Source organism: Oncorhynchus kisutch, linkage group LG21 (genome assembly GCF_002021735.2).
Source record: "Oncorhynchus kisutch isolate 150728-3 linkage group LG21, Okis_V2, whole genome shotgun sequence".
Classification (NCBI taxonomy): Eukaryota; Metazoa; Chordata; class Actinopteri; order Salmoniformes; family Salmonidae; genus Oncorhynchus; species Oncorhynchus kisutch.
Window position 1 is genome coordinate 22,254,160 of NC_034194.2, and position 72,089 is coordinate 22,326,248.

The 72,089-nt window shown below is 42.5% G+C and overlaps 1 protein-coding gene across 6 annotated transcripts; it reads right to left on the reverse strand.

The window, feature by feature from the left end:
• Window positions 1–2,625: 2,625 nt before the first annotated feature.
• vegfab (vascular endothelial growth factor Ab) lies at window positions 2,626–34,032 on the reverse strand. Of its 6 annotated transcripts, XM_020454972.2 has the most exons (9): window positions 33,260–34,031; window positions 31,505–31,550; window positions 30,864–31,004; window positions 30,389–30,585; window positions 26,159–26,235; window positions 11,445–11,477; window positions 6,234–6,308; window positions 4,291–4,434; window positions 2,626–4,052 (listed from the first exon to the last, which is right to left on the reverse strand). In XM_020454972.2, the coding sequence occupies exons 1-9, from the start codon at window positions 33,362–33,364 to the stop codon at window positions 4,031–4,033; spliced, it is 840 nt and encodes a 279-aa protein (XP_020310561.1). In that variant the 5' UTR covers window positions 33,365–34,031; the 3' UTR covers window positions 2,626–4,030. The 6 variants fall into 6 exon arrangements, with proteins under 6 accessions (XP_020310561.1, XP_020310562.1, XP_020310563.1 ...); XM_020454973.2 differs by lacking the exon at window positions 6,234–6,308; XM_020454974.2 differs by lacking the exon at window positions 30,864–31,004 and having other exon boundaries at window positions 33,260–34,030.
• Between the last annotated feature and the right edge of the window lie 38,057 nt (window positions 34,033–72,089).

A 72,089-nucleotide genomic window follows, 5' to 3' on the forward strand; every position in this document is an offset into this window, starting at 1 on the left:
GAAAGTACCATAGTAGTACCATCGTACATTTTTGTAAGGGAAACGTAATATTTTCTGTATTTCTGAAGAGTTACTAAAAGCAAGAAACCAGATATGTATAGACAATTTAGTAAAATAACTATGCATTGGCTAAATGACAACAAAACAAAATAAAAAAAACATAATTCTGGACATCCCATCATATTTTCCCTCCATTAGGGGGCTTGGATCTCACATTAAACTATCCTTTATATAAACAATCCAATCTGTCACAGACTCACCATTGCTAAGCAACAGAGTAAAGTCCAGCGGGTCTGCTAGCTAACTTGTTATGCTACGTTTACATAGCTAGATAGGGGAGACAAACAGATGGCTAGCTCACTCACATCCCCTGGATTCAAGAGAAAATCACAGATTTAATCGTTTACTGCATTCTTAAGGGTGTTAAGCCATGCAAGGGCTATTTGGGATTAACTGGGTTTATGGTATATTTCATGAGTAGCATAAATTGTTGGGTTGAAGAAGTGTTTTCACACAACTTCATTAGCTAGCGCTCTGCGCTAATAGGTAATCAGGTGGGAAATGGTAACCTCTGGGACTAAGAGGGTGCCTGTTTAAAAACAAACATGGCCAAAGACCCAACAACCTCCCTGTAATCCGCATTTACAGAGGGATTAGGCTTTCTGGCCAACATGGGTTACTAAAATAATTAGCAGGGTTGGTTCAGAAGGTGTTATGCAAATGCTGGTGTAGTGGTTGTTGTTGGTAAGTGTATTGGATGTAATTGGTTGGTGGAGTATATGTAGTTGATAAACTGTGTATCAAAGCAGTTTTATATAAAAAAAAACAATAGAATTTGTAAATAATATGCTTTACACTGTCACAGAAAAAAAAACATGCTATCATTGAAAAATAAACAATAAGTACTAGGTAATTAGCCTAGTGGTTAAGAGTGTTGGGCCAGTAACCGAATGGTCACTGGTTAGAATCCCCTTAGCTGACTAGGCAAAAAATATGTCGATGTGCCCTTGAGCAAGTTGCTGGTTGCTCTGAATGTCTAATAAATGACTGAAATGTACTATTTTCATGAAATCATATACTCTTGAGATGGCAGTGCATTCGTAAAGTATTCAGACCCCTTGACTTTTTCCACATTTTGTTATGTTACACCCTTACTCTAAAATGGATTAAATACATTTTCCCCTCAATCTACACACAATACCCCATAATGACAAAGCGAAAACTGTTTTTTTCACATTTTTTGCTCGTGTATTAAAAATAAAAACAGAAATAGCTTATTTTCATAACTATTCAGACCCTTTGCTATGAGACTCAAAATTGAGTTCAGGTGCATCCTGTTTCCATTGATCATCCTTAAGATGTTTCTACAACTTGATTGGAGTCCCCCCGTCGTAAATGTTATTGATTGGACATGATTTGGAAAGGCACACACCTGTCTATATAAAGGTCCCACAGTTGACAATGCATGTCAGTGCAAAATCAAGCCATGAGGTCAAAGGAATTGTCCTTAAAGTCCTTATTGTCCTTAAAGACCTTAGAGCTGGCCGACCGGAGAAACTGAGGAATTGGGGGAGAATGACCTTGGTCAGGGAGGTGACCAAGAACCCGATGGTCACTCTGTAAAGGCTCCAGAGTTCTTCTGTGGAGATGAGAGAACCTTCCAGAAGGACAACAATCTCTGCATCACTCCGCCAATCAGGCCTTTATGGTAGAGTGGCCAGACTGAAGCCACTCAGTAAAAGGCACTAGACAGCCTGCTTGGAGTTTGCCAAAAGGCACTTAAACACTCTCAGACCATGAGAAACAAGATTCTCTGGTCTGATGAAACCTAGATTAAACACTTTGGCCTGAATGCCAAGCGTCACGCCTGGAGGAAACCTGGCACCATCCATATGGTGAAGCATGGGGGTGGCAGCATCATGCTGTGGGGATGTTTTTCAGAGACAGGGACTGGGAGACTAGCTGGATCGAGGGAAAGATGAACAGAGCAAATTACTGAGAGATACTTGATGAAAACCAGCGCCAGAACGCTCAGGACCTCAGTCAGGGGAGATGGTTCACCTTCCAAGAGCACAACGACCCTAAGCACACAGCAAAGACAACACAGGAGCAGCTTCAGAACAAGTCAATTAATGTACTTGAGTGGCCCAGCCAGAGCCTGGACTTGAACCCGATCGAACATCTCTGGAGAGACCTGAAAATAGCTGTGCAGTGACGCTCCCCATCCAACCTGACAGAGCTTGAGAGGATCTGCAGAGAAGAATGGGAGAAACTGCCCAAATACAGGTGTGCCAAGCTTGTAGCATCGTACCCAATAAGACTCAAGGCTGTAATCACTGCCAAAGGTGATTTAACAAAGTACTGAGTAAAGGGTCTGAATACTTACTGAAAATGTGATTTCAGTTATTTTTTTATATATACATTTGCAAACATTTCTAGAAACCTGTTTTTTGCTTTGTCTTTATGGGATTGTGTCTGTAGATTGATAAGGGGGGAAAAAACTACTTAATTCACTTTAGAATAAGGCCGTAACGTAACAAACTATTTTTAAAAGGTCAAGGGGTCTGAATACTTTCCGAATGTACTGTAGGTTGCTAGCTGTAATATAAACACAAAATGGAAGCATTGACTTGGTAGGCCAAGCTTTCTTTTAGCAAGGGTTTATTGTTATTTGCGTGGTGGAGCTCAAAACAAGCATAAGCCTACTCTGCCTCTAAAAACACACACACACACACACACACACACACACACACACACACACACACACACACACACACACACACACACACACACACACACACGAGCAGGGTGAAAATCACACGCAGCACCCCCACCTTAAAAAGGCCGTCCATACAAATGATCCATTTGAGGAATGTTTACATAAAGATTTTCTTTTCTTATAAAAGCCAAGAGCAGTGTCTCCTTGTAGCTAGGCAGAGAGGAGACGATAATGACATCACATAGCGGGGAGGGGGGAAACCCAAAAGAACATAACACTGTATATATATAAATAGATCAAATTAAATACGGGTAGAGGACTGAATACTGAAAATACTCTAACATTATAAATTATCTATAGCGGACTATGACATAAGGGATATTAAGTATGTATAGTATATATACAGAGAGCTTGCCATCGATACTATTGCATTCTGTATTGAGTTCAACCGCAGACAGCGTACCATCCCCCTCCCCCCCGAAAACAAATAAATAATTTAAGAAGCAGATTCAGGATTTCTCACTCTGAAGTGATCAGCACAGTTTGAGGCACATTTTCTCAATGGAATCAAGCTACAGTATCAGTTGTTTCTAGAGGTTTCCATGTATATCAAAATCAATCATCAGTATCCCTTTAGAAGTATTAATGGCACTCCAAATCCAGTTCCACTGCTAGAAAGGGCAGCAAAAGACACAGTTCTAGCATTCCACAAGTTCTACACATCAGTTTTAGAACTTGCTTTCAGGTAAAAGAAATTGTCACAATGTGACAGATCCCCATTTTCCCATTGGCTGTCCTGCCATTGCAATTGGGTTCCTGCAACGGGAGTCTATGGGTCAGTACTTTCCATCCCTCCAAGAAAATTCTCCCTTCTCTTCCTCCTCTTTTCTGCTGATTTATGTACCACATAGCTAGGTTGTTGTTTCTGATTCGACACATAACCACTCATTTATATCCAGTGAAGAATTTGCATAAATGAAATTACAACAAAACTGCAGTCCGGTCACACGCCAGTGAAATACAAAACCACACAGCTGTTTGCTTTTTTATAATGATGGGTTTTTAGTTAGTTTTCTTTTAGCAGCAATAAAAATTCTGTACTTTTAGTATATACTTTAGTATATACAGATCTACATTGGGATGATTTTTCTGTCTGTTCATTTTCTCTCTTTCTCTCTCCGCTGTTTCTCAGTCAGTCCAGAGGAATGCTTTCCACAGAGAAAATGAGCTTAGAATTTAAAGTTCAAAGTGCTGAGCTGTGAAACATCTTGTGAATATTCCATCATGTCATTTCATCTGAAGTTTGGCCTCTCATCTTCTTGGCTTGTCACATCTGGGAGACAAAGAGAAGTAAGACAGGCATTAAAAACAGAGATGTAGGGCTGTATGGTTGTATGAAACACACACTTGATCTCGTGCTCTGGGAACTGAGCGCCAATGTCTTGGTCAGGTTCTTGGCTAATGGTAGGCTCTTATGTGGTCAGGAAATGTCACCAAAAACCATCTTGGTTACCATACCGAGCTATGAGGTCAAGAGTGATAAAACAAAAGTTCTCCTGACACCAACACACCTGCAGGTCCTCTCGTTGAGCTCCAGGTAACGTGCCCGGCAGTGGGCATTGGAGTTTCTGCAGGAACACTGGCAGGTCAGAGGGTCCTGGATGAACCCCTGCTTCCTCCTCTCTGAACAGCCATCACAACATGGCTCGCACTGACTTTAGACAGACAGACAGAGAGAGGAGAGGAAAAAGTGAAGGATGATGAAGAGGAGAGTGGAGGAGGAGAAAGAGATGTTTATTAGAATGGTGTTAATATGGAAACAACCTTGGAATTGTTTTTCTGACAACCCACACATGCTGCAACTTCATACTCCCAGTGTCACTGCCTATGTGTGAATTCTGTATGTGTGTGTATGTAAAGAAGGAATTGTAGCATGTGACTGGAGGGTTGTACAAAAACTGACTCTTTGCAAGCAGCAAAATTACCCCCAAAACCATTGCCCTCTCCCCAACTCATCCTATGCTGGCAGGGTGACCTCCTCCTACTGTCTCGTAGGGTGGTAGGGGGGAGTGATTCTTGATGATTGGCTTGCCCACGTACAGTATGCATTGTTTCGGTTAGACATGCACCAGCAAGCTTTGGCAGTTACGTGAGGCTTACAACACAAAACACTGTCAAATTCAACACATCCCAAAACTCTCTTTTTACATAGTCAAATAAAACTCAGAGGTCGTCTTTGTGCGTAAAGATATGGGATTCGATTTTATTGAATTAAAATATTAAAAGTGTTGTTTTTCCCATACAGATGTATGATCTTAATATGACCATTCATTTGTTGCTGAGAATTTTCCTGCACAGCAGGAAGTGCAAACTTGCAGTGCGAGTAAAAATTTCAGACTTGATTTGCCGTAACAAAAAAATTTATGAACCCATTAATTATAATCCACATTTCCTGTTCCTGCAGGATTATTTTCCTGCTGTAGCAAACTGGCTCAAGTTAAGATCCTACACCTGTAGACACAGATTAGATAGAGAACCAGTAGATAAGAGAATAGATCTGGTTTAAATGACAAAGAACACTAGAGAGACTGTACCATTCTGTTTCCACACAGAGGGGTTGATAGTGGACCAAACCTTTTTCCCAACAGACATTCCATTGAGAACTAAAGGCAAAGCAACGTGAACAGAACAACTCTATTATTTTACATTAAACCCATTGCAGAAACATGAGCAACTCTTTCTATTGAAAACTAAACTTTTCTTTTGTTGAGACCCATGGAGACAAAGTGAACGCACAAATAGAATGGGCTAAACAACTTGTTGGTTTACATAACCCAGAAAGAAACAACAATGTGATTGTCATCTCTCATATGCTCACATTGCAAACAAAGCCCAGATATGGCAGACGGAACAGCAAAAACCTGTTTGGAGGGATGAAAAGAAACAGAAGAAGAAAGGGGGAAAGGGCGAGTGTGAGACACAGCAAAGCGAGACAGACTCAACACTGATGTAGGCCTTGGATGATCCCCACAACAGATACCGGATTAGTTGAGATCGTCAGCAAAAAGCCATGCTGGTTGGTTCAGTTCTGTTATCTTTACCCTATCCCTCCATACTTTCCCTCCATCTCCCCTAGGGTTCCTTCTCACCAGGGGGGTGGGGTGAGGGTGGCAGTGAGGTATGGAGGCAGGGTTATGGGTGAATCGCGTGAGTTGTAGTGATTTGAGGTTGAAGTCACCCCTAACCATAGATATAGGATCAGATGTTATTTATTATTCAGGGACGACTTCTACCTACTCCGGTGGGGTGGGGGTTCAGAAAAGCCTCATGCCAATTGATGCATGTGGTGGGATTGGGTGGTGGTGGTATTGGGTGGAGTGGTGGGGCTGTGAATAGTGAGTGAGCAAATTAATTAATTAAAAAGGGGCAAATGAACTCCTCCCAAATAAGCTTAATAATCAGAAGTGCCACACTCAAGTGCAGGTTGGGAGAGGAGAAGGCTGAGCTGACATACGCTTCACGATTCTTTTGGTCATGGTTTTTCTTTCGCTTTCTCTTTTGGCCTTTGCCTTTGCCTTTCCGGAGTTTTCTGGAAAAAAGAGAAAGAAGCACAACAACGCTGATACATCTGAGAGGAGGAGGAAAAGAGACACATATCAACCGAATAGAGAGTTCCGAGTTCAGTTAGTCAGTAAATCAAATCAATCGATCAATTGATCGTTCATTCACACAGAGGCTACAGGAGTGAGAAAATGGACTGAAATAGAATCAAATGGTCTCAATAAATCTAGTAAATAAGAATTGGACAAGTAAGCCTTGTCCGAGCCAGAACGGCCCATGAATCTAGAAGTTAAAACTTTGTCACTGTTGTAGCTAAATAAATTATCAAAAGAACACTGGCTTCTAGACATTCTTAGACCAAAAAAAGAAAGGGTTTCACAAGTTTAATATTTAAGTTTAGCTGTGTAAGCTGTTTTTTTTGCCAAACACTCCCTCAGCTACACTTAACATTCCCAAATGGATACTGGACTATAGATGGGTTGGTTGTTTAGCAACAAAACCGGCACTTGCGCAACTATGGGGCAAAATGGACAGGGTTGGCTTAGATTGTTGACAACGTGTAAACTATACTGAACAAAAATATAAACGCAACATGTAAAGCGTTGGTCCCATGTTTCATGAGCTGAAACAAAAGATCCCAGAAATGTTTAATATGCACAAAAAATCTTATTTCTCCCAAAATTTGTGGACAAATTAATTTACATCCCTGTTAGTGAGCATTTCTACTTTACCAAGATAATCCATCCACCTGACAGGCATGACATATAAAGAAGCTGATTGAGCAGCATGGTCATTACACACGTGCACCTGGTGCTGGGGACAATAAAAGACCACTCTAAAATGTACAGTTTTGTCACAACAAAATGCCACAGATGTCTCAAATTGATGGGAGCCAGCAATTGGCATGCTGACTGTAGGAATGTCCACCAGAGCTGTTGCCAGAGAATGTAATGTTCATTTCTCTACCATGAGCCGCCTCCAACGTAGTTTTGGAGAATTTGAAAGTCTGTCCAACTGGCCTCACAACCGCAGACCACGTGTAACCACGCTAGCCCAGGACCTCCATATCCTGCTTCTTCACCTGAGGGATAATATGAGACCAGCAATCCGGACAGCAGATGAAACTGTGGGTTTGTACAACCGAAGAATTTCTGAGAAACTATCAGAAACCGTCTCAGGGAATGTCATCTGCATGCTCATCGTCCTCAACAGGGTCTTACCCTGACTGCAGTTTGGCGTCGCAACCGACGCGGGAAAATGCTCACATTCGATGGCCACTGGCACGCTGAAGAAGTGTGCTCTTCACAGATAAATCCCGGTTTCAACTGTACCGGGCAGATGGCAGACAGCATGTATGGTGTCGTGTGGGCAAGCGGTTAGCAGATGTCAATGCTATCAACAGAGTGCCCCATGGTGGCGGTGGGGTTATGGTATGGACAGGCATAAACTACGGACAACGAACACAATTGCATTTTATCAATCGAAATTTGAATGCACAGAGATATCGTATCGAGATCCTGAGGCCCATTGTCGTGCCATTCATCCACTGCCATCATCTGGAAGCTGAAAATGTCCCTGTTCTTCCATGGCCTGCATACTCACCAGACATGTCACCCATTGTGCATGTTTGGGATGCTCTGGATCAACGTGTATGACAACGTGTTCCAGTTTCCACCAAAAACAACAACTTTGCATAGCCATTGAAGAGGAATGGGACAACATTCCACAGGCCACAATCAACAACCTGATCAACTCTATGCGAAGGAGATGTGTTGCACTCCATGAGGCAAATGCCATTTAAGCGTGCACATAGATGGGTTAGCTGATAATGTCATGAAAACTATAAGGGTCAGCCCAGCCTCTTTCAACTAATCTGGGTCACCAGTCTTGGCTGATGGATCTCAACAAGCTCAATGCATAACTAGACGTTTTTGCACTTCTCAAAATTTCGAAGTTGTTCCAAACGTCACATTTTTAAGTGTTAATGTTTTGGATGGGCTTAAAATAACAAATGAGGGCCCACCACTGGGAATAAACATGCAACCTTCTGATCCAGAGTCATAGGATGACAGCTATCCACCACCCCCGTCCACAACACCCTATCAAAACCCAAGCCTAATTGATGGTAATAGCGCCCACTGTTTCCCCTAGTGTCCGGTTTTGAAGGCATTTCCCGACACCCTCAGGAAACTGACAGACGTCCAATGTCAAAGTCAATCTTGAGCAATCTGCCTGTTTAAATTGTTTGATATAACAGTACAATGAGTTCCAGGTAATCTATTCACTTCCAGCAGATTTAACAGATGCAGGGTATATAATAAAATGTGACAAAGGAACATTTCCGTACAATGATTGGGTGAACCTAGACTAGAGTTAGCTTCCATAGGATGACTGATCAAGCCCATTGATCTTCAGAGTTCTTTTGTACCATCATTAACACCACTGTGACTAACTACTAGAGGTCGACCAATTAAATCGGCATGGCCGATTAATTAGGGCTGATTTCAATTTTCATAACAATCGGCAATCAGCATTTTTGGACGCTGATTGTGGCGGATTACAATGCAATCCACGAGGAGACTGCGTGGCAGGCTGACCACCTGTCAGCAAGGAGCCAAGGTAAGTTGCTAGCTAGCATTAAACTTATCTTACAAAAAACAATCTTCACATAATCACTAGTTAACTACACATGCTTGATGATAATACTAGTTTAACTAGCTTGTCCTGCGTTGCATATTATCAATGCGGTGCCTGTTCACTTATCATCGAATCACAGCCTACTTCACCAAATGGGTGATGATTTAACAAGCGCATTTGCAAAAAAAAGCACTGTCGTTGCACCAATGTACCCAACTATAAACATCAATGCCTTTTGAAAAATCAATACACAAGTATATTTTTTTAAACTTGCATGTTTAGTTAAAAGAAAGTTATGTTAGCAGGCAATATTAACTAGGGAAATTGTGTCACTTCTCTTGCGTTCTGTGCAATCAGGGTCAGGGTATATGCAGCAGTTTGGGCCGCCTGGCTCGTTGCGAACTGTGTGAAGATAATTTCTTCCTAACAAAGACCGTAAATAATTTTCCAGAATTTTAAATAATTATGACACAACATTGAAGGTTGTGCAATGTAACAGCAATATTTAGACTTATGGATGCCACCAGTTAGATAAAATACGGAACGGTTCTGTATTTCACTGAAAGAATAAACGTTTTGTTTTCGAAATTATAGTTTCCGGATTTGACCATATTAATGACCTAAGGCTCCTATTATTAGATTATAATTAAGTCTATGATTTGATATTTGATAGAGCAGTCTGACTGAGCGGTGGTAGGAGGCAGCAGGCTCATAAGCATTCATTCAAACATCACTTTCCTGCGTTTGCCAGCAGCTCTTCGCAATGCTTGACGCACAGCGCTGTTTATGACTTTAAGACTATCAACTCCTGAGATTAGGCTGGCAATACTATAGTGCCTATAAGAACATCCAATAGTCAAAGGTATATGAAATACAAATGGTATAGAGAGAAATAGTCCTATAATTCCTATAATGACTACAAACTAAAACTTCTTAACTATTGAAGACTCATGTTAAAAGGAACCCCCTGCTTTCATATGTTCTCATATTCTGAGCAAGGAACTTACAATTTATCTTTTTTTTACATGGCACATATTGCACTTTTACTTTCTTCTCCAACACTGTGGTTTTGCATTACTTAAACCAAATTGAACATGTTTCATTATTTATTTGAGACTAAATAGATTTTTATTTATGTATTATATTAAGTTATAATAAAAGTGTTCATTCAATATTGTTGTAAATGTCATTATTGCATATACATATATCAAAAATTGGCAGATTAATCGGCATTGCCTGTTTTTGGTCCTCCAATAATCGGCATCGGCTGTTTTTGGACCTCCAATAATCGGTATCGGCGTTGAAAAATCATAATCGGTCAACCTCTACTAACTACCCAGGAGGCCCCTCACCCAGGGCCTGATTAATGCAGGGGCTTACATGGGTTGAAGCCCGGGGGCCCAAGGCCATAGGGGGCCCTTGAAGCAGAGCTAAATTTAAAATGTGTATATATATTTTTTCCTTACTGCAACCGCCAAGAGGCAGATATATTTTTATTTAAAAAGTTTCAGAGTTAAATTACTTCTTCATTAGGCTCATAAAAAAAGTGTGCACTTGCAAAAGGGTGTACATATATGAAAACGGGAGGGGTGCCCTAGAAAATATCTAAGCCCCAGGGCCTACGATTTCTTAATCCAGCCCTGCCGTCACCACAGCATGGTCAGATGTAAAAGTTGAGCAAACAGTAAAGCACGGTAGCATCAAAAACAAGAGTTGAATGTCCCCTGGGACATCTCAGTGTAGAAACATGGTGGTCAGGGAGCACTAAAGCCATCAGCCTTCAGACTCATAAATGGTTAAAACAAGGTCAGTCAGATAGGGTCTCAGAAACAAACCCTTATCTATACCGCTGGACACATGACATATAAAACCTAAATACAACCAAAGACCCTTGTAATCCTGTAGGTTTAGGCAATAGGACAACTAGACAATCCCATGTAGAGGTGGAAAAATAAGTTGAACGAAAACAAGAAATCCATTAAAGCTAGACCCATAAACACACACACAAAAAAATGGTTAAAGGGGGTTTCTAAAAACACACAGTTATATACACATCACAGGATCCTGTAAAACATAAGTAAAGGAATGAACCCTGAGACATACTTAAAGGCAGGTACAGAGAGAAGGAATGTAAACAGAGGAATGTAAGGAGCAGCAGGTGTATATAAAACGACATTAGATGACAGGAGCAGAGGACATTGACCTCATCAGGTGTCACTTGTTCACCTGGGTGAAGCATTTTGGGGTTTTCCGTGTGGCTCACCTGAGAGCTCAAAGGGCCATGAAATTAGAATGAATAAAATGGATGTGATTCTTTGTGAGTTCCAGGAAGCTCATTGGATCGGTGCCACATGGTAGTGTGAGTGATCATTTGATATGCTGTGTGTAACAACACACATTTTAAGAGAGACATGCTAAAAATGTGTGAGCACAGGAGAAGGAAAACAGTGAAACATAGAAGGAGAAAGACAATGAAAGGGATAGACATCGCTTCTCAAATCAACAAAGCGCAAGAGTCTGTACTCACTTTTGTCTCTGTTCTTTCACTTCATTCTTTGGCCTGAAAGATAGAAACAAACATGTTACCTTACAGCACTTACCTTACTAATAAGCATGCACCCGTTAAGAAAATGACTGAAAGAACTGTTAAATCCCATTGCATTGATGAGGAATTGAAAAATGGTATGGTTGAGAAGGATGAGGCAAAAGGTATGCCATATAAATCTGGCATTGCAACCGATTGGCAAACATACTGCAAATTGAGTAATCTAAATAAAAATAAAACTATACTATGAAACAAAAATAAATGCTATGAAGAATGACAGTAAAAAATTTTGGAGCACCTTAAATTACATTTTGGGCAAAAAGGCAAACTTGGCTCTATCATTTATTGAATCAGATGGCTTGTTCATCACAAAACCCACTGATATTGCCAATTACTTTAATGATTTTTCCATTGGCAAGATTAGCAAAGTTAGGCATTTACATGCCAGCAACAAACACTGACACTACACATCCTAGTATATCTGACAAAATTATGGACAAGCATTGTGCTTTTGAATTACGTAAAGTGAGTGTGGAAGAAGTATTATTGTCTATCAACATTTACAACCTGGATGGAGGGTTACTGAGGATAATAGCAGACGATATTGCCACTCCTATTTGACATATCTTCAATTTAAGCCTACTTGATAGAGAGTGTGTGCCCTCAGGCCTGGAGGGAAGCAAGTCATTCCACTACCAAAGAATAGTAAAGCCCCCTTTACTGGCTTAAATAGCCGACCAATCAGCCAGTTAGCAACCCTTAGTAAACTTTTGGAAAAAAATGGTCTTTGACCAGATACAATGCTATTTTAAAGTAAACAAATTGACAACAGACTTTCAGCACGCTTATAGGGAAGGACATTCAATAAGCACAGCACTTACACAAATTACTGATGATTGGCTGAGAGAAAGTGATGATAAAAAGATAGTGGGGGCTGTTTTGTTAGACTTCAGTGCGGCTTTTGACATTATCGATCAATGTCTGCTGCTAGAAAAATGTATGTGTTATGGCATTACACCCCATGCTATAGTGTGGATTAGAGGTCGACCGATTAATCGGAATGGCCGATTAATTAGGGCCGATTTGAAGTTTTCATAACAATCGGAAATCGGTATTTTTGGCCGCCGATTTCCGATTATTATTTTTATTTAAAAAATGTATTTACATTTTTTATACCTTTTATTTAACTAGGCAAGTCAGTTAAGAACACATTCTTATTTTCAATGACTGCCTAGGAACTGTGGGTTAACTGCCTTGTTCAGGGGCAGAACGACCGATTTTCACCTTGTTAGCTCAGGGTTCCAATCTTGCAACCGCATAGTTAACTAGTCCAACGCTCTAACCATTGCACTCCACGAGTAGCCTGCCTGTTACGCAAATGTAGTAGAAGCCAAGGTAAATTGCTAGCTAGCATTAAACTTATCTTATAAAAACAATCAATCATAATCACTAGTTATAACTACTGATCCAGTTTCAGCAGGCAATGTTAACCAGGTGAAATTGTGTCATTTCTCTTGCGTTCATTGCATGCAGGGTATATGCAAGTTTGGGCTGCCTGGCTCATTGAGAACTAATTTGCCAGAATTTTATGTAATTATGACATACATTGAAGGTTGTGCAATGTAACAAGAATATTTAGACTTAGGGATGCCACCCGTTAGATAAAATACCGAACGGTTCCGTATTTCACTGAAATAATAAACGTTTTGTTTTCAAAATGATAGTTTCCGGATTCTATCATATTAATGACCAAAGGCTCGTATTTCTGTGTGTTATTATGTTATAATTAAGTCTGATTTGATAGAGCAGTCTGAGCAGCAGCAGGCCCGTAATCATTCATTCAAACAGCACTTTCGTGTGTTTTGCCAGCGCTGATTATGACTTCAAGCCTATCGGCCTAATGGCTGGTGTAACCAATCTGAAATGGCTAGCTAGTTAGCTGGGTGTGCGCTAATACTGTTTCAAACGTCACTCGCTTTTAGATTTGGAGTAGTTATTCCCCTTGCGCTGCAAGGGCCGCGGCTTTTGTGGAGAGATGGGTAACGATGCTTCGAGTGTGGCTGTTGTCGATGTGTTCCTGGTTCGAGCCCAGGTAGGGGCAAGGAGGGGGACGGAATCTATACTGTTACTCTGGCAATACTATAGTGCCTATAAGAACATCCAAAAGTCAAAGGTATATGAAATACAAATGGTATAGAGAGAAATAGTCCTATAAATACTATATTAACTACAACCTAAAACCTCTTACCTTGGAATATTGAAGTCTCATGTTAAAAGGAACCACCAACTTTCATATGTTCTCATGATCTGAGCAAGGAACTTAAACGTTAGCTTTTTTACATGGCACATATTTTACATGGCACACATTTTTACATGGCACATATTCCTTTGTTTTTTCATTATTTAAACCAAATTTAACATGTTTCATTATTTATTTGAGGCTAAATTGATTTTATTGATGTTTTATATTAAGTTAAAATAAGTGTTAATTCAGTATCGTTGTAATTGTCATTATTACAAAAAAAAAAAATATATATATATATATATATATATATATTTTTTTTTGTAATAATGACAATTATTTTTGTAATAATGACAATTAAAAAATTGGCCGATTAATCGGTATCGGGTTTTTTGGGTCCTCCAATAATCGGTATCAATATCGGCGCTGAAAAATCCTAATCGGTCGACCTCTAGTGTGGATAAAGATGTACATGTCTATACAGATGGTGCCATTTTACGGGCTCCTAACCATTGTGCTATTGTGTGTGTTTTTCACGTTATTTGTAACTTATTTTGTACACAATGTTTCTGCCACCGACAAGAGCTTCTGGATATCAGCAGTTACTCACCTCGTACTGGGCAAAGATTTTTCTTTAATGAGTCTGATGCGAAGGATTTACTTCAGCCACCTGACAAGGACAAAATCCCCATCATTCGCATGAAGAAGAGACTGAGATATCGGGGATATAGGTCGGGGTTCCTTGTAAGGATCCGACGGGGAGTGAGTAATCCGCCTTTACCATCAGTCTTATTAGCCAACGTGCAATCATTGGATAATAAAATGGACGACTTCCGATCAAGACTATCCTACCAACGGGACATTAAAAACTGTAATATCTGTTCCACCGAGTTGTGGCTGAACGACGACATGGATAACATACAGCTGGCTGGGTTTTCGGTCCATCGGCAAGATAGAACAGCTGCCTCTGGTAAAACAAGGGGTGGCGGTCTGTGTATATTTGTAAATAACAGCTGGTGTGCGAAATCTAATATTAAGGAAGTCTCTAGGTTTTGCTCGCCTGAGGTAGAGTATCTCATGATAAGCTGTACACCACACTATTCACCTAGAGAGTTTATCTATATTTTCGTAGTTGTCCATTTACCACCACAAACCGATGCTGGCACGAAGACGGCACTCAACGAGCTGTATAAAGCCATACGCAAACAAGAAAATGCTCATCCAGAGGTGGCATTCCTAGAGGCTGGGGACTTGACTGCAGGGAAACTTAAATCCGTTTGACCTAATTTCTACCAGCATGTTACATGTGCAACCAGATGGAAAAAAAACACTAGACCAGCATTACTCCACACACAGAGACGAGTACAAAGCTCTGCCCTCGCCCTCCTTTTGGCAAACCTGACCATAAACTATCCTCCTGATTCCTGCTTACAAGGGAACTTGTAAGTACCAGTGACTCCATCAATAAGGAAGTAGTCAGATGACGCAGATGCTAAGCTACAGGACTGTTTAGCTAGCACAGACTGGAATATGTTCGGGGGATTCATCGGATGGCATTGAAGAGTACACCACATCAGTCACTGCCTTCATCAATAAGTGCATCGATGATGTCGTCCCCACAGTGACCGTACGTACATACCCCAACCAGAAGACATGAATTACAGGCAACATCCGCACTGAGCTGCCACTTTCAAGGAGTGGGAAAGAAATCCTGCTATTCCCTCCGACGAACCATCAAAAAGGCAAAGCGTCAATACAGGACTAAGATTAAATCGTATTACACCATCTCTGACACCCGTCGGATGTGGCAGGGCTTGCAAACTATTACGGACTACAAAGGAAAACACAGCCGCGAGCTGCCCAGTGACACGAGCCTACCAGAAAAAAAAGTTCTATGCTCACTTCGAGGCAAGCAACACTGAAGCATGCGTGAGAGTATCAGCTGTTCCAGACGACTGTGTGATCACGCTCTCCGTAGCCGATGTGAGTAAGACCTTTAAACAGGTCAACATTCACAAGGCAAGACGGATTACCAGGACGTGCACTCCGAGCATGAGCTGACCAGTGGACAAGTGTCTTCACTGACATTTTCAAACTGTCCCTGACCGAGTCTGTAATACCAACATGTTTCAAGCAGACCACCATAGTCCATGTGCCCAAGAGCCCCAAAGTAACGTGCATAAATGACTATGGAACCGTAGCAGTCACGTCTGTAGCCATGAAGTGCTTTGAAAGGCTGGTCATGGCTCACATCAACACCAACATCCCAGAAACCCTAGACCCACTCCAATTTGCATACCGTCCCAACAGATCCACAGATGATGCAATCCCTACTGCACTTCACACTGCCCTTTCCCACCAGGACAAAAGGAACACATACATGAGAATGCTATTCATTACCCACAGCTCAGCTTTCAACACCATAGTGCCCTCAAAGCTTATCAAAAAGCTAAGGAACCCTGGGACTAAACACCTCCTTCTGCAACTGGATCCTGGACTTCCTGACGGGTTTCAGCAGGCAATGTTAACCAGGTGAAATTGTGTCATTTCTCTTGCGTTCATTGCATGCAGGGTATATGCAAGTTTGGGCTGCCTGGCTCATTGAGAACTAATTTGCCAGAATTTTATGTAATTATGACATACATTGAAGGTTGTGCAATGTAACAAGAATATTTAGACTTAGGGATGCCACCCGTTAGATAAAATACCGAACGGTTCCGTATTTCACTGAAATAATAAACGTTTTGTTTTCAAAATGATAGTTTCCGGATTCTATCATATTAATGACCAAAGGCTCGTATTTCTGTGTGTTATTATGTTATAATTAAGTCTGATTTGATAGAGCAGTCTGAGCAGCAGCAGGCCCGTAATCATTCATTCAAACAGCACTTTCGTGTGTTTTGCCAGCGCTGATTATGACTTCAAGCCTATCGGCCTAATGGCTGGTGTAACCAATCTGAAATGGCTAGCTAGTTAGCTGGGTGTGCGCTAATACTGTTTCAAACGTCACTCGCTTTTAGATTTGGAGTAGTTATTCCCCTTGCGCTGCAAGGGCCGCGGCTTTTGTGGAGAGATGGGTAACGATGCTTCGAGTGTGGCTGTTGTCGATGTGTTCCTGGTTCGAGCCCAGGTAGGGGCAAGGAGGGGGACGGAATCTATACTGTTACTCTGGCAATACTATAGTGCCTATAAGAACATCCAAAAGTCAAAGGTATATGAAATACAAATGGTATAGAGAGAAATAGTCCTATAAATACTATATTAACTACAACCTAAAACCTCTTACCTTGGAATATTGAAGTCTCATGTTAAAAGGAACCACCAACTTTCATATGTTCTCATGATCTGAGCAAGGAACTTAAACGTTAGCTTTTTTACATGGCACATATTTTACATGGCACACATTTTTACATGGCACATATTCCTTTGTTTTTTCATTATTTAAACCAAATTTAACATGTTTCATTATTTATTTGAGGCTAAATTGATTTTATTGATGTTTTATATTAAGTTAAAATAAGTGTTAATTCAGTATCGTTGTAATTGTCATTATTACAAAAAATATATATATATATATATATATATATATATATATATTTTTTTTTTGTAATAATGACAATTATTTTTGTAATAATGACAATTAAAAAATTGGCCGATTAATCGGTATCGGGTTTTTTGGGTCCTCCAATAATCGGTATCAATATCGGCGCTGAAAAATCCTAATCGGTCGACCTCTAGTGTGGATAAAGATGTACATGTCTATACAGATGGTGCCATTTTACGGGCTCCTAACCATTGTGCTATTGTGTATGTTTTTCACGTTATTTGTAACTTATTTTGTACACAATGTTTCTGCCACCGACAAGAGCTTCTGGATATCAGCAGTTACTCACCTCGTACTGGGCAAAGATTTTTCTTTAATGAGTCTGATGCGAAGGATTTACTTCAGCCACCTGACAAGGACAAAATCCCCATCATTCGCATGAAGAAGAGACTGAGATATCGGGGATATAGGTCGGGGTTCCTTGTAAGGATCCGACGGGGAGTGAGTAATCCGCCTTTACCATCAGTCTTATTAGCCAACGTGCAATCATTGGATAATAAAATGGACGACTTCCGATCAAGACTATCCTACCAACGGGACATTAAAAACTGTAATATCTGTTCCACCGAGTTGTGGCTGAACGACGACATGGATAACATACAGCTGGCTGGGTTTTCGGTCCATCGGCAAGATAGAACAGCTGCCTCTGGTAAAACAAGGGGTGGCGGTCTGTGTATATTTGTAAATAACAGCTGGTGTGCGAAATCTAATATTAAGGAAGTCTCTAGGTTTTGCTCGCCTGAGGTAGAGTATCTCATGATAAGCTGTACACCACACTATTCACCTAGAGAGTTTATCTATATTTTCGTAGTTGTCCATTTACCACCACAAACCGATGCTGGCACGAAGACGGCACTCAACGAGCTGTATAAAGCCATACGCAAACAAGAAAATGCTCATCCAGAGGTGGCATTCCTAGAGGCTGGGGACTTGACTGCAGGGAAACTTAAATCCGTTTGACCTAATTTCTACCAGCATGTTACATGTGCAACCAGATGGAAAAAAAACACTAGACCAGCATTACTCCACACACAGAGACGAGTACAAAGCTCTGCCCTCGCCCTCCTTTTGGCAAACCTGACCATAAACTATCCTCCTGATTCCTGCTTACAAGGGAACTTGTAAGTACCAGTGACTCCATCAATAAGGAAGTAGTCAGATGACGCAGATGCTAAGCTACAGGACTGTTTAGCTAGCACAGACTGGAATATGTTCGGGGGATTCATCGGATGGCATTGAAGAGTACACCACATCAGTCACTGCCTTCATCAATAAGTGCATCGATGATGTCGTCCCCACAGTGACCGTACGTACATACCCCAACCAGAAGACATGAATTACAGGCAACATCCGCACTGAGCTGCCACTTTCAAGGAGTGGGAAAGAAATCCTGCTATTCCCTCCGACGAACCATCAAAAAGGCAAAGCGTCAATACAGGACTAAGATTAAATCGTATTACACCATCTCTGACACCCGTCGGATGTGGCAGGGCTTGCAAACTATTACGGACTACAAAGGAAAACACAGCCGCGAGCTGCCCAGTGACACGAGCCTACCAGAAAAAAAAGTTCTATGCTCACTTCGAGGCAAGCAACACTGAAGCATGCGTGAGAGTATCAGCTGTTCCAGACGACTGTGTGATCACGCTCTCCGTAGCCGATGTGAGTAAGACCTTTAAACAGGTCAACATTCACAAGGCAAGACGGATTACCAGGACGTGCACTCCGAGCATGAGCTGACCAGTGGACAAGTGTCTTCACTGACATTTTCAAACTGTCCCTGACCGAGTCTGTAATACCAACATGTTTCAAGCAGACCACCATAGTCCATGTGCCCAAGAGCCCCAAAGTAACGTGCATAAATGACTATGGAACCGTAGCAGTCACGTCTGTAGCCATGAAGTGCTTTGAAAGGCTGGTCATGGCTCACATCAACACCAACATCCCAGAAACCCTAGACCCACTCCAATTTGCATACCGTCCCAACAGATCCACAGATGATGCAATCCCTACTGCACTTCACACTGCCCTTTCCCACCAGGACAAAAGGAACACATACATGAGAATGCTATTCATTACCCACAGCTCAGCTTTCAACACCATAGTGCCCTCAAAGCTTATCAAAAAGCTAAGGAACCCTGGGACTAAACACCTCCTTCTGCAACTGGATCCTGGACTTCCTGACGGGTTTCAGCAGGCAATGTTAACCAGGTGAAATTGTGTCATTTCTCTTGCGTTCATTGCATGCAGGGTATATGCAAGTTTGGGCTGCCTGGCTCATTGAGAACTAATTTGCCAGAATTTTATGTAATTATGACATACATTGAAGGTTGTGCAATGTAACAAGAATATTTAGACTTAGGGATGCCACCCGTTAGATAAAATACCGAACGGTTCCGTATTTCACTGAAATAATAAACGTTTTGTTTTCAAAATGATAGTTTCCGGATTCTATCATATTAATGACCAAAGGCTCGTATTTCTGTGTGTTATTATGTTATAATTAAGTCTGATTTGATAGAGCAGTCTGAGCAGCAGCAGGCCCGTAATCATTCATTCAAACAGCACTTTCGTGTGTTTTGCCAGCGCTGATTATGACTTCAAGCCTATCGGCCTAATGGCTGGTGTAACCAATCTGAAATGGCTAGCTAGTTAGCTGGGTGTGCGCTAATACTGTTTCAAACGTCACTCGCTTTTAGATTTGGAGTAGTTATTCCCCTTGCGCTGCAAGGGCCGCGGCTTTTGTGGAGAGATGGGTAACGATGCTTCGAGTGTGGCTGTTGTCGATGTGTTCCTGGTTCGAGCCCAGGTAGGGGCAAGGAGGGGGACGGAATCTATACTGTTACTCTGGCAATACTATAGTGCCTATAAGAACATCCAAAAGTCAAAGGTATATGAAATACAAATGGTATAGAGAGAAATAGTCCTATAAATACTATATTAACTACAACCTAAAACCTCTTACCTTGGAATATTGAAGTCTCATGTTAAAAGGAACCACCAACTTTCATATGTTCTCATGATCTGAGCAAGGAACTTAAACGTTAGCTTTTTTACATGGCACATATTTTACATGGCACACATTTTTACATGGCACATATTCCTTTGTTTTTTCATTATTTAAACCAAATTTAACATGTTTCATTATTTATTTGAGGCTAAATTGATTTTATTGATGTTTTATATTAAGTTAAAATAAGTGTTAATTCAGTATCGTTGTAATTGTCATTATTACAAAAAATATATATATATATATATATATATTTTTTTTTTTTTGTAATAATGACAATTATTTTTGTAATAATGACAATTAAAAAATTGGCCGATTAATCGGTATCGGGTTTTTTGGGTCCTCCAATAATCGGTATCAATATCGGCGCTGAAAAATCCTAATCGGTCGACCTCTAGTGTGGATAAAGATGTACATGTCTATACAGATGGTGCCATTTTACGGGCTCCTAACCATTGTGCTATTGTGTGTGTTTTTCACGTTATTTGTAACTTATTTTGTACACAATGTTTCTGCCACCGACAAGAGCTTCTGGATATCAGCAGTTACTCACCTCGTACTGGGCAAAGATTTTTCTTTAATGAGTCTGATGCGAAGGATTTACTTCAGCCACCTGACAAGGACAAAATCCCCATCATTCGCATGAAGAAGAGACTGAGATATCGGGGATATAGGTCGGGGTTCCTTGTAAGGATCCGACGGGGAGTGAGTAATCCGCCTTTACCATCAGTCTTATTAGCCAACGTGCAATCATTGGATAATAAAATGGACGACTTCCGATCAAGACTATCCTACCAACGGGACATTAAAAACTGTAATATCTGTTCCACCGAGTTGTGGCTGAACGACGACATGGATAACATACAGCTGGCTGGGTTTTCGGTCCATCGGCAAGATAGAACAGCTGCCTCTGGTAAAACAAGGGGTGGCGGTCTGTGTATATTTGTAAATAACAGCTGGTGTGCGAAATCTAATATTAAGGAAGTCTCTAGGTTTTGCTCGCCTGAGGTAGAGTATCTCATGATAAGCTGTACACCACACTATTCACCTAGAGAGTTTATCTATATTTTCGTAGTTGTCCATTTACCACCACAAACCGATGCTGGCACGAAGACGGCACTCAACGAGCTGTATAAAGCCATACGCAAACAAGAAAATGCTCATCCAGAGGTGGCATTCCTAGAGGCTGGGGACTTGACTGCAGGGAAACTTAAATCCGTTTGACCTAATTTCTACCAGCATGTTACATGTGCAACCAGATGGAAAAAAAACACTAGACCAGCATTACTCCACACACAGAGACGAGTACAAAGCTCTGCCCTCGCCCTCCTTTTGGCAAACCTGACCATAAACTATCCTCCTGATTCCTGCTTACAAGGGAACTTGTAAGTACCAGTGACTCCATCAATAAGGAAGTAGTCAGATGACGCAGATGCTAAGCTACAGGACTGTTTAGCTAGCACAGACTGGAATATGTTCGGGGGATTCATCGGATGGCATTGAAGAGTACACCACATCAGTCACTGCCTTCATCAATAAGTGCATCGATGATGTCGTCCCCACAGTGACCGTACGTACATACCCCAACCAGAAGACATGAATTACAGGCAACATCCGCACTGAGCTGCCACTTTCAAGGAGTGGGAAAGAAATCCTGCTATTCCCTCCGACGAACCATCAAAAAGGCAAAGCGTCAATACAGGACTAAGATTAAATCGTATTACACCATCTCTGACACCCGTCGGATGTGGCAGGGCTTGCAAACTATTACGGACTACAAAGGAAAACACAGCCGCGAGCTGCCCAGTGACACGAGCCTACCAGAAAAAAAAGTTCTATGCTCACTTCGAGGCAAGCAACACTGAAGCATGCGTGAGAGTATCAGCTGTTCCAGACGACTGTGTGATCACGCTCTCCGTAGCCGATGTGAGTAAGACCTTTAAACAGGTCAACATTCACAAGGCAAGACGGATTACCAGGACGTGCACTCCGAGCATGAGCTGACCAGTGGACAAGTGTCTTCACTGACATTTTCAAACTGTCCCTGACCGAGTCTGTAATACCAACATGTTTCAAGCAGACCACCATAGTCCATGTGCCCAAGAGCCCCAAAGTAACGTGCATAAATGACTATGGAACCGTAGCAGTCACGTCTGTAGCCATGAAGTGCTTTGAAAGGCTGGTCATGGCTCACATCAACACCAACATCCCAGAAACCCTAGACCCACTCCAATTTGCATACCGTCCCAACAGATCCACAGATGATGCAATCCCTACTGCACTTCACACTGCCCTTTCCCACCAGGACAAAAGGAACACATACATGAGAATGCTATTCATTACCCACAGCTCAGCTTTCAACACCATAGTGCCCTCAAAGCTTATCAAAAAGCTAAGGAACCCTGGGACTAAACACCTCCTTCTGCAACTGGATCCTGGACTTCCTGGCGGGCCGCCTCCAGGTGGTAAGATTAGCTAACAACACATCTACCACGCTGATCCTCAACATGGGGAACCCTCAGGGGTGCGTACTCAGTCCCCTCCAGTACTCCGTTCACCCATGACTGCATGGCCATGTATGACTCCAACACCATCATTAAGTTTGCCGATGACACAACAGTGGTAGGCCTGATCACCGACAACGATGGGACAGCCTATAGGAAGGAGGTCAGAGATCTGGCAGTGTGGTACCAGGACAACAACCTCTCCCTTAACATGATCAAGACAAATTAGATGATTATGGACTACAGGTAAAGGAGGACCGAGCATGTCCCCATTCTCATCGACGGGGCTTTTGTGGAGCAGGTTGAGAGCTTAAAGTTCCTTGGTGTTCAAATCACCAAACATTATCAAGGTCGGAACACACCAAGACAGTCGTGCAGAGGGCACGCCTATACCCCTCACGAGACTGAAAACACTTGGCATGGGTCCTCAGATACTCAAGAAGTTCTACAGCTGCACCATCGAGAGCATCTGGTTGCGTCACTGCTTGGTAGGGAAACTGCTCGCCCTCTGACCGCAAGGCACTACAGAGGGTAGTGTGTACAGCCCAGTACATCACTGGAGCAAAGCTTCCTACCATCCAGGACCTTTATGCCAGGCGGTGTCAGAGGAAGGCCCTAAAAATTGCCAAAGACTCCAGCCACAATAGTCATAGACTGTTCTCTCTGCTACCGCACAGCAGGTGGTACTGGATCGCCAAGACTAGGTCAAAAAGGCTTCTTTTAACAGCTTCTAACCCCAAGCCATGAGACTCCTGAACAGCTAATCAAATGGCTACCCAAACTATTTGCATTACCCCCCCCCCCCACCCCCCATGTTTACACTGCTGCTACTCTCTGTTTATTATCCATGCATAGTCACTTTACCTCTACCTATATTTACATATTGTCTCAATCACCTCGACTAACCTGTGCGCCTGCACATTGACTCTGTACCGGTAGCCCGTGTATATAATCTCGCTACAGTTATTTTATTGGTTACTCCTTAATTTTATTTTTCATAAATGGCATTGTTGGTTAAGGGCTTGTATAAGCATTTCACTGTAAGGTCCTGTTGTATTCGGCGCATGTGACAAATAAAATTTGATTTGAACAGAACACAGAGGGTGTTCTCTGATGGAAGCCTCTCCAACATAATCCGTAAATCCCTAGGGCAGCTGTCTAGGCCCCTTAACTTTTAAAAATCTCTACCAACGAGTAAAGCCAGTGTGTCTATGTACGCGGATGACTCAACACTATACACATCAACTACTACAATGACTGCAACACTTAACAAAGAGCTTCAGTTAGTTTCAGAATGGGTGGCAAGGAATAAGTTAGTCCTAAATATTTCAAAACCTAAAAGCATTGTATTTGGGACAAATCATTTACTAAACCCTAAATCTCAACTAAATCTTGTAATGAATAATGTGGAAATTGAGCAAGTTGAGGTGAATAAACTGCTCGGAGTAACCCTGGATTGTAAACTGTCATGGTCAAAACATATTGATACAACAGTAGCAAATATGGGGAGAAGACTGTCCATAATAAAGTTCTGCTCTGCCTTCTTAACAGCACTATGAACATGGCAGGTCCTACAGGCCCTAGATGTCACACCTGGACTACTGCTCCGTTGTGTGGTCAGGTGCCACAAAGAGGGAGTTAGAATTGGCTCAGAACAGGGCAGCACGGCTGACCCTTAATACACGGGGAGCTAACATTAATGACATGCATGTCAATCTCTCACGGCTCAAAGTGGAAAAGAGATTGACTTCATCACTACTTGTTTTGGTAAGAAGCATTGACAAGGTGAATGTACCGTGCGGTCTCTTTAAACTACTAGCACACAGCTCGGACACCCATGTATACCCCACAAGACATGCCACCAGAGGTCTCTTCACAATCCCCAAGTCCAGACCAGACTATGGGAAGCGCACAGAACTACATAGAGCCATGACTACATGGGACTCTATTCCACATCAGGTAACTGACACAAGCAGTAGAGTCAGATTAAAATGTAAATAAAAAACAGGTAAAAATACACCTTATGGAACACAGCGACTGAAGAGACACACAAAAGTACAGACACACGCATACGCACATAAGCGCTAGCACATGCACTCTACACACACGTACATTGTAATATTGTTGTATTGTGGTATCATACATTTTGTATTGTAGATATGTAGTGGTGTAATAATGTTGTACTGTTTTATATATTTGTTTTATATGTAATGCAAGTGCCTTAATGTGTTTGGACCCAGGAAGACTACTGTTGCTGCTGCCTTGGCAACAGCTAATGGGGATCCATGATAAATACAAAATCTAGCCCACCGTTTGTTTCTTTGTAAACAGATTCAGATCATCAACAGTAGACAGATAGATAGACATAGGCAGGATTCAGCTTGGGTGGCCCTGTAGCACTCTAGTGTTTTCCATCCCTGATCCCCAGGTAGTCATGACAAAGATGGCTTTCTCCCTGGCTTATCTCCTTGATTTGTTTTCACACACACACACACACGCACACACACACACACACACACACACACTATCTGATAACAATAGCCGATTCTCAATTCTATTTTGTTGCTCATTTCACTATAGCTGATTATGGAGCAACGAATCCTCTGGCTCACAGCTAATCCAGTGTGTACAGGAGGCCAAGAATTGTGAAACGTCACATTTCATTTCACAGTACTCTCAAATGGTTCGTAGAAAACCATGTAAAACATTGCAGTCTACTTATAAACTAGTTAGAGTCGTGAAAAGTGATTTACAAAAGAGTTTATTAATGGTTAACAAACAATGAATTAATGGTTTGAGCAGTTTATATGGTGGTTATGAAAAGGTGGAAAATTATACACACTGAATGTAGGCTAGAAATCTTTATAAAATGTTAAATAAATGAATAGCTATGGCGTTAAAGGAAAAGCTGATACATGGTTCATACCATATCACTGTTCTGTGACCTGCAAAGTATCTCAGAGTAGGAGTGCTGATCTATAGTAGGATCAGTTTTGCCTTAAGATCATAATGAATATGATAATATGGACAGGAGGGATCTGATCATAAATCAGCACTCCTACTCTGAGACACTTTGTGGATACAGGCCCTGATCAGTGCTCAGTGTGATTGTAGATGGCACCCGGAAGTAGGAACGGACTCTTAGTTATCTAACAGAGACAATCAATATCGCTGTTTACAGTAAATGCCCCTGAATTCCTCGTAGAAGACCTCCATATGCCCTGAACTGAGAAGAACACTGGAGTAGATAGTAGGTAGGTGTGTGTGTGTGTGTGTGTGTGTGTGTGTGTGTGTACATGCAGCAAGTGTACAAAATAATACTTAAACACATCTTACCTGCATTCACACGCACTGTGTTCTGTAAAACTCATAAAGATATTATTTTCTTGCCTTTGGGGTTTTATTCTTTTTATCTGTGGAAACAAAAACAAGAGAAGACAGAGTCTAATATAGAACAGTCAAACATACTCACACAGACTCTCTCCTTTCCCACCATATACTAAAATATACTATACACACACACACACACACACACACACACACACACACACACACACATATATACTGTTTACACATTTTTATACAACGGGTGAGTCTAATCCTGAATGCTGATTGGTTAAAACCGCATTCCAGCCGGTGTCTATTCCACAAGTTGTCACTGGCTAAATCTATGACGTTAAAATGCCTATTTACCCTGTTCCACTGTCTCATCAGCTCAGCCAGGCAACTTATAAACTTGATCTCCTCTATAAAAGCATCTAGGCATTATCTCACATTTCTTTTAGACTAACACTTCGTTTTCAACAGCAGAGATAAAAAAAAAAAACCTTCAATCTGTCTCTCCGACAATTGCAACATTGTTTCAATATTCAAATTTGATCTCCCGCTGTCCCATAGTAATGAACGAGTCGGGACGAGAGACAGGCGGGCAACATTTCTTAGCAATGTCGAAATCAGGAATCAGCTATAATAATAATATTTAGGGATATATACAAAAAAAATGTCAAATGAAAAAAGGTAAAAACGAAACGCAGATAATTTGCAGTCTTTCCAGCTTCAGTTTGAAGTGATTGTGTTACTGTAGCTGTGTTGTTGGCTAACTCCTCTGAACAACAGTGTCCTGACGAGTGAGCACATTTTCTATGCCAGGTGAAATCGAGTCTCATTAGCTCATTGTTATGGATATAGCCAAATAAATGTCAATAGAAAACAGCTTAAACAAATGCAGCTACGTTTCTGTTATTCTGGCTGCACTTTTTGACGTGACTGTAAGTTAGGCGTAGTTGGCTAGCAAGAAAGGGATAAGAACGTTGCTAGCCAGTATGGAACATTTAGATCGAATGACTGCGTTGCATCCATAGATGCAGAACAAAAAGACTGAACGACTGGGTTGCATCTCTAGCAACCCTAGATTTGTGTCGGACTATATCTTGTGGAAGGATGAAATAGTATGAATAAATTAATCAAAACGTTTTTAATTAAAATGTGTCAATCATTATTTGAATATGTTGGTAACCCGTTGTATAAAAGTGATAATGCCCTCGAAGACAGTGTTTAGAGGATATATTGGCACGGTTTGCCGGCCCGAGACGAAATCGGCTTCTCGGGCATTATCACTTAATTATACTATTGCATTGTTGAATACCTGTTTCTGATTGGCTTGAAGGGCATTCTAGAGCATGCATTATTTCCCTATAATGCACAGTATATTTGCGCGGTAGAATTCAATGGCTATAGTTCATTCATACATGTTCTATGTTTGAGCTACTTTTGAAAGAAAAATTCTAATTGAAAACATGAATTGGCACTGTTGAATTCGATTTTCATAATGGCGAGCTAGGACTGATGGTTTGGTTAATTAAACTAGAAAGTCTGTGTACCACGGCAACTACTGTAGGTAGTTGCCAATATATTTGGTATATTTGCACGGTGGAATTCAATGGCTGTAGTCAGAGATGGGGACTCGAGTCATGTGACTTAAATTTTGCGACTTAAGATTTTACTTGGCAAAAAAAACAAAAAAACTCTTGACTTTGACTTGAGCATCTATGACTTGTGACTTAACTTGGACTTCGCTGTATGACTCGATAAGTCATCTCGCACACTATGTAAGCCTATCTGTCCTTCATATCGGAGTGCTGCAGGTTCTGTGCATTCCGTTCTGTGTCTTGAACAATCAGATTCACGGAAATCACAGGTTGCGCAGGCCAGGTACAAGGCACATCCTTTAGCAAAGCGCACGCCGCCCCACAGTATTTATTTAGCAAACGTGATTACACATTACTACTGACATACACGAGCAAAAACTTCACAGAAATGTTGCAGCAGCCTACACCTAAACTGTATGGGAAGAAAACGAGACAATTTCTCAGTTTGATCAACTTGGCTACTGCATAGGCAACTACAGCCAGCAGCTACATAGGCTACAGACAATGCTCCATGTCCCCTCTAGCCAGGGTTCTGTAGCCTATTAATAGCCAATATATTTGTGTTAGGAGAAAATGTGAACTTGATCAAATTTGGTTTAGGCTATATTCAAACTTGGGCTGGCTGGGCTACCATGAACTTTTCAATCCAAAAGTATTAAATTAAATGAATCAAACAACACAATACCGATTACATAAATAGACTGTGTGAGTTACTTTTAATTGCAGTTGCATAGGCCTATACAATGCAAACCTGCATAAAGCAAGCTCAACCCTGTGAGTTCTATTGTCCAATTGCAATGGTTGTGTCTGTGTAAAGGAAAGTATAGTTTTAAAATATAATTCATATTAACAAGTACAAGGTTGCTGCAGTCTAACAGGGTTTCCATCCTCCCAGGAATTTTCCAAAATGTCTTTAAAACCATTTGACCTGTTTAGAAAATATCTGTATACCTAGGTGGCAGGTAGCCTAGTGGATAAGGGCATTGGGACAGTAACCGAAAGGTCAATGGTTCAAATCCCCGGGCCAACTAGGTGAAATATCTGTTGGTGCCCTTGAGCAAAGCACTTAAACCTAATTGCTCTGGATAAGAGTGTCTGCTAAATGACTAAAATGTAAATCTAGTCCCATTGCCCATATAAATAAATACCTTTTTACAACTACTAATTAATCACTTATTTATACCTGGTTTGGTTACCAGATTAGGAAAACTCTGGGCCCCAGGAAAAACCATTTGCCCCACTACACTGGGACCTAGTGCCACCTGTGCATTAAGCCATTATTGGTCCCCAAAATTGTTGCATTCGGTTTCAAAGACGCTGTGGTAGTGGGGGGAAAAGGGATGCAGTTTGTAAAACATGTCAGTCCAAAATCACAGATGCATTGCAATGGCATAAAACACAACCATTGAGGACTCGAAACCCAAAATTAGAGACTTGTGACTTGACCGGAGCTGAGCTGTGGAACTTTACTTGAGACTTGCCCATTATTACTTGGGACTTGACTCAAAACTCAAAGATTAAGACTTGAAACTTGCAAAATGGTGACTTGGTCCCATTTCTGGCTAACATGTTCTATGTTTGAGCTGCATTTGAAAGCAAAAGTTAAATTGAAAACATTATTGGCACTGTTGAATTAGATTTTCATAATGGCAAGCTAGGACTGATGGTTTGGTTAGCTAAACTAGCAAGTGTGTGTGTTTGGTTACCATGGCAACTACTGTAGCTAGCTACTTCAGTTGATGTCGAACACATTTCTAGCGGCAATGTGTCAAATTATAGCCATTGTATAAAAGGGATAATCAACTTGGGCTCTATGTCTTCTCTGGAAAATAATGCAACTTCGTGGAAGCTTCCACATTGTTCATTATTGTCCATAGAACGCGTAGCGCCTTGTTGATTATCCCTTACATATATCTACATACATAGACACACATAACTTGAGACACGCATGTAGCATAAGGGTATATGGATTGTCAGAAAGAGGCTGGAGAGATTCCTGAAAGGGATGTTATAGTATGTGAGGATAGGTGGAGGTTAGAGGCTATGGATGTGGTGTCTCAATGTAGGAGGTAGGGGGATCCATATGCCCAGGGCATGTTCAGGGCATATGGACGTCTTCTACGATATTGATTGTCTCTGTTAGATAACTAAGAGTCCGTTCCTACTTCCGGGTGCCATCTACAATCACAGTGAGCACTGATCAGGGCCTGTATCCACAAAGTGTCTCAGAGTAGGAGTGCTGATTTAGGATCAGATCCCTCCTGTCCATAACATGATGCTATGGATGTGGTGTCTCAATGCCTTAATCCATATCCACGTCGTCGGTGGCCGGAGAACAGTGGGTTAATATATGGGGTTAAAGTTTAAAGGGCTCTCACCTCCATAGTGATGTTACTGTGTTGTGAGGGGACATGGGGGGATAGAGGAAATAACACAAAGAGAAAGAAGTATGGGGTTACACCTCCATTATGTTATAAATGCCATTTTGGGGAGGTGTCCAGTCTAAATGTAAGAGGTAAGGGGTCAGAGGTCAGTATCTCACCTCCTTGGTGATGTAACCGGTATATGTAGAAGTAGGGTTGTAGAAGAAGTGTGAAGGAGATGTAAGGGTTAAAATATAAAACGCTCTGTCTCTCACCTCCATGGTCATGTTATGCGTGGAGGTTGGCGTGCACTCTAGCATCTCATCGTTGCAGCAGCCTGCGCAGCGCGTCAGCACCACACAGGATGGGATAAAGATATGTTCTACCTCCTCTGGGTACTCCTGTGCGATCTCTACCAGCAGCTCCCTGGGCTGACATAGGCTCTTATTGTACACCTCCATGAAGGATATCACTGAGGAGAGACATGCACATACATTTAGTATACCAAGAACCCGTACACACATACTGTAAATGATCAACAAACACAGGGCTGTTGTGGCAAGATCACACATGCACATTACAAAATATACATCTACTACATTAACTTCCCTTCAACAACCAGTATCTCCCACTGGGATCACCTATATACGAAAATGTATGCACGCATTACTGTAAGTCGCTATAGATAAAAGCATCTACTACAGTACATGCCATATGTACATTATATATTTTATTATTATATTATCTCACCCATCAAGGTGTCTCTCTCATTTCCTCTCTCACTGTGGCTCTGGTATGCTTCTGTACTGACTCCCTCTTTCAATCCCTCTCTCAGCCCCACAAAGTGTGGTACCTTCTGCACTGAAGCACTAAAAACATTGTAGCCTGGGGCTGCACATGTTGGGAAAGACATTGAGACACCACAGACAGACAAAAACTCTGATTCCTCTTGGAGAGTAAAGGAGAAATGGGAAATCATAGCACACCCCCTGCAGTGTCCTATACCAGCCAAACCAAACATAGTATGAAACAATATCACATAACATTCAGCTTCTGATCGAAAGCAGCTCCTTTCCAAATATTTTGTGCAACTTATGCTTGTGTAAAGAACCCATGAGGGCCAGAGACTCAATTCCATTCTATATTTCAAATGGAATTCATGGATATTTTAAGTGAAAATTGACAACATTCTATTTGAAATGTGTTACAATGGCTTCAATGTTGGAGCCTATTCAGCCAACCTGAGGACGTAGTGTAGTTACACTTCAGTCCACTAGAAGGTGTGGGTCTCCCTGTGCTCTCAATGTGAACCACACAAACCCTGTTTCCTTGGCAGTTTGCCTTCGAGGGAGCCCAATGAAAGCCCTTTTCCCACGGTGCCTTACACCTACCGCCGTCATGCGAAATCCTCCATCCTTCTTTCGGTATGTGGGCACTCTGCACGGGAGAAAGGAAAAGGGGCACACAAATTGAAGGTTAGATTGTAGCCTTACATTTTTGAATGTCATATTCCAGTGCAGTTCACATTCACTTAAGTGTAACCAAAGAGGCTATGTGGTGCAGACACAATTTGACATTGGCGCTGTCAAAGATCAACCGGTTTGTTTGTTTTGTTTCAAAGCCAAGGCCTACATTGTCATTCACTGTGAAGATTGAAGAAGTTGTAAGCCTGTTTGCAAATGTTAACATTTAATTCTCTATGCGAGTGTAGGCTACGCAACTCAACAGACCACACTTGTTAATTGTTGCTACAATGACCCGTATCCAGCCCACAGTTTGCGACATTTCTCCACAGTGGGGATTGATTGTCAGCAGTCCTCCCACAGTGGTTGGCATCGATCCACTCATATGCAAGCACGTACGTACACAGGCACGCACACACATCATCATCATCACACACACACACACACTTGTGCAATTTCTGCCCAGGATTGCATGATGCCTGGAGATTCATTACCAAGTGGCTTTCACTGAGGACTACTGAGTTTAGTCGGAACAATGCAAGCGCAAAATATCTACCTCAACCTGTGACCGCTGCTACCAGTTCTCAGTCTCACGTCAGAATTACACGCTAATCCATGTTTTAAACGTAAAATGTCAAAGTTGTTCCAAACGTCAAATTTCAAAGTGTTTAGGGTTATGTTTCAGCACTAATTCCAAATGTTTAAGGTTAGGCATCAACTTCGAATGGTTAAGGTTTGGGATAGGCTTAAAAAATATTAAATCGCTGGATTCAAACTTGCAATATTTGTAATCAGAGGTAGATGCTTATGCCCATCCACAACACTGAAACCTACTTGAAGGCATTCATTGAAAATTAGGATTTGTTCTTATTAACTGACTTGCCTAGTTAAATAAAGGTTAAAAAAAAAGGTAACAACACTCACTGTTTGCCCTAGTGGCCAGTTTCCACATAATTTCCTGGCTTCCTCTGACATGGACAGACGTTGAATACTGACTTGTATCATGGGTGACTTGGCTGGACCATTTTCACCCCAACCTGAAAAGTCTCCTAAAGAGCTATATTGGTTGGGGGTTTTGTATTATCATAAAAACTTTTGCCCAAGGGTCATGTGGAGGCTTCAACATTTTGATTCATGATTTGCAAACCAGTATAGACCAGTATAGACCTACATCATTAATAAAATATGAAGCCAATGCACTATTTTTCAGAAATGTTCATTTAAGATGTAGTTGGGTAGTGGTATTCCGATAGTGCCTATTAAAATGAAACTGTAGGATCGAATGTGCAGGCAGCGAACCTGCTGCCATATCTCTGCAAATTCAAAATGCCGCTGCGCCTTTAAAAGCGTAATAATATCGCCAAGGTGGTTCTGAGCAGGCCCGCAATCACCAGTCTAGACTAAAGTTTATAACATTCGTTCAAAAACATTAGATAAGCCTATTCCACCTCTGAACGACAAACACACCACACCACACTGTAAATACATGAAGTTGGAACAGTGTCAGATTTGCTATTTAGATATATCCGATGCCACGAAACATTTTGAGGTTGTTAAAACATGAGCAATGACCTAACAAGGGGAGCGACAAGGACGACCTACTCTTGACCATATTTCACAAATATAAACACATTTCTTGACGTCCATTTAGAGACCCTGGGTCTGTTATGATACATCATTTACCTTGACAGCTGACAAATACAGAAGCGTCAGGAGAAACAAGGTTATCAAACTGTCAACAAAGTTCATGATTGAAATTCCAAATGCAAATGTCGATTTAAAATCCATGCGGGTCGTCTTGCGATTTCTTCCAAAGCATTTGTCAAATTTAGAACCGTAGGTTAATAACAAAATGTAAGAACTGGTAGAACTTCTGTTAATGTGGGACGGGGGGTTGCAGTGGCGTCAAATCCATTTTGGTCCCACGGTCGGAGCAGGCAAGACACCTGAGCAGAAATCCCTTGAGCATAGCGACTTTCAGCTGTTGCCAATAATTTTTAAGATATCCAGAAACATGAAAATCCAGGACGCGTATCTTCTCACATCGTTCTGAAGTAGACCTTTATTTTTTTCAAATAAATGTGCAATCCACATTACAGAAGTGATTCCATAGGTCTACTTGGTGTACCAGGGGTCTCCAAATGCGTGTCCATTGGAAAAGGGGAACATGCGATTACAGAAACTCCCACTCCTACTGTATGTCAACCCCAGAATTGTGCTTACAATAACGTTCAAAGAATATACTCTGTTTTACGAGTTCTGTCAAAACTTCCAAACATGACATAAAATGCGGTTTAATTTCGCGTTCTCCTGGTTTGAGTGATCCCAGCTCTCATCTACCCTACTGTCGCTAACGCATCACCGTAAAATAGTTTTGGAGGTCTACAACTTGTCCCCCTGGTTCCGTCTCTCGAGCGGCGAATATACTGTCGAATTGTCGTGCAGCACAGAGGGATTGGAAGCCCAGGGTGAGAATTTCAATTGCATTGGCTACTCCTCGGGTCCTCTCTCCTCACCTCCTTCGCCAAACCCATTGGATGAGAAAGTCAGAGGTCCCTCCTCTCTGACATTCTCTTCCAATGGGTTTTCAGAAGGAGGCGAGGAGCGAGGAGAGGACGCAAGGAGGTTGAAATTGAGAAAAGTACCGAAAGTGGTTCATTGGCTAAAAGGAGGGGTGGGCGTGGTTACCCAATCTTGACAGATGTGTGAGGTCAGATCGCAGTGTTCTGATACTGACCGCTTGTGCAGTGAGATTCATCAATCAAACCTTGACAATGGCCGTGTGGATCAAATCCGTAATATATCGTGGGTAAATTCAGACTGACTGACTAACAAATAATAATGAGTATTAAGATGCCGGACTGTAGAGTCAGTCGGGCTAAAATGTTGAACAAGCCCTTTAACCATAGGCTGAGCTTGGGTTTCAAGTTTGGGAAAGCAAATTTTCGTATAAAAAATGCACCTTTATAATAAAGCATTCCATGCATCTTTGCATTTGCAGACTTCTAGCTTAGTATTCTTAATGTGATAATTTGATTGGAAAGTCATAATGTAGGCTAATAATATAACTCAATCACTGAATCACAAAAAAATATTGTTCAATGCAGGGTGTGGTGGCATAGAGTAGGCCTAGGCTATATCAGATACATTTATTCTATTTTCTTTGTACAGGAAGATGTTCTCCTTTTAGAAACATATTTAATGCAATTTTACTACAATTATATTACTGGAGATATTACCAGAATCTTTTTTAATATGACAAAAATTTCAGGATAGCCTACTCTGAAGACACTGATAAAGTTCAATAAAAATGAAATGATCTGATCCATATAATAGGTCTACGAAAAGGGGAGACACAAATACTGTCACTTCCTGATCTGTTTACCTGTCTTTGTGATTGTCTCCACCCCTTCCAGGTGTCCCCCATCTTCCCCATTATCCCCTGTGTATTTATACCTGTGTTCTGTTTGTCTGTTGCCATTTCGTTTTGTTCGTCAAACCTACCAGTGTTTGTTTTCCTGCTCCTGCCTGTTTTCCTGCTCCTGTTTTTTAGTCCTTCTCATTTTTTTGACCGTTCTGCCTGCCCTGACCCTGAGACTGCCTGCTGTTTTGAACCTTAACCTACCATTCTGGATTATTGACCCTTGCCTGCCCTGACCCTGAGACTGTCTGCCGTTCTTGACCCTTTATGCCTTCTCTGGATTATTGACCCATGACCTGTCATTTGCCTGCCTCTGTTGTTAGGAATAAACTTTTGTTTCTTCAACTCTGTCTGCATCTGGGTCATACCTCAAACGTGATAGTACGAACTTGCATGACTGACCCAACAGTCTCGGACCAGCTCCGCAGCGCCATCTCCTCCCAAGGAGCCACCATTGGAAGGCACAAGAAGTTGCTTCGCGGGCTTATGAAAGTGTTCCAGACCTTGACCGAACACTTGCTGGAGCAATTCCGTGGCTTGTCTCTCAGGCAGGCTACCACGACGGTAACCTCCCAGCCCCTCAGTAACTCGGCTATTAGCAGCGCCGCCTTCCTGGTCACCCCAGTGTCCTGAGAACCCCGCTTACCACCTCTGGAGCACTATGGTGGAGATTCTGGGACCTGCCGGGCCTTTCTCTCCCAGTGATCTCTAATTTTCGAGCTGCAGCCTGCTTTGTTCCCCTCAGACCGTACATCATTACTCTGATGTCCGGGAGGGCACTTGCCTGGGCCACGGCAGTGTGGGAGCAACAATCCGCGGTCTGCCTACAGTCTGGAGGTGTTCAGGGAGGAATTTCAGAAGATATTTGATTCTCTGTTGTCTCTGGTGGGCCATACCCAGACATTTTCCTCTCCCCTTACTCACATTCCTTTTCATGCTATGTTGCTGTGGGGGAAACAGTCAAAATCTCTCCGGGTACTCATCGACTCTGGCGCTGATGAGAGCTTTATGGACGCTACCCTGGCTTCCGAGCTGGATATTCCCACTCAGCCCCTCTCCATTCCCATGGACGTTAGAGCACTGGACGAGCGTTCTATTTGCCGGGTCACCCACAATACCACCCCCATAAACCTACGGTGTCAGGGAACCACAGTGAGACGATCCAGTTCCTGCTCATTAAGTCTCCTCAGGTTCCCGTGGTGTTGGGGTTCTCCTGGCTCCAGGGACACAATCCCCTCATTGACTGGTCTGCCGATGCTATCATGGTCTGGAGCCCATTCTGCCACACCCACTGCCTGAAGTCAATGCAGCCTGTTCCAGGACGTCTTCCTGGGGCCTCGGAGGCTACCCCGGGCCACTCCGCCATTCCCGCGGAGTACTAGGACCTCCGGGAGGTGTTCAGTTAGGCCCTGGCCACTTCGCTGCCACCACACTGACCCTATGACTGAGGGATTGATCTCCTTCCAGGCACCCCTCCACCCCGGGGATGACTGTACTCTCGGTCGGGTCCAGAGGCAAAGGCTATGGAGACGTACATTGTCAACTCATTGCGTCCGTGCATCCACTACAGAGGTCTCAACGACATCACGGTGAATAACCGCTACCTCTCATCTCATCGGCCTTCGAGCCACTCCAGGGGACCACCGTGTTCTCCAAGCTGGGCCTATGGAACGCCTACCACCTGGTACGGTTGCGGGAGGGGGACAAGTGGAAGACTGCCTTCAACACAGCCAGCGGCCACTACAAGTACCTAGTCACGCCCTTTGGTTTTACCAACGCCCCTGCTGTGTTCCAGGCTCTGGTTAATGGTGTTCTCATGTTGAACCAGTTCGTCTTCATCTACCTCGATGACATCCCCGTCTTCTCCCACTCCACCAAAGAACACGTCCTCCACGTCCGACAGGTTCTCCAACACCTCCTGGAGAACCAGCTTTTTGTAAAAGCTGAGAAGTGCGACTTCCATCGCTCAACCATCCCCTTTCTGGGTTACATCATCGCATGCTGGGAGCGTACAGATGGATCCTAGGAAGGTGAGAGTGGTGGTGGATTGGCCCCAGACCACGTCCAGAGTCCAGCTGCAGCGGTTCCTGGGCTTCGCCAACTTTTATCACCGCTTTATGCGGGGCTACAGCACCCTGGCTTCCCCACTGTCTACACTCACCTCTCCCAAAATTCTGTTCACGTGGTCTCCAGCTGCTGATCGGGTGTTCCGGGATCTCAAACACCTCTTCACCACAGCTCCCATCTTGGTTCATCCTGATCCATCCCACCAGTTCTTGGTGGAGGCCGATGCTTCTGATGTTGGAGTGGGGCCTGAGACTGCTTGCTGTTTTGTACCTTACCCCACCGTTCTGGATCATACCTCAAACGTGATAAATGTAATATGACATCCATCTAACCTGGAGGAGGAAATTATTGTCCAAAAACAAACAAGTGGCACTGACCCAATGATAAAGATAATGAATATGCTCAATTATGTTGAAAATGTTGATATCTGATAGACAGAGTTTTCATTGTCCTCTCTTTACAGCAAGAGCCATAAGCTTCAAAACTGTTTCTCCGTGATTGTATTTTTAAATATTGCGATAAGCCTGGCTGGGTCTCTCTGCTTTTCTCTCTGACAGTTGCAACTCAACATTCATCTATTTGGCAATTGACGCACGTGCTGCTGAAATTGCAGGCCCTTTGGACTGTAGGCAATGCGATTTAAAACATTCCACACTTTTGTTTTTTAAAGACGCTAACTATCATTCGTGGCAAAATCAAGCTTTCTGGTGTAGTAGCCTATGTTTAATGATTTTATTTCGGTATAGTTAGGAGTAAGCAAATTACTCTATATCATTTTTACATTTAATTAAATTTACTTTAGGGAAAGGTTAGCTTTGCCTAGCCTTATGGACGCGCCGCTTATGCCTTTGACTTTGTAATTTTAATGTAGCAGATGTAAAAATAAACATCTGAGAGGGGTCCCTAATTCTGAGAGGGGTCCCTACATCTGAGAGGGGTCCCCACTTTAGGGGAAAAGAAAAGTGTATTGAAAAAATATATACATGAAACATGCAACAATTTCAAAGATTTTACTGAGTTACAGTTCACATAATAAAATCAGTCAATTGAAATCAATTCATTTGGCCCTAATCTATGGATTTCACATGAAATACAGATACGATTCTGTTGATCACAAAAAAAAGTTAGGGGCGTGGATCAGAAAACCAAACAGTGTCTAGTATTACCACCATTTGCCCCATGCAACGCAACATATCTCCTTCACATAGAGTTGATCAGGCTGTTGATTGTGGCCTGTGGAATGTTGTACCACTCCTCTTCAATGGCTGTGCGAAGTTGCTGGATATTGGCGGGAACTAGAATACGCTGTCGTACACGTCGATCCAGAGCATCCTGAACATGCTCAATGTGTGACATGTCTGATGAGTATGCAGGCCTGTGCATTCCTTTCCCTTTCTAATTACCATCTATAAAATGCCACTGTGTTCATTGTCTGTAGCTTATGCCTGCCCATACCATAACTCCATCGTCACCACGGGGGACTTTGTTCACAACGTTGACATCAGCTAACCGCTCATCCACACGACACCATACATGCTGTCTGCCATCTGCCCGGTAGAGTCACAACAGGGATTCATCCATGAAGAGCACACTTCTTCTGGGTGCCAGTGGCCTATCGAAGGTGAGCATTTGCCCACTGAAATTGGTTACGACTCCGAACTGCAGTCAGGAGGTCAATACCCTGGGGAGGACAATGAGCACGCAGATGAGTTCCCTTAGACGGTTTCTGACAGTTTATGCAGAAATTATTCTGTTCTGCACATCCACAGTTTCATCAGCATTCCGGGTGGCTCGTCTTAGATGATTCCACAGGTGTAAAAAACAGGTGTGGAGGTTCTAGGCTGGCGTGGTTAAACGTGGTTTGCGGTTGTGCCAGCTTGTTGGACGTACTGCCACATTCTCTAAAACAACATTGGAGGTAGCTTATGGTAGAGAAATTAACATTAAATCTCTGGCAACAACTCTGGTGGACAGTCCTGCAGTCAGCATGCAAATTGCACGCTCCCTCAAAACTTGAGACATCTGTGGCATTGCGTTGAGTGGCCCTTTATTGTACCCAGCACAAGGTGCACCTGTGTAATGATAATGCTGTTTAATCAGCTTCTTGATATGCCACACGTGTCAGGTGGATGGATTATGAGAAATGCTCACTGACAGGGATGCAAACAAATGTGTGCAAAACAATTGAAAGAAATAAGCTTTTTGTGTGTATGGAATATTTCTGGAATCTTTTATTTCAGCTCATTAAGAATGGGACCAACACATTACATGTTGCATTTATATTTTTGATGAGATTAGGTTGAAGATACTGTATCCTTTAAGACCGGATATTTACAGTTTCAATGCCTCAGCCAAGAGTGCTTTGGTGGGAGGTTTCATCCCCCCTCCTCTCCCCTGTAACTATTCCCCAGGTCATTGCTGTAAATGAGAATGTGTTCTCAGTCAATTTATCTGGTAAAATAAGGGTTAAATACAAATAAATAAATAAATATCCCCAGGCCACTGTAAAACTCCAAATGGTCTTTGTTGCTATGATTTACTGTTTTGTTGTGTGCTGTGTGTGTTGCAATATGTGTCCTGAAGAGAAATAGGCTATATTACATTATAATAAACTGTGAAACTGCTGTTTCCTCAATAATCAATAAGAACAAAACTGACAGTAGTAGCCTATTAATTTAGTTTATTCCGTTCTAAAAGTTATTACCACAACTATCATCCCCATAATAAACTACATATATAAAAGTCGAATTACGCACAGAACGATTCCCAGTGAGGATGGAATATGCTACCATGCCCATCATAAATAAAGGAATGCATTGTGTTGACAATCTGTAATGTATGATATTATCCAATAAGCATTCGATGTGCCCTTTTGCCTATATACGGTGATTCAATTTTGAAAATCAGTTATGTATCTTTGCGCACAAAACATTTGAAAACTATCTGGAAGCGCCTGCAACCGATGAATTCCCCAGTCGAACTACAATGTTGCCTGGACAGCGGGAACCGTTTGACCGAATCTGAACGTGGGAGTGAGCGTGTGTGTCCACCGCAACGTACAGGTGTGTGTTCTTGCATTCGGGAACACCACCAGGCCTGCTCGTTCCAGTGCGCGCTGTCTGGGCATGTGAGCGGTGGTCAGCCCGGGCAAATGGCGGTGGCCAGCGTCACTGTGCGTTGTCATGGAAAGTTGGAACGTCCGTGTCGTGGCTTCCCCTTTTCACCAGTTTGTAAGAGGGAGATAAAACGATTCTCAGTTTTCCCTCGAAGCTAGCTTGCAGCAGGTGCCAACAGATCACCTGACAGGTGGACAGATGGACTGACCGGCCTTTTAAAATATCTCAGCACCGAACGTGCGCGACAATACAGCTGTTGAATGAGGAGAGGAAAAAAAACAATTTCCCGCTGTGATGGTGATATTTCTCTCCATAGGTTACAGCTCTCCCTTTTCCAATTACAATTCTCAATGTAAGGATATGGATCAAAACATTGTGACAACTTTCTCATGATCATCTGACCTTTTCTGAGTCTAGAGGCATCAGGCATTTATCTCTACCCCCTTTCATTAAAATCAATATATTGACATGGTTAGATGTATGCCCAATTTCACACGAATGCAGTTATGCCCTCTGCTCGTGATGTGTGGTACTACAGGCTTGAACTGCAAGCATGTATGCAGAATATACAGTACAAACGGATTATTAACTAGATTCCAATTTTTTCTTGAGCGATGGTCAGGGCGCTAGAACATAATTACAAATAATATGTAGACTGCAAATTGACAGCAAGATGCCCAACGAGATACAATATTTGACTAAAACATAATAATTTAAAACTTCCAGTTTTATACGATCACATACTGTATATCTCTCTATTATGTGTGGGAGTACTTTGGAACAGATTCCCAACATTAAAATCACTTGGAGCTGATTTGCTGGTGTTTATTTTTTTTGCTCAGAAAACAAGAGGGGGAGGGGGGGCAAATAAAATCACCCATCAGTTGGGGAAGCTTGCAGCACAGTAAGCCACTGTAGCCTCCGCTGCTCTGACAGACTGACTGACATAGAGGAGGTCTATGGTAAAGATAAGAATGTAGTGACATAACTCATCAGCCATCTAGCATTATGTTGGACCCACCTATATGGAGGATGGCAGTGGACAAATAGAGAGGGGTAAAGAAGAATGATGAGGAAAATATATATATATATATATATATGAGAGAGAGAAGCAAAGAGTTAAGAGAAGAATATAGTTGAGTGGGAGAGAGTTGGAAAGGGATTTGGCAATCATGTAACTTGAGCAGGGCTGAGGAGAGTTCTTTAGCTCGGAACTCATCCATAGTTTAATTGAAGAATAACACACAGGTTCATCAGCTGTGTCACTAAGCTCCTGTTTCTGCTGACTCAGTGCGTGTCCGCGTGTGTGTGTAAGGGTATGTATGTGCAAGAATGTAGGTGACGAGTGTGTATCCTATTTTATGTTGACATTTTGAGAATTAGTGTGTCACACACACGCACACACACGGTCGACTTAATGAGATCTCAACTCCCACAGTTAGCATAGAAAACAACTTTGCCCAGAAACACACACACACACACACACACACACACACACACACACACACACACACACACACACACACACACACACACACACACACACACACACACACACACACACACACACACACACACACACACACACACACACAGTAATTCAGTGTATAGTGCATTCGGAAAGTATTCAGACCCCTTGACTTTTTCCACATTTTGTTATGTTAAAGCCTTATTCTAAAACGGATTAAATCGCTTTTCCCCCTCATCATACCATACAGAATACGACATAATGACAAAGAGAAAACAGTTATTTTTTGTCCAAATGTGTGTATATATATATATATATATAAACAACATAAATATCTCATTTACATAAGTATTCAGTCCCTTTTATTCAGTACTTTATTGAAACACATTTGCCAGCGATTACAGCCTCAAGTTTTCTTGGGTATGACGCTATAAGCTCTATCAGGTCAGGTTGCTGCACAGCTGTTTTCAAGTCTCTCTAGAGATGTTCTATCGGGTTCAAGTCCGGGCTCTGGCTGGGCCACTTAATGATATTCAGAGACCTGTCCTTAGGGTCATTGTCCTGCTGTCCTGTTGGAAGGTGAACCTTCGCCCCAGTCTGAGGTCCTGGGCACTCCAGAACAGGTTTACATCAAGGAACTTTCTGTAACTTGCGCCGTTCATCTTTCCCTCAAGCCTGACTTGTCTCCCAGTCACTGCCGCTGAAAAACATCCCCACAGCGTGATGCTGCCACCACCATGCTTGACCGTAAGGATGGTGCAGGGTTTCCTCCAGAGGTGACGCTTGGCATTCAGGTCAAATAGTTCAATCTTGCTTTCATCAGACCAGAAAATGTTGTTTCTCATGGTCTGAGAGTCCTTTAGTTGCCTTTTGGCAAACTCCAAGCGGACTGTCATGTGCCTTTTACATAGGAGTGGCTTCCGCCTGTCACGTCCTGACCTTAGTTCCTTTTTTATGTCTCTGTTTTAGTTTGGTCAGGGCGTGAGTTGGGGTGGGCATTCTATGTTTTTGTTCTATGTTTTGTATTTCTGGTTTTGGCCTGGTATGGTTCCCAATCAGAGGCAGCTGTCGATCGCTGTCTCTGATTGAGAACCATACTTAGGTAGCCTGTTTTCCCACTATGATTTTTGGGTAGTTATTTTCTGTTTAGTGTGTGTTGCACCTGACGGAGCTGTTTCGGTTGTTCTCTTTTGTTACTTTGTATTTAGTGTTCAGTTCAGTTTATTAAAATGATGAACACTTACCACACTGCACCTTGGTCCTCACCTTCTTCTCCCGACAACAGCCGTTACACCATCTGACCACTCTACCATAAAGACCTGATTGGTACAGTGCTGCAGAGATGGTTGTCCTTCTGGAAGGTTCTTCCATCTCCACAAAGGAACTCTGGAGCTCTGTCAGAGTGACGATTGATCACCTCCCTGACCAAGGCCCTTCTCCCCCGATTGCTCAGTTTGGCCAGGCGACCAGCCCTAGGAAGAGTCTTGGTGGTTCCAAACTTCTTCCATTTAAGAATGAGGGAGTCCTCTGTGTTATTGGGGACCTGCAATGCTGCATACAATTTTTGGTACCCTTCCCCAGATCTGTGCCTCGATACAATCCTGTCTCGGAGCTCTGCGTACAATTCCTTCAAACTCATGGTTCAGTTTTTGCTCTGACATGCACCGTCAACAGTGGGACCTTATATAGGTGTGTGCCTTTCCAAATCATGTCGAATCAATTGAATTTACTACAGGTGGGACTCCAATCAAGTTGTAGAAACATCTCAAGGATGATCATTGGAAACAGGATGCACTTGAGCTCAATTTCGAGTCTCATAGCAAAGGTTCTGAATACTTATGGAAATAAGATATTTCAGTTTTTTTATTTTTAATGCATTTGCAAAAAAATCTAAAAACATGTTTTCGCTTTGTCATTATTGTCACGCCCTGACCATAGAGAGCCCTCGGTTCTCTATGGTGTTTAGGTCAGAGCGTGACTGGGGGGGTTATCTAGTTTATAGATTTCTAGGTTGGTGGTTTGTGTGGTTCCCAATTAGAGGCAGCTGGTAATCGTTGCCTCTAATTGGGGATCATATTTTGGTAGTCTTTTTCCCCACCTGCATTTGTGGCATATTATTTTGTGTTTGTGCACCACGTAGTCACGTTTCATTGTTCATTTATTGATTTATTGTTTTTGTTTTAAGTTTCACTTTTGAAATAAATATGAGGAACTCAACCTCCGCTCCGCCTTGTTCCCGTTCTTACGACAACCGTAACAGTTATGGGGTATTGTGTGTAGATTGATGATGACATTTTTTAAAATCCATTTCAGATTTAAGGAAACCTCCCACAATAGGTACCTGTTCTTCTCTGTCGTAACCTGTTGATTCCATTTGTCCAATGGCCTCAGGATCCCGTCACGGTATCTCTGTGCATTCAAATTGCCATCGATAAAATACAATTGTGTTTGTTCTCTGTAGTTTATGCCTGCCCATACCATAACCCCACCACCACCATGGGGCACTCTATTTACAACACTGACAACACAGCAAAAAGCTTGCCCATACACATGTCTGCCATCTGCCCGGTACAGTTGAAACCGAGATTCACCCATTAAGAGCACACTTATCTAGCGTGCCAGTGGCCATTGAAGGTGAGCATTTGCCCACTGAAGTTGGTTACAAAACCGAACTGCAGTCAGGTCAAGACCCTGGTGAGGATGACAAACACGCAGATGAGCTTCCCTGAGACGGCTTCTGACAGTTTGTGCAGACATTGTTTGGTTGTGCAAACGCAGTTTCATCAGCTCTCTGGGTAGATGGTCTCAGATGATCCCACAGGTGAAGAAGCAGGATGTGGAGATCCTGGGCGGTTACATGTGGTCTATAGTTGTGAGGCCGGTCGGACGTACTGGACGTTCTTCAAACGTCGTTGGAGGCGGCTTATGGTAGAGAAATGGACATTAAGTTCTCTATCCACAGTTCTGGTGGACATTCCTGCAGTCCGCATGCCAATTGCACGCTCCCTTAAAATGTGAGAAATCTCTGGCATTGTTGTAACGGCTGTCCTCTTCGTCTGATGATGAGGAATAGGAATCATCGGACCAGCACGCAGCGTGGTAAGTGTTCATAGTAAATTTAATTAAATAAACTGAACACTGAATGACAAAAAACAACAAAGAAAGTGAACGACACGAAACAGTCCTGTAAGGTGAAAAAACACAAAACAGGAAACAACTACCCACCAACACAGGTGGGACCAGGCTACCTAAGTATGGTTCTCAATCAGAAACAACGATTGACAGCTGCCTCTGATTGGGAACCATACCAGGCCAAACACATAGAAATACAACACACTGAACAAAACATAGAATGCCCACCCCAACTCACACCCTGACCAAACCAAAATAAAGACATAAAAAAGGAACTAAGGTCAGGACGTGACAATTGTGTTGTGTGACAAAACTGCACATTTTAGATTGGCCTTTTATTGTCCCCAGCACAAGGTGCACCTGTGTACGGATAATGCTATTTAATCAGCTTCTTGATATGCCACACCTGGATGGATTATCTTGGCAAAGGAGAAATGCTCACCAACATGGAAGTAAACAAATGTATGCGCAAAATTGAGAGAAATAAGCTTTTTGTGTATAAAACATTTCTGGGATCTTTTATTTCAGCTCATGAAACATGGGATCATATATTTTTGTTCAGTGTACTTCAGTGTAATGTAATAATAGTAGACGGCACTACTGTAAATGAACACCTTCACCTACATTTAGGCCTACTTGTAAACAACATCCGTCTGTCTATCCTGACTGAAGGCCTCAATGACTAAACTGTAAAACTCCTTCCTGTTTGCCCTCCCTTTTAAAAGTCTCTCGGTCTCCAATCTCGATGGAGATGATGGCAATGGATGAGATTCGACCTTGATCGGTCCAGTTTTGACTGTATGTCTTTATCCGTTTCAGCACAGAAAATAACTTCTCGAGGTCTCCCGAGTGGCGCAGTGGTCTAAGCCACTGCATTGCAGTGCTAGCTGTGCCACTAGAGATTCTGGGTTCGAGTCCAGGCTCTGTCGCAGCCGATCGCGACCGGGAGACCCATGGGGCTGCGCAAAATTGGCCCAGCGTCGACCGGGTTAGGGGAGGGTTTGGCCGACAGGGATATCCTTGTCCCATCGTGCATTAGTGACTCCTGTGGCGGGCCTGGCGTAGTGCATGCTGATACGGTTGCCAGGTGAACAGTGTTTCCTCCGACACATTGGTGCGGCTGGTTTCCAGGTTAAGTGGGCATTGTGTCAAGAGTCAGTGCGGCTTGGTTGGGTTGTGTTTCAGAGGCCGCACAGCTCTGGACCTTCGCCTCTCCCGAGTCTGTACGGGAGTTACAGCGATGAAACAAGACTGTAACTACCAATTGGACACCATGAAATTGGGGAGAAAAAGGGCAAAAAAAATTAAAATGTAAAAATATAAGAAAATTACTTCTCGATGAATTCTGTTGTGGCTGGCATAGTGAGGACCAGCTGCAGTAACTTTGTCGATGCGTCAGGTCATACTGGAGCAAAAAGCTGAGGAGCTATCCAGGTGATTTGTCTTGTACCATTTGTGAACTGTAGAATCTTAGCCTTAAGTCAAACAAAATCGAAGTACTTGGCATTACATTGACAAGCTGTCGTTTGCTGGTATCAAACGTTTGTGACATAGTTTTGAAGTTTTTGCATTCCACTAAGCCAAGGAAATTAAGTTCACCAAAGTGGTCAAACTTGGCTTTCATCTGAACATTGATATTGTCCAGTATGTTGTCGCAGATTCAGTCTCTCTACTTTGGTAGGCTTTTTATTACGAGTTTTGCTTTCTGCCAGGCCCAGTTCATTGCATTTCTGCTCGAATCGCTCATAGAAACTCATAGAATCAGTCTTGCCGCTGCCGTTCCAGTGCTTTCATTGTGTCTCTGATACGAGTACGGCAAAAACCTATATCCACAATTTCTTGAGACAATATGTGTGGGCATAGGCAGATGTTGCAATTGGAGGATACATTTTCTGCATATTCTAAAATATTATTTAATAGACTATATCTCTCGGTACATAAATATAGCACTACACCACTGCTTGCAAACGTTTTTTTCTTTTTTTCTCCATGTGGTTTCTTCCTTCACAGACTCCATAAAATTGTGACCTCTTCCTAAATAAATGGTCACATGATACATTTTGTGTATGATTTCCTAGAAACAAGGGGTGGCTCAACTAACCCTTTGGCTCAACTTACTCCACTCTCATCTGCTGTGCCCCAAGCATATTTCCTCTAATACTGTAAACAAAGAATTGTGTAAGAATGCAACTTTATCACAAAGAGCGTTATTTTACAGAGAGCGGGAATGTCTCATAGCTGTTTCACCTAAATCGAAATTAAAACATGTCTCTCCTTCTTTCTCGCTCCCTTTTTTCGATTATGGCTGAGAAGTGAACAATCACTCCTTGGCAGTGGTTGTGTGTGTGAGGGTAAGCCCTTGGTATGTCTGTGGAATGGACTGATGGAGAATGAAACGTGTTTGTGAGTGAAATATCTACAGTACCACTCCCTCCAGTAATCTTATATATATTAAACTGAATGAACCTTCAGCTACAGCCCTGATAACATTTACAGACCAACACCACGTGAGAGACAAGGTGTATGTGTATGTGTGTGTGTGTGTGTGTGTGTGTGTGTGTGTGTGTGTGTGTGTGTGTGTGTGTGTGTGTGTGTGTGTATACTGTACCAATGTGTACAGTAAGTGCACCTACAAGCATGAATGACTGAGGGTTTATTTGTATATGTGTCGGTGACTGTGTCACACAATACTATGAGTATTGTAGACTGAATGGGGGGGGGGGTGTAGAGAGAGAGAGAGAGAGAGAGAGAGAGAGAGAGAGAGAGAGAGAGAGAGAGAGAGAAAGAGAGAGAGAGAGACGCTTTCAAGGCTGAATCAATTAACAAAACAACAACAAAAATCACGAAAATGTACTTTCACAAAAAATTGCTTCCTCTCCACCCTTAAACTGACCACTATAGAAACAAATGACCTCAAACCCCCAGAATATCTCAAATTCCAAACCTCCATCTATCTTTACTGTTTATTCTCCTTAACTGTTCTCTGTCATATTCTATAGCATGTCTCTTCGTCTGTACTGTGTGTAGTGAACATTGAGAGGGATCTTCCCATTCCTGTCCCGTAACAGCCAGCTACAAAAGTTTCTGTTCAATCTCTGCTCCCTAAACAGGACTGACAGAGTCTTGGACACCAAGCACAGCAGATGAATTCAGTCATTACAGATAGCCATTCTATGAATCATCGGCCAAACCACTCTTAGCGTTTTGACCTTTCTCCTGGGACAGCTGTGGAGAGCGTGCCATGGAGAGGAAGCGCACGTCTACATGACCGCCGACAAACTTTAGGGGATCCCCCCTGCCTCATCCATCCTTTGGAATAACTGAGAAGAGGACCAAGGGATCAAATGCCAAATGGGAAATACAGTATCTCTCGAGCTTGTTCCATCCTTCTCACTCACCCTCACTTTCTCTCTCCTTCCCTCCCTCTCTCCCCCTCTCTCTCTCACTCTCTCTCTCCCACTAACCCCCCCTCTACCTCTGTTTCCATCCATATTCTTAGCATATTTCCAGTAAGTGAATGAGTTCATGGGCCTTGTTATTTTTACGGTTTAGTTTAGAGGGTTCAGTGGCTTAAAGAGGAAGACAAACAAAGTGAAAGTGAAAGGAAAGAGAATATACTCAAACCTGACAAAGTGTCAGCCATACTTCACCGTAAAGAAGTGGACTACATAGCATTGAACATGCATACCCATAAAACAGGTGTTGGTGTCTCACACAAGAGGTGAGAGTTCAATCAGTGACCGCTTCTAACTGCCTTAGATAGCAAAAGCCCTCAGGCATATGGAAATATGATATATACAGTGCCTTCGGAAAGTATTCAGACCCCTTGACTTATGGTACAGCCTAAAATGGATTAAATAAATACAAATTCTCAGCAATCTACACACAATACCCCATGACAAAGCGAAAACAGGTTTTTAGAAATGTTTGCACACACACCTGTCTATATAAGGTCCCACAGTTGACAGTGCATGTCAGAGCCTAAATTGAGCCATGAGGTTAAAGGAATTGCCTGTAGAGCTCTGAGACAGGATTGTGTCGAGGCACAGATCTAGGGAAGGGTACCAAAAAATGTCTGCAGTGTCCCTAAGAACACTGTCACGACTTCCGCTAAAGTTGGTCCCTCTCCTTGTTTAACCCTCTGTTCCCCCATGTTTTTTTTGTGAGTGATTGTTTGTTTGTAATACGGCCTGTCATGACCCCACTATTTCGTGGCAACAGAGGGCTCTCAAGGGGTGGTCACGAAAGTAGTTTCAAGGGGTTTCCATCGGCGCGACTACGGTGTCCAGACCAGGTCTCCACCGTGAGCATCCCCTCAGAATATGCCGATTTGGCTCTTGCCTTCTGTAAGAAGAGGGCAACTCAATTACCACTCCATCGACGGGGGGATTGTGCGATAAATCTCCTGGTAGATGCAGCACTTCCCCAGGAGTTATGTGTATCCTCTGTCACAGGAGGAGACGGCGACTATGGAAACATATGGCTCCGAATCCCTGGGGCAGGGATACAGTCGGCCCTCCACTTCACCTGCCTCCTCAAGATAATTTTTTGTGAAGAAGAAGGATGGAGGTCTGCGTCCGTGTATTGACTATCGAGGCATCAACCAGATCACTGTGAGGTACAGCTACCCGCTGCCTCTCATCGCCAGTGCGATCGAGTCAATGCACAAGGCGCTCTTCTTCACAAAATTGAATCTCAGGAACGCCTACAACCTGGTGCGAATCCGGGAGGGGGACGAGTGGAAGATGGCATTTAGTACCACCTCGGGGCACAATGAGTACCTCGTCATGCCGTATGGGTTGAAGAATGCTCCATCAGTCTTCCAGGCCTTTGTTGACGAGATTTTCCAGGACCTGCACAGGCAGGGTGTAGTGGTATATATCGAACGACATTCTGATATACTCCGCTACACGCACCGAGCATGTGTCCCTGGTGTGCAGGCCGCTTGGTCGACTGTTGGAGCATGACCTGTACGTCAAGGCTGAGAAATGTCAGTTCTTCCAACACTCTCCTTCCTAGGGTACCGCATTTCCACATCAGGGGTGGAGATGGAGAGTGACCGCATTTCAGCCCTACGTAATTGGCCAACTCCCACCACGGGAAAATATGTGCAGCGGTTCCTAGGGTTTGCCAACTACTAGCGGAGGTTTATCCGGGGCTTTGGTCAGGTAACGGAGCGACTGCAGTGGTCGGCTGAGGCGGACAGGGCTTTTGGTCACCTGAGGGCTTTGTTTACCTCGGCTCCCGTGCTGGCTCATCCGGATCCCTCTTTGGCGTTCATAGTGGAGGTGGACGCATCCGAGGCTGGGATAGGAGCTGTGCCCTCTCAGTGCTAACGGTACGCCACCAAAGCTCCGCCCCTTTTCCTTGTTTTCAAAGAAGCTCAGCCCGGCGGAGCAAAACTATGATGTGGTGGACCGGGAGCTGTTGGCTGTCGTCAAGGCTCTGAAGGCGTGGAGACATTGGCTTGAGGGGGCGAGACACCCTTTTCTCATCTGGACTAACCACCGCAATCTGGAATACATCTGGGTGGTGAGGAGACTGAACCCTCGCCGGGCAAGGTGGGCCATGTTTTTTACCCGTTGTGTGTTCACCCTGTCCTACCGACCAGGTTCCCAGAAAGCTAAGGCAGACGCACTGTCCCAGATATATGACACAGAGGAGCGGTCCATGGATCACACTCCCATAGTCCCGGTCTCGTGCCTGGTGGCACCAGTGGTGTGGGAGCTGGACGTGGACATCGAGCGGGAGTTACGTACAGAGCCCACTCCTCTCCAGTGTCCAGCTGGGCGTCTGTACGTTCCGTCTGCTGTCCGCAACCGGTTGATCTATTGAGCCCACACATCACCCTCCTCTGGTCATCCTGGCATTGGTCGGACGGTGCGCTGTCTTAGTGGGAAGTACTGGTGGTCCACCTTGGCCAAGGACGTGAGGGTTTATGTTTCCTCCTGCTTGGTGTGCGCCTAGTGCAAGACTCCCAGGCACCTGCACAGAGGGAAGTTTCAACCCCTACCCGTTCCACAACAGCCGTGGTCGCACCTTTTGGTGGACTTCCTGACGAATCTTCCTCCCTTTGCAATACCACCACCAGGGCAACACCACGATCCTGGACATTGTGGATCGGTTTTCTAAGTCCTGCCGTCTCCTCCCTTTGCCTGGTCACCCTACGGCCCTACAGACTGCGAAGGCCCTGTTCACTCACGTCTTCCGGCACTACGGGGTGCATGAGGACATAGTCTCTGATCGGGGTTCCCAGTTCACGTCCAGGGTCTGGAGGGCATTTATAGAACGTCTGGGGGTCTCGGTCAGCCTCACCTCACCTCAGGTTTTCACCCCGAGAGTAACGGGCATGTGGAGAGAGTTAACCAGGATGTGGGTAGGTTTCTGTGGTCATATTGCTAGGACCGGCCGGGGGAATGGGCGGCGTTCATCCCCTGGGCTGAGGTGGCCCAAAACTCACTCCGCCACTCCTCCACTAACCTCTCCCACTTCCAGTGCATCCTGGGGTATCAGCCGGTTCTGGCACCTTGGCATCAGAGCCAGATCGAGACTCCTGCAGTGGACGAATGGTTTAAGCGCTCAGAGGAGACCTGGGACACCGCCCATGTACACCTGCAATTGGCCGTGAGGCGGCAGAAGGCGAGCGCCGACCGCCACCGCAGTGAGGCCCCAATGTTCGCACCGGGGGACCAGGTCTGGCTCTCGATCCGAAACCTGCCCCTCCACCTGCCCTGCCGGAAGCTGGGCCCGCGGTTTGTGGGGCCATTCAAAGCCCTGATGAGACTGAACGAGGTATGCTACATGTTACAGCTTCCCCCAGATTACCGTATTAATCCCTCGTTCCATGTGTCTCTCCTCAGGCCGGTGGTGGCTGGTCCACTCCAGGGGTCTGAGGTGCGGGAGGTTCCTCCGCCCCCTCTGGACATCGAGGGGGCCCCGTTGTATGCTGTTCAAGCCATCCTGGACTCGAGGCATCGGGCGAGGGGCCTTCAGTACCTCATGGATTGGAAGGGGTACGGTCAGGAGGAGAGATGCTGGGTTCTGGTGGAGGACGTCTTGGACCCTTCGTTGCTGCGGGAGTTCCACCGTCTCCATCCGGAACGCCCTGTGCCTCGTCTCCCTGGGTCAACCCCGAGGTCGTGTCTGTGCGCTGCTGGAGCTGCATGTCAAGGGGGGGTACTGTCACGACTTCCGCCGAAGTCGGTCCCTCTCCTTGTTCGGGCCCGATCCACTTTTCATTTTCCATTTGTTTTGTCCTTGTCTTACACACCTGGTTTCAATCCGCCAATTACTTGTTCATTATTTAACCCTCTGTTCCCCCATGTTTTTTGTGTGAGTGATTGTTTGTTTGTAATACGGTCCGTTATTGTGGGCTCGATTTATTGTGTTGTATTTTGTGAATTTAATTTAATTTAGTAAATAACATTTATTACTCATTTCTGCTGTCTTGCGCCTGACTCCTCTGCACCAGCTACACACAGGCACTATTACAAACACAGTGGCCTCCATCATTCTTGAATGGAAGAAGTTTGCGACCACCAAGACTCTTCCTAGAGCTGGCCGCCTAGCCAAACTGAGCGATCGGGGAGAAGGGTCTTGAACACTGACAGAGGTCTAGAGTTCCTTTGTCGAGAACAACCATCTTTGCGGCACTCCACCAATCAGGCCTTTTTGGTAGAGTGGCCAGACGGAAGCCACTCCTCTGTAAAAGGCACATGACAGCCCACTTGGAGTTTGCCAAAAGGCACCTAAAGACACCCAGACCATGAGAAACAAGATTCTCTGGTCTGATGAAACCAAGATTTAACTCTTTGGCCTGAATGCCAAGCATCTGGAGGAAACCTGGCGCAATCCCTACGGTGAAGCACTGTGGTGGCAGCATCATGTTGTGGGGATGTTTTTCAGCGGCAGGGACTAGGAGACTAGTCAGGATCGAGGCAAAGATGAATGGAGCAATGTACAGAGAGATCCTTGATGGAAACCTGCTCCAGAGCACTCAGGACCTCAGACTTGGGCAAATGTTCACCTCCCAACAGGACAACAACCCTAAGCACATTGCCAAGACAACGTTAGGAGTGGCTTCAGGTCAAGTCTCTGAATGGCCTTGAGTGGCCCAGCCAGAACTCGATTGAACATCTCTGGAGAGACCTGAAAATAGCTGACAGAGCTTGAGAGGATCTGCAGAGAAGAATGGGAGAAACTCCCTAAATGCAAGTGTGCCAAGTGCAAGTGTACCCAAGAAGTCACAAGGCTGTAGTCGCTGCCAAAGCATAGCTGCTTCAACAAAGTACTGAGTAAAGGGTCTGAACACTTATATAAATGTTATATTTTACATTTTTATTTTTAAAACATTTGCACTTTTATAAATAAAAAACAGTTTTTGCTTTGTCATTATGGAGTATTGTGTGTAGATTGATGATGAAAAAAACCAATTTAATCAATTTAATAATAAAACTGTAAAGTAACAAAATGTGGAAAAAGTCAAGGGGTCTGAATACTTTCACTGTACATATACCCTATGTAAAACAATGTACATACACCCTATGTAAAACAATGTACATTCAGTATACCTTATTTAAAATAAAGCCCTTATTGTTCAATTGATTTGTGATTTAATCTAGCCCAGTATTTCCCCTGCCACGACTGGGTAGACTAGCTTTGGTAGACTAGCTTTGCTGACCCAAATTGAATCTTCTCTCTTATGGGAACATCTCAGTGTTGTCTAAGACCCATGTGTGATGTTGCTCGGGAACTCTCTGTGGCAAACACACTCTCCATACCGATGCCATTCTTGTACACTTGAAAAGACGCATGCACACAGGCATGCTCGTTTTACTATCCTTGTTGGCACCAAACAATTGATTCCCGTTAATAATCCTATTTTCCCTGACCACTGTTACTATTGCACTTCCATTCTGACCTTGCAAACAGCCAGTGCTGTCAGGGGAGAAAACAACACTCCTCGCTTTGAAGACAAACCTTACAGTCATGTGATTAGCCAAATTCTAATGATCCTAAAAATAGTTTCCCTCCTCTTTATCCCAGGCTTGACCAGGCCAATTTGCCTTACAGAGTGGAGACCAAAAGGTGAAACTCACTGAAATAATACATTTGATGACACAGTGGTAGCAATACATGGTTTCAACATCTTCAGAAGAGATGTTCAGAGTAATATTCCTGTACATCTTAGAGAGGATCTCATGTCAAATGCAATTGAATTAATATGGTTAATGGCTACAGGTTCACCTGCTTCACCTAAAGCCCCTTCTTGTGGGAAGCTGCTATAGACCCCCAAGTGCTAACAGTCTGTATCTGGATAATATATGTGAAATGCTTGATGATGTACAGTATGTGATATCAACAGAGCGGTATATTTTCTGGGTGACCTAAATATTGACTGGCTTTCATCAAGCTGCCCACTCAAGAAAAAGCTTCAAACTGTAACTAGTGCCTGCAACCTGGCTCAGGTTATTAGTCAACCGACCAGGGTATTTACAAACAGCAAAGGAATGAAATCATCCACATCTAATTATCACGTCTATACTAATGCTGCAGAAATCTGCTTTAAAGCACTATCTAAATCCATCGGGTGTACTGATTATAATATAGTAAAACTAAAGTTCCAACGGATGGGCCTAATATAGTGTATAAGAGGTCAAACAATACGTTTTGTAATGATTCCTATGTTGAACATCTGAAGAATATTTGCGAGCCTGTGGTCTGTAATTGGGAGCAACAAGATGCTGCATTTGACACATTTATGAAATGGATTATTCCTGTTACTAATAAGCATGCAGCCATGAAGAAAATGACTGTAAAACTGTTCCATCCCTGTGGATTGATGAGGAATTCAAAAAGTGTATGGTTGAGGGGGATGAGGCAAAAGGAATGGCAAATAAGTCTGAACAAAAATATAAGAAACTGTATTTTGAAACAAATATAAATGATAGTAAAAAGCTTGGGAGCACCTTAAATCATTTTTGGGCCAAAAAGGCGAATTTGGCGCCATCATCAATTGAATCAGATGGCTCATTCATCACAAAACCCACTGATATTGCCAACTACTTTAATGACTTTTTATTGTCAAGATTAGCAAACTTAAGCATTACTTGCCACCAACAAATTCTGAACCTTAACATCCATGCATAACTGACCTAATTATTCTGTAGAGTGTGGTAGAGGTGAAACAATTATTGTTTTCTATCAACAATGACAAGCCACCTGGGTCTGACAATTTGGATGGAAAATTACTGAGGATAATAGCGGACGATATTGCTACTACTATTTGCCTCTCTTCAATCTAAGTCTTCAGGAAAGTGTGCCCTCAGGCCTGGAAGGAAGTAAAAGTCATTCCACTTCCCAAGAATAGCAAAGCAACCTATTACTGGCTCAAACAGCTGACCAATCAGCCTGTTACCAACCATTTGTAAACCTTTGGAAAAAATTGTGGCTTACAAATATTGTGGGAGCCGTTTTGTTAGACTTCAATGCAGCTTTTGACATTATCGATCATAATCTGCTGCTGGAAAAATTTGTGTGTTATGGCTTTACATCCATCCCCTACTATATTGTGGATCGAGAGTTACATATATAACAGAACACAGTGGGTGTTCTTTAAAGAAGCCTCTCCAACATAATCCAGGTAGAGACAGGCATTCCCCAGGGCAGCTGTTTAGGCCCCTTACTTTTTTCAATCTTTACTAATGACCTGCCACTGGCTCTGAGTAAAGCCTGTGTGTCTATGTTTGCTGAAGACTCAACACTATACATGTCAGGTACCACAGCAAGTGAAATCCCAGCAACACTTAACACAGAGCTGAAGTCAGTTTAAGAATGGGTGGCAATAAATAATTTTGTCCTAAATATATCAAAAACTAAAAGTGGTGCATTTGGGATATTTGCTAAACACTTAACCCTAAATCTCAATTCAATCTTGTAATGAATAATGTGGAAATTGAGCAAGTTGAGGAGAGTAAACTGCTTGGAGTGATACTGGATCGTAAACTGTCATGGTCAAAACATATTGATGCAGCAGTAGTACATCACGGGGGCCAAGCTTCCTGCCATCCAGGACCTCTATACCAGTTGGTGTCAGAGGAAGGCCCTAAAAATGGTCAAAGACTGCAGCCACCCTGGTCATAGACTGTTCTCACTGCTATCGCACGGCAAGTGGTACCGGAGCTCCAAGCCTAGGTACAAAAGGCTCTGTCGTGACGTGACTATCATTAATCTGATGACTATCATTATTTTAACTATGTTAAATTGAAAATAAGAATTTGTTCTTAACTGACTTGCCTAGTTAAATAAAGGTAAAATTAATCATTAAATGAATCATGTAACAATTAACTCACTAGGAATTTGGGGCACCACGGGAAGTTGTTTAACGAGTTACTGTCTCCTGACTTAAATTCTGAAGATATATAGATATCTCTTACATCAAGAACAGTCTATTATTAATCATTACCTCATCAGTCTCATTCTGAATGTTGCATAATCATAAACAGCAATACACAAATTGGCAAAATGATTTACTTACTAACTAACTAAATAATAACACAGAATACACATACACACATACATGAAATAAAAGTCCCTAGTGGACTGACACGATATGATGGCTTGTTACACAGTGGAAAGATAAGAGGGAGAGACAAAGAGAGTTAACGTATCATACATTATATATTTTTTACCTTTATTTAGTCAGTTAAGAACAAATTCTTATTTACAATGACGGTCAGGGGCAGAACAACAGACTTTTTATTTGTCAGGATTCAATCCTGCAACCTTTCGATAACTGGCCCAACGCTCTAACCCGCTAAGCTACCTACTGCGCTGTACATACATTTGGAAACTACGCTCACGGTAACCAGAATACATAGCACCCTAACCACCGCTCATTCGGATTAGAAATGCAGTATGTATTTACCCGTAGCTGTCTTTCTCTATCTTCTCTCTTTTGAAACTAATAGATCCGTCTATGGGTAGTGGCTTGATGTAAGGCTCTGGTTGTTCACCAGAGGTCACAATGTCCTTCTTAGTTGTAGAGCTTCTCTGGTCTTGGAGTGTTTGTTAGAATAGATACTTCAGACGTACCAACGGTTGTATCAGAGGGGATTTTCTTCCTTCCCCCCTCGTGTCAAGGATCACTTTTTCATGCACAGCTGCCGATTGTGAATGTTCTGATCTTGTCTTTACCTTCTTCACTCGTGTTGAGAATTTCAAAGCTTCTAACCATTTCGTAACATTCAGCTCGCGCTGTACGTCGGCTGGTCTATAGAGTTTAAACCATTTTCAGCCGTGTAGTCACCGCTCCACGCTGTCTGGTCACAGTATAAAGTTTCTAACCACAGCCTTACGTCTTTTTGGTCTTGTATTTTTAACCATTTGTGAGATCCGGTTTACACCGTCCGTCTGCTTGGTCTGTATGTTAATTCTTAGCGAGTCCTTTTAAGCACTCTGGCAAAAAAGGGCATTCCATCATGCTGACATGAGCTCTGAGCTCACTTATGCGTGGCTACTGACTGGGCACAAGTTTGTATGAGAACCAATTATCTAATTTAAAAGGCTAAAATCACATTGATATCTTCACAAAAGTATTCTCATGTTTAATCATATATTTTAAACCACATTTAGATGTAAACGTGATACATAGGACGCTTACACTTTCAAAGTTACAGTTACTTTGTCATACCATCCTTAATGACGTCACAAAATAATAAACCATATGACAGGATTATTCTTTAGATCCCCACGGACCATTAATAACATTCCTATCTTATGAATATTGTTCCAAAGTTTATTATTTGGTTGTTAAGAGTTTTTGGCGGCAAAAGTCTATCTGTAACACTCACACTGTCCCCCCATACAAAAAAACTCTTCACCTGCTTAAAACTTAAGGATCTGCTTAACTTGGACAGATTTTGGGCAGAGATATAGTATGGCTCTTGTTTCACCTCCCTCTCTCTGGTATGGTTCAGTTCAGTCTACAACTGTGTTCCCAGAAAACAGGGGATGTCCTAAGAACATACAGTGACAATTCAAATAGGTTCCTTTAAAAGCACTGTTTGTTTGGGTGTGTGTCCCTAACATTGCCAGAGAGTTGTGAATGGATCAGTGGTTCACCAATCAGGGCCTTGTCAACAGTACCAAGGGGTGATGTTTAATGAAACTAGGCTGTGCGTGTCAATGGTAGAACGTGCTAATTCATTTTTTGGGGGAGAACGTTTCTTTATGACCATCAGGTGTCGACCCTCAGTTGACGTCCCTGGAACAAGCCGGGGACGTGAACTACACAAAAACCTCCAGGGGACCATGACAAAACGTCCTTACAACTTTAGGTGACCATTTTGAGATGTTTCGGGGACGTCCTAATGATTCATTTCAGTTTGCAGGGTTATATCTATAAAAAATATTGCATATCAGTTGAAATTTTTGTAGTAGTTTCCTAAAACAATTTAGCATGCAAAAGCACACGCACTCACAAACCCACTTTCTCTCCCTCTCGTTCCGTAATTCTTACAGACAGACAGACAGAATCACTAACTGACTGATTCACTGACGGAATAACTCACTGACTTGTTGATTCACTTACTGACTGGAATTGTGGCTGTGTATTGGCGTGTCAAGTGTGTCATTTGAAAGTCTTGATATTACTGCTACAGTCAGGTTTAGAGCTAGGATTCAGGAATTTGGTTTGGTGTGTTGTCTGCAATTATTGAGGCAGGACACTTGATATGCACAAAAAAAAAGAGAGAGTGAATATGACATTAATGGTTAAAGTTATTACACTATTCATGAACAAAAGAAGACCCACTTCATAATGTGAACACGTAATGTAACAATTATTACATTATGTGCAAAATGTTATTACGTTATGCGTTCAGCATGTGTTACATTATTGGCAATTTATTACATTATCAGCATTTCTTACATTATAAAATCACCCGTTATTACATTATTAGCAGCTATTACATTACTGCCATTTTATTACATTTTCAGTTGATACACACCTGTCCCCATCCCCCCCAACAGAGACAGAACTCCAGATTATACCCCTCATCAGCACCTTCTCAAACACAAACTCCTTCACACAAAACTCAAAGATACATTCACCCACACACAACATACACTGCATATAGAAAACATTAAGAATACCTGCTCATTCTATGACAAAGACTGACCAGAGGAATCCAGGTGAAGCTATGATCCCTTGTTTATGTAACTTGTTGAATCCATTTCACTCAGTGTAGATGAAGTGTAGGAGACAGGTTAAATAAGGATTTTTAAGCCTTGAGACAATTGAGACATGGTTTGTGTATGTGTGCCATTCAGAGGGTGACAAAATATTTAAGCGCCTTTGAACAGGGTATGACAGTAGGTGGCAAGTGCACCGGTTTGTGTCAATAACTGCAATATTCCTGGCTTTTTCACAGTCAACAGTTTCCTGTGTGGATCATAACTTGACACAGCTATGGGAAGTATTGGAGACAACATGGGCCAGCATCCCTGTGGAAAGCTTTCGACACCTTGTAGAGTCTATGGCCTGACATATTGAGGCTGTTCAGAGGGCAAAAGGCAGGGGTGCTACTCAATACTAGGAAAGTGAACCTTATGTTTGGGATACTCAGTGTACATTCCCCCACTCCAGGACTTCAGACCTGTATCAGCCTACCTCAGAAACCCCAATCTGAAGAACCCACATTTTCCTACACTCCCAGTCAAACACTTTCAAACCCACCCCACATCACAGATCTGGAGATGATAGCCTTCTGTGCCTTATCCCGGAGAAGAGCGGCTGAATACAGGTGTATTGCCCAAACTTGGTTTGAATGGTAAGGAATAGTATACAGCCTTGACCTGTAAGGGCTGGTGGGGGCCAAATTAGGAGAGCCAGAGGGGATAGCAACATGAGGAGGATGTTCAGATTTAATTTGTCTTTTTCGCCCTGTCTTGTTTTATCTTTTATTTTCATTAAATGTTCTTATATTAACACTTATTTTTACAACCAACTCTTAATGCCTAAATCCCTTTATCCCTTGATATGATTTTCCATCATTTACTATATTATTTGCTTATTCAAAGATGTATCTATTAATTTATTCATCCAGCTTGCATGCTTTATTATTATTATTATTGTTGTTATTATATTTTCTACTTGTTTACCATCAGCACTTTATCAACACTTGTCTTCCTCTCATTGCTGTCTTCCTCTCATTGAACCATCGCATGTGACCCCTCTGAGCTCTCGACCTCCATTGATCCCTCAGGCAAATAACCGCTCAATGTTCTCCCACCCTGTCCAGACGGACTTGCAATATGCAGACAGAGCAGGAAGTTAAACCTTATGGGGATCGGAAAAATGTTTAAGACAAGGGTTTAGATATCTTTGAATTAAGAAAACCTTTTTTTAAGAATCTAATTTATTCTTAACTATTTTCTTAAGAAAAAACATAGGAAAAAATGTAAGAACATTTTCAATAACTTTTTTACAAGAATAGCAACTTTTCGTAAGTTCCTTATCAATTTTAAAGTTATGGAAAAAATTGTGCTTCAGAAGAAATGTGTTCTTAAGAAGGTTTTGTGAATCCAGCCGCTGGTCCCCACAAGAATTGTAAAAAAAAAAAACACACACATGAACACACACACCTTATCGGTACCCTTCACCACAAATATGCTATTAGCCATTTCCAGGTTTGACCTCAGATACAGTCCAGATAATGTATCTGAGTTTTAACAACTCCAACCACCTGGTTCCTAACCTTGAATCTCTCTTATGGTGGACTCACTGGTTGACTTACAAACTGACCCTAGACCTGTAGTCAATGACCTTTGTTCTCAAAAGTAAACTCAATGACATTCAGAGTTGGGTACAATTCCATTTCAATTAATTTAATCGAGGAGAAAAACTGGGCTCTAGTTATAGACTCTCACCTGGTCAAGAAAAACTCCTGGCCCTTCTAATGTTAACTGAAATTATTTTAGTTTACAATTGACTGAATATAATTGTTTTTACAGTGCCTTTGGAAAGTATTCAGAACCCTTGACTTTTTCCACATTTGTTACATTACAGCCTTATTCTAACATGAATCAAATATTTTTTCCCCCTCATCAATCTACACACAATACCCCATAAAGACAAAGTGAAAACAGGTTTTGAGAAATATTTACAAATGTATTAAAAATAAAAACAAATACTTTATTTACATAATTACTCAGAACCTTCGCTATGAGACTCAAAATTGAGCTCAGGTGCATCTTGTTTCTATTGACCATCCTTGAGATGTTTATACAACTTGATTGGAGTCCACCTGTGGGCAATTCAATTGATTGGACATGATTGGAAAGGCACACACCTGTCTATATAAGGTCCCACAGTTGACGGTACATGTCAGAGCAAAAACCAAGCCACGAGTTCGAAAGAATAGTCTGTAGAGCTCTGAGACAGGATTGTGTCGAGGCACAGATCTGGGGAAGGGTACCAAAACATTTCTGCCGCATTTAAGGTCCCCAAGAACACAGTGACCTCCATCATTCTAAAATGGAAGAAGTTTGGATTCACCAAGACTCTTCCTAGAGCTGGCCACCCAGGCAAACTGAGCAATCGGGGAGAAGGGCCTTGGTCAGGGAGGTGACCAAGAACCTGATGGTCACTCTGACAGAGCTCTAAAGTTCCTCTGTGGAGATGGGAGAAACTTTCAGAAGGACAACCATCTCTGCAGCACTCCATCAAATAGGCCTGTATGGTAGAGTGGCCAGACGGAAGCCACTCCTCAATAAAAGGCACATGACAGCCCGCTTGGAGTTTGCCAAAAGGCACCTTAAGACTCTCAGACCATGAGAAACAAGATTATCTTTGGCCTGAATGCCAAGCATCAGGTCTGGAGGAAACCTGGCACCATCCCTACAGTAAAGCACTGTGATGGCATCATCATGCTGTGGGGATGTTTTTCAGCGGCAGGGCCTGGGACACAAACATTGACAACACAAACATTGGCACAGACACGTGCGCGCACACACACACGCGCGCACACACACACACACACACACACACACACACACACACACACACACACACACACACACACACACACACACACACACACACACACACACACACACACACACCATAATAAATACAGCAAAAGAAATACAATACTGGAGGACTAATCAGGATCGAGGAAAAGATGAATGGAGCAAATCCTTGATGAAAACCTACTCCAGATCTCTCAGGACCTCAGACTGGGGTGAAGGTTCACCTTCCAACAAGACAACGACCCAAAGCACACAGCCAAGATAAAGCAGGAATGGCTTCGGGACAAGTCTCTGAATGTTCTTGAGTGGCCCAGCCAGAGCCCGGACTTGAACCCAATCAAACATTTTCTGAGAGACCTGAAAATAGCTGTGCAGCAACGCTCCCCATCCAACCTGACAGAGCCTGAGAGGATTTGCAGAGAAGAATGGGAGAAACTCCCCAAATACAGGTGTGCCACGCTTGTAGCGTCATACCCAAGTAGACTCAATGCCGTAAACGCTGCCAAAGGTGCTTCAACAAAGTACTGAGTAAAGGGTCTGAATACTTATGCAAATGTGATATTTCAGTTTCTTTTTTTTAATGCATTTGCAAAAATGTATACATTAATTTTTTTGCTTTGTCATTCTGGGTTTATTGTGTATAGATTGATGAGGAAAAAGGCAAAGTATAGTGTCATACTGTAAGCTCTTTTGAAGCATGCTAACCCTCGTTGAACTCATTCTACAAATATTTACTTAACTGCCATTGAAAGCACCTTGCCCTTACAATGCAACACTGGCAGCCATTTCACCATAAAAAACATGTTTATATATTTGACTATAAACTTTATAACATGAAACACTGCAATAACCCTGGTCTTGGGTCGATGTACAGTATAATGTCATAACAGATTGTAAAACTGAAGTGCTGTTGTAGTAACAGTATTGCTGTATTGGGTTTACATACTCTGTGTGTTGTTTGAGCATGTTTATTCTGTATTCAGCTTTGATTTGAATAGGCGTGGGCTCTGCTATGAAAGCTGAAATTCCTTCTTATCAAAGTCATAGAAATGTACCAGGTAGTGAGAGAGGCAGGTAATATATACCCCCCCCCCCCCCCCCCCCCCCCCCTGTCTAGAGAAAACCATTCAATGTATTCCTGAGTGTGAGATTAAAACACACACACACACCAATGCTCATAAACACCGCATACACACACCCACAGACATGCAGGCAACAGTCCAAAACACAGACCAAGGGGCACGCCTGAACACAATAAGATCTGCCAAATGTTGGAGCGGCATAAATGCTCGGTTAGAGAGGGATGTCTCCAATTAGGCCTTTATTTACATTGTGCCGCTTGACAGCACTGGGACTGACAAACATGCAGGCATGCACACACGCACACATACAAGAGGGAGAAAATGTGATATTGCCACTTTCCTCCTTCGTACATGGCTCTGTTTTAGCTGTTAATGACACACCACTTCTCCCTCACAGCAAGAAGTTCTGCCGCACAACCATAAACACACTGTCATACATCCTGCACTTAGCACTGGATCTGTCATTTAACTATAGAGCACCCCACAATTATGAATGAACCACTCAATGTCACCACTCAATTAGTTGGCCAGAAGTTGTGAATGAAACATTACTTGGTACACGCCAGTATTAATCCCTATGTTAGGTCTATGTGAATCCTACTGATATAGTGTCTTCGGAAAGAATTTGTTAAGTTACAGCCTTATTCTAAAATGTATTATTTTTTCCCCTCATCAATCTACACACAATAACCCATAATGACAAAGCAAAAACAGGTTTTAATCAATTTTAGCACGTTTAAAAAACTTAAACAACAGAAATATCATATTTACATAACTGTTCAGACCCTTTACCAGTACAGCTTTGGCAGGAACTACAGCCTTGAGTCTTCTTGGGTATGATGCTACTGTCATGCCCTGACCTCAGAGAGCCTTTTTATTTCTCTATTTGGTTAGGTCAGGGTGTGATTTGGGTGGGCATTCTAGTTTTTCTATCTCTTTGTTGGCCGGGTATGGTTCCCAATCAGAGTCTATCGTTGTCTCTGATTGGGGATCATACTTAGGCAGCCTTTTTTCCCACCTTAGTTTGTGTTATCTTGATTTTGTATAGTTGCCGTGTAGCCTGCAGTACTTTATGTTCGTTTTGTATTTTGTTGTTTTTCGGTGTTCATTTTAATAAAAGTAAGATGTTCGCCTACAACGCTGCACCTTGGTCCAATCCTTCAAACAACAAACCTAACAGCTACAAGCTTGGCAGACCTGTCTTTGGAGAGTTTTCCCCATTCTTCACTGCAGATCCTCTCAAGCTCTGTCAGGTTGGATGGGTAGTGTTGCTGCACAGCTATTTTCAGGTCTCTCCAAAGATGTTCGATCGGGTTCAATTCCGGGCTCTGACTGGGCCATTCAAGGACATTCAGAGACCTGTCCCGAAGCTACTCCTGCATTGACTTGGCTGTGTGCTAAGGGTTGTTGTCCTGTTGGAAGGTGAACCATCGCCCCAGTCTTAGGTCCTGAGTGCTCTGGAGTAAGTTTAAATTAAGGATCTCTCTGTACTTTGCTCCATTCATCTTTGCCTCGATCCTGATGAGTCTTCCAGTCCGTGCCGCTGAAAAATGATTCTACCACCACTGTGCTTCACCATAGGCATGGTACCAGGTTTCCTCCAGACGTGACGCTTGGCATTCAGGCCAAAGACTTCAATCTTGGTTTCATCAGACCAGAGAATCTTGTTTCTCATGGTCTGAGAGCCCTTTAGGTACCTGTTGGCTGTCATGTGCCAATTACTGAGGAGTGGCTTCCGTCTGGCCACTCTACCATAAAGGCTTGGTTGGAGTGCGACAGAGATGGTTGTCCTTCTGGAAGGATCTCCCACCTCCACAGAGGAACTCTAGAGCTCTGTCAGAGTGACCATCAGCTTTTTGGTCACCTCCAAGACCAAGGCCCTTCTCCCCTGATTGTTCAGTTTGGTTGGGCGGCCAGCTCTTGGATGAGTCTTGGTGGTTCCTGTCACGGATCCCTCTGTGTCATTACGGACACCTGGTCCCTTTTCCCATTGATTAGTAATTGTATAAGTGTGCCGTTTGGTCACCATTGTCCTGTCGATTATTGTTACAATGTCCATTGGTCGTGTGAGTACCTGTGCTGTATTGTTTTGGCTTTCGTGCCGCTTGTATTGTGCAGATGATTACGTGTTTCGTCCCGTGTGGGATCATTGTGCATTGTGTATGTTCCGGGTCTCGCACCGGTGTATTTATTCGAGGTACTCCTCGCTCTTCTGTTTGGGATTCAACCCTGTGTTTTGTATACGTATTTGTTTGGTCTTCGTCCCCGTGCCTTTCCATGACACGCTCTATTTTGGGTCAATAATAACCCTCATTATGGATTCCTGTGCCTGTCTCCCGATCCCTTTATACCAACGTGACAGTTCCAAACTTATTTAATTTAAGAATGATACAGGGCACTGTGTTCTTGGGGACCTTCAATGCTGTTTTGTTACCCTTCCCCAGATCTGTGCTCATCCATATATTTATATATTCTTAATTTCATTCCTTTACTTAGTATTGTGTGTATTGTTGTGAAATTGTTAGATATTACTTGCAAGATATTACTGCACTGTTGAAGCTAGAAACAAAAGCATTTTGCTCCACCCACAATAACATCTGCTAAACATGTGTATGTGACCAATGGCATTTGATTTAATTTGACACAATCCTGTCTCTGAGCTCTGCAGACAATTCCTTTGACCTCATGGCTTGGTTTTTGCTGTGACATGCACTGTCAACTGTGGGAACTTTTATAGACAGTTATATGCCTTTCTAAATCATGTCCAATCAATTGCATTTACCACAGGAAAATATCTTATCAATGGAAACAGGATGCAACTAAGCCCAATTTCGAGTTTCATAGCAAAGGATCTGAATACTTATGTAAATAAGGTATTTCTGTTTTTAATAAATTGCTGCAATTTCAAAAAAACTGTTTTCACTTTGTCATTATGGGGTATTGTGTGTCGATTGCTGACAAAATGTTTTTATTTAATCCATTTTAGAATAAGAAAAAGTCAAGGGTTCTGAATACTTTCTGAAGGCACTGTATATGGGTAATCTCATTCATCTGTTGGTGTAGTGTCATTGACAATGAGTCACTCTCCCCGGCCTTGGTTGTCTTTAATGTAATGCCGAGCCTAATTGATTAGGACAAGTACAAACAAGGTCTAATTGGTGACTTGTAGGCTATAGGCTACTCTCCCTCTCTATCTCACACACACAACATATACATGTTCGCAAGTAAATACACACACCACACATAAATACACACACACACACACACACAGAGAACAATAAGGGAATTGAATCCTCTTTTAGACGGCATTCCCCCATTGTGGACATGGACACACTTCATTAAGAGCTTCACTTTGGAGGGAGAGAATTCCAACATCTACCACTAACTGCTAACACCTTGGTGTACACACACTAGCTCTCTCCTCCTGTTACACACAGAAGCCCCATTTTTACCTAGTTCTAACTTGCGTCCTTTGTCCAGATCTTGTCCACATTCTGATTGTGGCCCAGATTTTTAGACAGGTTTAAACAATTAAAAGACACATTGTGATCTGTCTGTGATCAGATTATCCTGCCCACCTCCAGGGGTAGTCAGACATGCATTATACAGATCTGGATAGAGAAACCATTTAAATCATAATTTTTCCGCCCTCTAAAATCATTGACAAGTGGCACCATTGACTGATTACGTCAATATGTAATCTGGTCACAATGCAGCCACAGTGGATGGATAACAGAAACATTGTAATACCAAGTGTAGACACATTTCTGGAAATATGGGCACAATCAGAATTTAGACAAGATTAGGGCAAAGGACCCATGTTAGTAGCAGTTATAAATGGGGCATTGGGCGGTATGTTGCTTTGTTTGTATGCTTTAGAGATATTTTATTTAAATGTTTTATTTCACCTTTATTTAACCAGGTAGGCTAGTTGAGAAAAAGTTCTCATTTACAACTGCGATCTGGCCAAGATAAAGCAAAGCAGTGAAACAAAAACAACAACAAATACCAAGTGAGTGTAACCTCTTCGTACAAAAGTCACCAACTACTCCTTGTTTGTTTCCCCTGGCCTAAAACCCCATATATGGGACACAGGCAACAGTATGGCTTACATAGAAATATACAGTGCCTTGCAAAAGAATTCATCCCCCTTGGCGTTTTTCCTATTTTGTTGCATTACAACCTGTAATTTAAATTGATTTTTTATTTGGATTTCATGCAATGGACATACACAAAATAGTCCAAATTGGTGAAGTGAAATGAAAAAAATAACTTGTTTAAAAACATTCGTACAAATAAAAAACTGAAAAGCAATGCATGTATTCACCCCTTTGCTATGAAGCCCCTAAATAAGATCTGATGCAACCAATTACCTTCAGAAGTGATATAATTAGTTAAATAAAGTCCACCTGTGTACAATCTAAGTGTCACATGATCTGTCATATGAACTCAGTATTTATACACCTGTTCTGACAGGTCCCAGAGTCTGGAACACCACTAAGCAAGGGGCACCACCAAGCAAGCGGCACCATGCACACCAACGAGCTCTCCAAATAGTTAAGGGACAAAGTTTTGAGGAAGTACAGATCAGGGTTGGGTTCTAAAAAAATATCAGTAACTTTGAACATCCCACGGAGCACCATTAAATCCATAATTAAAAAATGGAAAGAATATGGCACCACAACAAACCTGCCAAGAGAGGGCCACCCACCAAAACTCAATCACCAGGCAAGGAGGGCATTAATCAGAGGCAGCAAAGAGACCAAAGACAATCATGAAGGAGCTGCAAAGCTCCACAGCGGAGATTGGAGTATCTGTCCATGGGACCAGTAAGCTGTACACTCCACATTGCTGGGCTTTACGGAAGAGTGGCCAGAAAAAAAGCCATTGCTTAAAAAAAAAATAAGCAAACACATTTGGTGTTTTCCAACAGACATGATGTAGACTCCCCAAACATATGGAAGAAGATCCTCTGGCCATCATGGAAAATGCTACATCTGGCACAAACCCAACCCCTCTCATCACCCCAAGAACACCATCCCCACAGTGAAGCATGGTGGTGGCAGCATCATGCTGTGGGAATGTTTTTCATCGGCAGGGCCTGTTAAACTGGTAAGAATTGAAGGAATGATGGATGGTGCTAAATACAGGGAAATACTTGAGGGAAACCTGTTTCAGTCTTCCAGAGATTTGAGACTGGGACGGAGGTTCACCTTCCAGCAGGACAATGACCCTAAGCATACTGCTAAAGCAACACTCAAGTGGTTTAATGTGAAACATATAATTGTCTTGGAATGGCCTAGTCAAAGCCCAGACCTTAATCCAATTGAGAATCTGTGGTGAGACTTAAAGATTGCTGTACACCAGCGGAACCCATCCAACTTGAAGGAGCTGGAGCAGTTTTGCCTTGAAGAATGGGCAAAAATCCCAGTGGCTAGATGTGGCAAGCTTATAGAGACATACCTCAAGAGACTTGCAGCTGTAATTGCTGCAAAAGGTGGCTCTATAAAGCATTGGCTTTGGGGGGTGAATAGTTATGCATGCTCAAGTTTTCTGTTTTTTTGTCTCATTTCTTGTTTGTTTCACAGTAAAAAAATATTTTGCATCTTCAAAGTAGTAGGCATGTTGTGTAAATCAAATGATACAAACACCCCAAAAATCCATTTGAATTCCAGGTTGTAATGCAACAAAATAGGAAAAATGTGAAGGGGGGTGAATACCTTCGCAAGCCACTGTAACATGTATAATATGGACAATCAATTTCACTTAGGAGATCACTGCTTCTCTAGTTGCTCTACGGTGATTCCTCATCAAACTAGAACAAAAAAAGTATATATATTTTTATTTTCACTCATTAATTATTTCTCAATTGTGCTTTAAGATACAAATGTCAAAAATATGTCAACAATCCTTCCTCCAAAGGACCCTTCCATGGATTACATTTAGTGAAAAAAAAGAAGTATTTTCTTGTTCTAGTTCTATGCTCACCTCCTACTCTAATCACATCCTTCTCATAGACTAGACACCCCCACCTCCTTGCTCCAGTGAACCGATCCATTAGCATGGTTAAGGAGCCTGACCCATTGACCCCCAGAGGAATAATGGACCAACCCCCTGACATAGTCGATTTACTGATGTCCTGTGAGAGAGGCAAGGAGAGAGAGAGCTATTTATCTGGTGGTTAGAGTGGTATGATTTCCAGTGATTCACTTGCTGCAACATTTGATTACTATGAAGGAAGTAAAAACCAATGAGGTTTCCCATAAAAAAGTGATGCTGCAATAGGTTTTGATCTAATGACTGGAAAATGGTTAGGCTCACTAGTAGAGAAAGGAAGTTATTCTCTGAATATGAAAGAGCAGTTTTGTGCCTGACATTCTATGACACATAATTGGTGAAAAATATTTTTCTGAAGACATTTCTATGGAGGCCTTACTTCACTTCTGTGTGGAATGCTGTAGTTTGTACCACATACATATATCCCTCGGAAAAAGGAACAATGAAAGAGAGAGAGAGAAAGTATCCTCCTAGAGCAGACCTGGGCAAAGGCCGACCCGGGAGGCGTATTCGGCCCGCGACCTGATTCAATAAGGCCAGCGGAATCATGCTCAGATCACATAAAGAATTTGCGATAGTAAAGTTTTGAAAAACGTATTTGTTATTCAAATTAAAAGCCCAACGAATACTCGCCTTTGTGTAATGATTTAACTCCCACCACTTGTGGGACATTTATTTTGAAGGCACGTATAAATAACACCTGCACGAGGACAGATAGTGACTGACAGGCTGACACACATGTAACAGTTACAAATAGTAGCTAGCTAGAAATTGCGCAAAAATGACCCGCTAAGTAGAAGCCAACAATCTCACCTAGCTTCTGACACTACTAGTTTGTTCCCTATCAGATGACCAGCGAGAGAAGTATACACTACCATGAAAAAGTTTGGGGTCACTTAGAAATGTCTTTGTTTTCCATGAAAACATACATGAAATTAGTTGCAAAATGAATAGGAAATATAGTGAAGACGTTGACAAGGTTATAAATAATGATTTTTAATTTAAATTATAATTGTGTCCTTCAAACTTTTGCTTTCGTCAGAGAATCCTCCATTTGCCGCAATTATAGCCTTGCAGACTTTTGGCATTCTAGTTGTGAATTTGTTGAGGTAATCTTAAAATATTTCACCCCATGCTTCCTGAAGCACCTCCCACAAGTTGGATTGGCTTGATCGGCACATTTTACGTACCACACGGTCAAGCTGCTCCCACAACTGCTCAATAGGGTTGAGATCTGGTGACTGTGTTGAACACTCCATTATAGACAGAATACCAGCTGACTGCTTCTTCCCTAAATAGTTATTGAATAGTTTGTAGCTGTGCTTTGGGTCATTGTCCTGTTGTAGGAGGAAATTGGCTCCAATTAAATAAGTGCCGTCCACATGGTATGGCATGGCGTTGCAAAATGGAGTGATAGCTTTCCTTCTTCAACATCCATTTTACCCTGTACAAATCTCCCACTTTACCACCACCAAAGCACCCCTCCACCATCAAATTGCCTCCACCATGCTTGACAGATGGCATCAAGCACTCATTCAGCATCTTTTACATTTTTTTGGTGTCTCACGAATGTTCTTCTTTGTGATCCGAACACCTCAAACTTAGAATCGTCTGTCCATAACACTTTTTTCCAGTTTTCCACTGTCTAGTGTCTGTGTTCTTTTTCCCATCTTAATCTTTCTTTTTATTGGCCAGTCTGAGATATGGCTTTTTCTTTGCAACTCTGCCTAGAAGGCCAGTATCCCGGAATCACCTCTTCACTGTTAACATTGAGACTGGTGTTTTGCGGGAACTATTTAATGAAGCTGCCAATTGAGGACTTGTGAGGCATATGTTTCTCAAACCAGATACTCTAATGTACTTGTCCTCTTGCTCAGTTGTGCACTGGGGCCTCCCACTCCTATTTCTATTCTGGTTAGGGCCAGTTTGCGCTGTTCTGTGAAGGGAGTAGTACACAGTGTTGTACCAGATCTTCAGTTTCTTGGCAATTTCTCGCATGGAATAGCCTTCATTTCTCAGAACAGACTGATGAGTTTCAGAAGAAAGTTATTTGTTTCTGGCCATTTGAGCCTGTAATTGATCCCACAAATGCTGATGCTCCAGATACTCAACTAGTCTAAAGAAGGCCAGTTTTATTGCTTCTTTAATCAGAACAACAGTTTTCAGCTGTGCTAACTTAATTGCAAAAAGGTTTTCTAATTATCAATTAGCCTTTTAAAATGATAAACTTGGATTAGCTAACACAATGTGCCATTGGAAAACAGGAGTGATGGCTGCTGATAATGGGCCTCTGTACGCCTATGTAGATATTCCATAAGAAATCAGCCGTTTACAACATTTACAACATTAACAATGTTTACACTGTATTTCTGATCAAAAATGAGCTTTTCTTTAAAAAACAAGGACATTTATAAGTGACCCCAAACTTTTGAATGGTAGTGTATGTGTATTAGCACAGATCTTTGTGTGATATGTGAGCGTATGAGCAGTGTTTGGTGTGTATTCTCTTTCAGGCCACTAATTTGCCCTGTCTGTGTTAGCATAGCTCATTGTGGTGTGACTGAGGCTACAGTCGGGGTTTGGCCGGGGTAATCCGTCATTGTAAATAAGAATTTGTTCTTAACTGACTTGCCTCGTAAAAAAAAAATACAGCCTGGCAATGAAACCCTACAACCGCCCAGGGAGCCAGCTTTCCTCAAAGCCTGACAGACTGCTTTACGAGGTGCAGAGTCTTGCTAGGTGGGCATACTCACTGGGGAGTTTGCTGAAAGTGGCACAATACACCTCACATAAGCCCTAATCACTTTAATTTATACAGAGCTATTTAGAAAAAAGCTGGATACGCTGTTTTTGTTCGAGGATGAAGCTGTGGGTATGATACTACAGAAGTAAATCAAAGAAGGAGAGATTCTAAGAAAGTGGCAAAGACAGGGTGGAACTCTGACCCTGTTGGAGGGTTATTTATGTGGACAGGGTGAGGGGTCACAGCAAGGTTATGAAGAGGTTGATATCTGGTGTTGACAGAAAAGTTTGACACCCAGTCCCCATAGATCTGTGGTGTCGGCGTGATGATGGAAAGTTATGCTTGTAGCATCCTTAACTTTGCCTATTCAAAATGCATTGGCTGAGGTGGGCCAAT

Excerpts from the sequence above, each read along its gene's own strand:
- vegfab (XM_031800468.1), bottom strand. The coding sequence starts at position 31,251 with ATGGAATTGAGTCTCTGGCCCTCATGGGTTCTTTACACAAGCATAAGT. Across the intron at positions 11,478-26,158 it reads CACAGTGCGTGTGAATGCAG|GCCAAAGAATGAAGTGAAAG; the intron begins GTAAGATGTGTT and ends TCTATCTTTCAG. Across the intron at positions 4,435-11,444 it reads GTGAAAGAACAGAGACAAAA|TCAGTGCGAGCCATGTTGTG; the intron begins GTGAGTACAGAC and ends GTCTGTCTAAAG.